At 35.6% G+C, this 72,089-nt stretch overlaps 1 protein-coding gene across 7 annotated transcripts; it reads left to right on the top strand.

Moving 5' to 3' along the window:
* Window positions 1-20,248: 20,248 nt before the first annotated feature.
* LOC110662164 (uncharacterized) lies at window positions 20,249-63,578 on the top strand. 7 transcript variants are annotated; one of them, XM_058144009.1, is made up of 33 exons: window positions 20,252-20,763; window positions 20,854-21,277; window positions 21,497-21,745; window positions 21,824-22,036; window positions 22,153-22,284; window positions 22,356-22,485; window positions 22,630-22,676; window positions 22,771-22,872; window positions 23,010-23,114; window positions 24,453-24,595; window positions 24,697-24,791; window positions 24,896-24,974; window positions 25,055-25,103; window positions 25,189-25,269; window positions 34,704-34,772; window positions 45,574-45,669; window positions 45,767-45,870; window positions 48,983-49,194; window positions 49,321-49,448; window positions 50,759-50,794; window positions 50,922-51,123; window positions 51,738-51,871; window positions 51,974-52,154; window positions 52,237-52,466; window positions 52,567-52,662; window positions 61,304-61,393; window positions 61,509-61,541; window positions 61,626-61,757; window positions 61,874-61,934; window positions 62,010-62,065; window positions 62,172-62,228; window positions 62,311-62,431; window positions 63,200-63,578. In XM_058144009.1, the coding sequence occupies exons 1-33, from the start codon at window positions 20,402-20,404 to the stop codon at window positions 63,352-63,354; spliced, it is 4,404 nt and encodes a 1,467-aa protein (XP_057999992.1). In that variant the 5' UTR covers window positions 20,252-20,401; the 3' UTR covers window positions 63,355-63,578. The 7 variants fall into 7 exon arrangements, 5 of the variants coding, with proteins under 5 accessions (XP_057999994.1, XP_057999992.1, XP_057999991.1 ...); XM_058144008.1 differs by having other exon boundaries at window positions 20,253-20,763; window positions 48,983-49,448; XR_009147607.1 differs by lacking the exon at window positions 62,010-62,065 and having other exon boundaries at window positions 20,251-20,763; window positions 48,983-49,448; window positions 63,200-63,224.
* The last annotated feature ends 8,511 nt before the right edge of the window (window positions 63,579-72,089 follow it).

Below are 72,089 nucleotides of genomic sequence, written 5' to 3'. Positions count from 1 at the left end.
GTGTGGCATTACTTACTCAGGTATACTGTACACGGGTAAGGGGTGTCACACTAGCACCTCAAAGTCCATTTTTGTACATGGAACAGCAATGCAATCAATGATGCTAGCACTCACATAAGAATGGGTAGAACCCGGATCAAATAATACAAATACATCTTGATTAAAAGTTGAGAAGGTACCAGCCACAACATCAGATGTCTCGGCCTCTTCTCTCTGTCTCATTGCATACATTCTGACCGGAGCACTGTCTTGCTCAGAATGTTTCACTGTGCCTTGGCTGCCTGCTGGGTTACCTCTACCCCTGCCTCTACCTCTGCTGGGTGGTTGTGAACTTCTAGTGACAGGGCTCTGAACTGACCCTTCTGCAGTAGTAGGAGGTGGTCCAACTTTGCGACTATTGGTGCAATCCTTTGCAAAGTGTCTTGTGCCCCTACAGTTATAACAGGCTCCGATAGCCTTATAGTATATCCCACCATGATTTTTCCCACAAGTTTCACATTGGCGGGGAGGATAGGAACTTCTGGTACTCACGACTGATAGGGAGGTCTCGTCACGAATATCTTCCCCTACCAGATTTCTTGCCACCTCTGCCATGTCCCCCATAGTTCTTCCTCTTTCCAGTATGACCACTGGAACTCTATTCTACTGATTTTCCCACTTTCTCTGTCTTCTCTGATTTCTTTCTCTCAGGAGCAGTCTCAATCTCAATTCTTTCCAACTCTAGGGCTTGAGAAATAAGTTCAGAGAAGTTAGTGTGTTTGAAGCCGACATTTGTACTGACATCTGGGCTTCAAGCCGCTTTCAAACCTCTTGCATCTCTCCTGTGGTAGAGAGTAGACTCACCGCATAATGGCTAAGGCAGAAAATTCTCTTTCATACTCACCACCGATCTGCTCTGCTTGAGACTTAGGAACTCTTGCACTTCCGGTCTACATAAGCATCGTGGACATATTTCTCCTCAATTCCCGAGAAAGTCATTCCAGTTAACACCGCAGTTCTACTGCACTATGGGGAATGGTTTTCCACACCATAAGCATCTCCTTGTAACAAAGATACAGAGTATTCAAATCGAGCTCCTCTGCAATGCGCTTTCTTGAATACCCTATCCATCCTCTCTAACCATGCTCAACTTCTAGAGGATCTATCGTCCCTTTGAACTCAGAGCCCCATATTTCATCAATTTATCATATCGCTGGTAGGAGATCGTGGTTGTACCACTGATGTCTGTATTGGGACTTAAGTAGGTACATTACCAGCCATTTGTTGGAACATTGCAGCCATCTCACGAGCGAATCGAGCAGAAATCGCAGATCTGCAGTGTGTCTTTGAACCACTAACATTATGTAGGCCTGGGGCATCCCCTTGCACCTCAGCCTCAATAGATTGATCGACTGAACGATCACCCTCTTCCATATTCAATGCGAGGATTTTAGATCTCCTGAACAAATAACACAAGGAGATTTCCTCCCGTTAGTGCATATTTATAATGTAATGTACTGTATGTATCAAACAATGATATTGAGCAGTTGTACTATGAAGAAAGAATATTCAAGTAACAGGTGAAAACAGAATTTAAAAACTTTGCTCTGATACCACTAAAACATGTCACACCCTACCCCTCTGTAAGGCATAACATGATCCCGTAGTATACCTAATAAATTACCAACTCTGTCTACTGATAACCCATCAAATACACTACAAGGGATTTTAAAAACTTTTCTTACTTCTTTTACCGTGGTGAGCACTATTTACAGGTATTAAAAACCTTTTTAAATTGTAGTGATAGAACTGACACATTTGAATTATTTGGAATTTCTATAAAAATTTTGGCAGAGTGCCATCTGTATTTTGGATAAAACAGTTCTTCAGAAAACTTGTGATAAACACTTCAATAAATTTCCAAATCTGAACTTCAACATTTTTCTCAACCCAACACAGTTCTCAAGTCAAATTCACAGTAATTTTTCAAAGACTGAGATAGAGAAAATATAATATAATTTTTACAAGTCAAAATATCTCATAATTTACTTTACAACTTCAATGTACAATTTTTATTTACAACTACTCAAAACCAAAAACAATATGTACATACAGTGAACATACATTACATTACAAAATACAAAAATACTGGTATACTCATTATACCCGGTAGTCTCTCGCTGGAGGTACTAGCAGCCTAATCTGCCGCTCGCTTGTCTACCGCGATAAAGAATAAAGCTATCACGAGACAATGTCTCAGCAGTACAACATTAACCAAATACAATTTAAATCACAATTCATAAGTCATGTAAACAGTGGATACTTAAAACCATAGTTAATTTCAAGACAATAATTATCAACAAGAATTTAAACTCCATTTCTCAATATCACAATAAATTTCAATCAGTCAGATCATGGTTGAATTCAAAAGACAGTATATGTCAATAAGAGTTTAAATTCATTTCACAATCTCACAATACATATCAATAAATCACACACAGCTTTAATCATGTTCCCAAGTTCAATTCATCCCAACAGCCGATGGCTAATGAGGTATTCAATTCATCCCAAAAGTCAATGACTAATGAGGAATAACATAGCTAGCTAGCAAAAATATGAGTACTTATTCTATTCGTCCTCAACAGGCACACACCTCAACACTTCAGCCAGAGAGGGAATTCAATTCATCCCACTAGACAAGCTAGCGAGGAATACAATCAATGTACATGATAGCTGTGGTTTCAAACCAATTACAGTGCTTTTCAATCAATAAGTATCCATCAAATATCATTCAAACCATTTTTCACAATTTCACAACTTAAAACAATAATATGCAAATAGTCATAATTTATTTTAATTGAAAATAATTCAAAAGAAATAGTTGTTGTGCACAAACCTCTGATAACTGTCTCCGGTTCTGGACTCAGTATTTTCTTCCCTTTTCCTGAGTCTTTGGTAACTGAGAAACACAATTTGAAGTGTTTCAGTACTAAATTAAACTGTCTCTAACGATAATGTTCGATAAATAATTCACTGAAGGCTATTATTTGCTCAATTACCTAATATACCGACCCTCGATGCGTTTTAGGTAAATTAGGTTTTAGTGTCCTTTATATGTCACATTCGATAGGGTGTTAGGGTTGGTACGTGTTACCAAACTCATTTCCTAGTTTAGTGCATTTTAATGCAACTTGCTGGATTCCAGGATACTAGTTTGACCTAGCCGGACGACCTAGTTTTCTCAGTTTTCGGGTTTCGGTCAAAACTACAAACTTGTAGATCTATGTCTTATGGAACGCGGGGCAAAATTTTAGGTCAATCCGAGTTAAGTAGACCAAGTTATGGTCATTACACTATTGCTGGTCAAATGACATCAAATTAGGTCAATTTTAGGTCAATTTGGTCAACTTTGGTTCGGCTAGTTTTTGGACCCGAACTTGTGCAAGCTTTTTGACTTGCTTCTGGTCATTTCTGGGTTTTGGTGTCTTCATAAGACTTGTAGGTATGAGTATTAACTATTCATGATTAAAATTTCAGGTCAATTGGACCTGTTTTGAGTGAGTTATGGCCTAAACATTAACTGCTGCCCAATTGGTCAAATTTCAGGCCTCAAATGTACTCAATCCGAATTGGTCATTTTTCATATCACCTTGCAAGCAGAATTTTAGTATGCTTTCTCAATGAAAGTTGGCACATTTTGTGCCTAGTTCCACCTTCAATTGGTCTCATACCAATTGAGGTTACACATTTAAAGTTATTGACTAAATTGCATACTGCCTTTAATTACTTTGCTTATACATGTATCCATTACACATTTAATTGCTATATGTCCACTCCCCTTACAATTTCTGTTTTGGTACATTACCAAAAACCATATTCCACTTCACTTAAATGTCACTTTGGGCAGATTGCAATTATTCTCAATATACCAATTAAACTCACATTTACAAGTTCTAAGTACAATCACATATACCCTAAACATTACAAATTTTTACATACACTTACATAATCAATCTATACACATATCCATCAATTCTCAAGTTCAATATTCTGCTAATACTTTCATGAACATATACATTTATTCAAGAATCTCAAGGCTGCCGAAAACTTCCTCAACACCAAAATATCCTACAATTCACCAATTTTCCATCCAAGTGCAAAAATCACCATATACATATGAAGTAATTTACTAGGATATTAAATCACCATAACCAACATCATTTCTCATCAAATATATGCACAAATATTTCATCAAATACATAACTCCATGGCTGTCCAAAATGAACATCTCAATAACTCTTCAAACCTAAAAAGTTTCTTCACAAAACCAACACCCATAACATGAACACAAAGTTTAACAAAGCTATCTTCAAAAATGCTAACTTACCTTATGGTTGGAACTTGCCAAACCTTGATTAAACTTCTTAAATTTGGTATCAAGCTCTTCCTTATGATGTGTAGACAAACTTTCATGAAGAACCCTAAGTGATTGGAGTTGAAATGGAGGAGTTAGGAGAGCTTGATGAAAACGGCCATGGAGGGTTCTTCACCTCTTCATTTCGGCAATGTTAAATCCAAATGAGAAAGGTGAATTGTAGATGGTAAGATGAGTGTACACCTGCCCCATTATCTTTAATTTATTCCTTTAGTGGTCCACTTACTTAGATTAAATCATATAATATGTTTAATTTCTACTTATTCCACATTAACCCTTAATTCTTACTATTTACTTTAGGTACCACAAAATTAATTTTTCATTTCATTTTCTAAGTGTAATATTATTTATTTTTAATGGACATTTAGGTCAAAAGACAATTCGGGATGTCAAATGACCATAATGCCCCTGTTCGGGTTGCATTCCCGATTTTTCGGTAATACCGGGTTTTGTCTGTTTTTCGATTTCTCACTTTTCTTTGTACTAATTATTTAATTTTTTCTTTGATCTTTCTAATAATATTTATTCTTCAATAAGGGTCTATTTAAGTCCTAAAAATATTTTCCAGGGTTCCCCGCAGTCCAGGGCTAGTCAACGGTCCACGCCGTGACTTCCCGGTGCGGTCACCCATCGCTAGGGTTCTCGGCTCGCTTAACTTGGTTACATTTCTTTGCTATTATTTTTCCTTTGTTTTTCTCGTATTTTCTTTTCTTGTATTTCATTATTTTATGTCTCCTCACTCATATTGAAGTGTAGTTCTAGGCATCCTAGCTGTCCGGACAACACTGGTCACCGGAGCAGCAGAACGCACTACCGAACTTTGGGGTGTTACATATTTGGTGTCTAGTTTCACCCCCCATTGGCCTCATACTAATTGGGTTCACAGTTTGACACTTATTAACTAATTTAGGTACTGCCAACAACACACAACCTGCACAAGACAATTACACTTCCAATTTGCCATTCCTTCTCCTCCTCATTACTTCATTATTCATGCATAGCACTTCTACAAATATTAAACATAATTCCAGCAAGCAATTTTAGGCAGAATATTCAAGTGCTCAATGCACACAATTCACCATTCAAGTTCAACATTCACTTCCCCCAAAATTCAACATATCTCAATATCAATATTACACATACACTTCCATACACTCATACCTCAATATCAATTACACATGCTGCCCCCAATTTAACACTATCATATTTCATTAATAAACTTCATATTCAGACACATAAATTCATGATATTATAGGCTACCAAACATGGTAGTTTTCCAAAGCATCAAGGTCCCATTTCAAACCCTTAATTCAAGCACTAACATGCACATACTTGGATATTAACTTACTACATCTTCCATTTGAGTTAATCAACCTTAATTCCCATCCATTAGAGGTAAAAGAAACTCAAATACAACAAATTTTCATGGCTGCCGAAAATGGACAAGTTCATTTCTCAATTTTTTCTTCATTTCTCTTCACCAAAATACTCACCTCAACCTAAACACAAGGTTTACTAAAGCAACAGAGAAGATTTGGACACTTACAACTTTTGGAGCTTATCAAAACTTCACCAAATCCTGTTTTTCTTGTTGCCAATATCTTCCCCAAGGTTAGTATGCAAGCTTTAATGAAGGAATCAAGTGGAAATGGTGGCTTGATCATGCGCCAATGAAGGTTGCATGTGGGGCGGCAATGGTGGTTTCCATGGTGAGAGTTTCTGCTGGTTTATGGAGCAACGTTGAAGATGATGATTCAGCTATCCCAAGGCTTAGATAAGTGTCCCATGGCTGGAGTTAGTGGAGCACTAATGTGACACTCCTTACCCGTCTATAATGTAGCCGAGCAAGTTATGCCACTTAGTGTGCCGGAGCACCAATTTATATTTCTATTACAATTTATCCCTTTTAATTCATTTATTTTCAATTTTGATAAATCTGAATTTATCCGCAAATTTTATAGAAAATCGTGCATCGCCTACAGAATTGAAAAAATAGTTCTTCTGAACCTGTTTAAAAACACTTCCAAAATAATTTCTAAATCCAAACTCCATTATACACATTCAAGTCAATCCCAAAATCTCAATCTCAAATCACAATACTATTTTCAAAACTTTTCTGTTCACTCCATCACTTGAAGCATATTCACAAATAATTCTCAACATTTCATCAATCAACATACATTATGCAGAAAATCTCAATAATATGAGATTTCATATATTTACATTAATACATAATTACAGGAGTTTTTAGTTACAATCCAAACTAATACAAAATGCAAAATACAAAAGGGCCACCTATAGTCCTAATGTCCTACCATATGCAGTGCAGATGTGAGATCACTCTGAACTCCTGATGTAGCTCTGTAGGCTCACCCTGTCTGGTGTCTGCTGGGCTCCCCAGCTAGGTCTCCAGTACCTGCGCGTGGTAAAAGCGACGCGCTAAGCAATTTTGCTTAGTGGTGATAATATAAAATAAAATAAAATAAAATAAAATAATTATGCAGAATGTATGATTTCATTTTTAGGTAAACTTAATTTCTGGTATTATTTGCAGTATTATTCACTTAAAATTTGATAAGGTTTATTATCATTGCCCAAGTAACCCATACTAGTTGACTGGACTAGATAAACGGGTAAACTGGCACTGGGTACTAAGTACCTCGGACCATCACACCATCGGTCACATTGTGTCTCCCGGTGTGCAACAGAACAGTTAACAAGCTGTAATAATTATCAAAGTTAAAACCCAAGCATATCAACTCAAATAACATAGCCAAAGGCTATTATTTCACAGAATGGCATGGGAAAGCCATGAAATACATAATGGCATGAAGCCATATGTAGTACTGCTAACAGAACCCTATTGGCATGCTAAGTTATCCAAACCAATCTTGTTAGGTATACAAGGGCATTTTACATTTTTAAGTTTTACAATTTTTGAATTTCAAGTTTTAGTGTTACTATTCACTTCATTAGTCAATCAAAATGTTGACTTTTGCATAGACACTAGGTACATTGGTTTTAATACTCCCAACATACCACATTTTGCATTCAAAATTTGTTGGTATTGGTTGCCAATACCATTTCTAAGCTTAATGTTAATTAACCAAAATTTTTAGTTTTCATGCTTCATTTTTTCTGTTCCATTGGTCATTTTTGCAGTGGGAATTTGGCAAAATGATCAACATGAAAGTTGTTCCTTATTTTGTCTAGTTGAATTTCCTCTTTTGAATCACTCTATTTGGAGTTTTGTAGCTCAAGTTATGGTCCAAAAACCATAACTGGCCGGATTAAAATTTTTCTGGACTGACCATATCTACAGTGCAGTGAACAGTGACTGCAACTCTATTGTTGGATAGGTTCTGGTCATAATTTGGGTTAGGTTTCTTCATGAAAGTTGTTGGTCTATATCTCAGCTTGTTTTTGGTAAAATCTCATGTCAATTGGACCTTTCTATATTGAGTTATGGCCAAATGAACACTATTTATTTGGTCATTCTGCAGAAACAGACTGCAGGTCACCCGGATGAGGGCAAGCTTTTGATCCACTTGATTTGGTTTTATGGGCATGGTTTCTTCACCAAAGTTATGCTATTATGTGTCTAGTTTCATGTCCAATTAGCCTTGCACTAATTGAACCTCTACAATTCAAGTTATAGCTACTCAAACCTGCTGGACTCAAGTCCAATTCTGCAGGTCACTCCATTCTGCAGGTCACTTTCATGGCAGCCACACCAAACCCAATCCCATCACTCAACACACTTCATTTTTTATTTAAACAGAACTAAATGGTCACTAATTGACCATTAAAACCTATTTTCATCATTACATGGTCAAAATCCCATTTTTCCACCCCAAACCCTAACTCACACATTACCCTTCATGCATTTTCATTGCATTTCTTCAATCCACTTAGTAAATACATATTATGGGCAGCCATGATAGTCTTTTAATTTCATTAAACTCAACACAATCAAACTCTAACCATGGCTACCAAAAATCTAGGGTTTACATACAAATGGTATTCAACAATTTTTTTTCTTTATAATTTACACTCATTCAAAGTCCTTATCATGAATTTAAAGTAAAATTCATGGTTAGGTCACTAACCTCAAAGGAGTGAGATTTTCCCACATGCTAAAACTCTTGTTTTCCTCTTTTTTTTGCTCCCAAAAGGATCACCAAGTTGTAGGAGCAAGTTTTTGTGTTGAGAAATTTAAGTTTTAATGGATGAAAACCCAAGAAATCAAGCTTGGGTAAAGCTTGGCTATGGAGGGCTATGGTGGGAGAGGTGACGCTAAGAAGAAGAAGTAGAGTGTTCTGATTTTTTTTTTCTTCACTTTCGCCCATTTAGTCTCTTTTATATACCTTGGTGACATGTGTCAACACTTGATTGGGTTGGAGACTTTTAATGACATCCTTATGATGTCATAATTTCAATTTCTTTCATTTTTCCATCCTTTTCTTGTCCAATTAATTTCAATTAAATTTTTAACAACATTTAATCATATTTTATGTTATATAAATTATTTATTTAACTGGAAAAGTTGGCCCAAAAATGATCTCTGAAGACGAAATGACCAAAATGCCCTCCGTTTGACTTAACGGGCCAAAATTGTCTTTACTGATTGAAAATTTTTTCTAAGTATTTTCTTGGCATTCTAATGCCATAAGAACCTCAATGACCCTTCTCTAGAGTCCCAAGAATTATTTTAAAATTTTTCCTTCTTATTAATTATTTGAGTTAATTTTTGGTTCCTCACTTTAGTTTAAATATTTTTCCGAACGTTCTAGCTGTCCGGACCGACACTGGTCACTGGAGCAGTAGACTGTACAGACTAGCTAAAATGAGGATGTTACAATTAAGTAATAGTTTAATGGTTAATTAGTTAAAGTTTCCTTATTTGCTCATTTAGCTCCATTCTTTTACTATTTACATATTGTATCCCATTTTAATTTTTCATAACATTTTCTAAGTGCAATATCATTTATTTTTAATGGACATTGAGGTCAAAAGGCAACTCTAGGTGTCAAATGACCAAAATGCCCCACTTCGGGTTATATTCCCGATTTTTCGGTAACACCGATTTTTTTTGTTTCTCAATTTTTCGTTTTTCTTTGTACTAATTTATTAATTTTTCTTTGATAATTCTAGTGTCAATTACATTTCAATAAACTTTTACTTACATCCCGAAATTTAATTCCGAGGGGTCCCCGCTGTCCTGGGGTCAGCAACGGCCTTCCCAGTGCGGTCACCCATCGCTGCGGTGCCGGTTCATTTAACTTAGCTTCATTTTCTCTCTCACTTTTCTTTGATTTTTCTTGTATTTTTTTTTATTTATTTCATCATTATATGTTTATTCACTATCACCGAAGTGTAGTTCTAGACATCCTGACTTGCCTGGACTGATATTTGGCCACTGGAGCAACAGAACGTACAGAACACGTACAGTGAGGATGTTACAACTCTTCCCCTCTAAATAAAAATTTCGTCCTCGAAATTTACCTGATGTGAAGAGCTGAGGGAACTGTTGCCTCATTGTCTCCTCGCTCTCCCATGTTGCCTCTTCCGTGTTGTGGTGCCTCCATAGGATTTTCCAGTGGAATTGTCTTGTTTCTGAGCTCTTTTACCTCTCGTGCCAAGATTTTAATTGGTTCTTCTTCATATGTCAGGTCAGGTTGTACCACAATTTCTTCTGCTAAGATGACATGTGAAGGATCTTATATGTATCTTTTGAGCATCGAGACATGGAGCACATTATGTATCTTGTCTAGCTCAGGTGGTAAGGCTAATCTATAGGCTACTGGTCCCACACGTTCAATAACTTCATATGGGCCAATGAACCTAGGGCTTAATTTTCCCTTTTTCCAGAATCTCAACACTTTCTTCCACGGTGATACTTTGAGAAATACCTTATCACCAACTTCATACTCATTGTCCTTTCTTTTCAAGTCAGCATAAGATTTCTGTAGGTCTGAGGTAACTTTCAAATTAGCCTTTATCAGTTTCACCTTTTCCTCTATCTGTTTTATCAGGTCTAGCCCCACTAGCTTATCTTCACCCAATTCAGTCCAACATACAGGTGTTCTGCATTTTCTCCCATACAGTGCTTCATAGGGTGCCATCTGTATGCTAGCTTGATAGCTATTATTATATGCAAATTCTGCCAATGGAAGGTATCTGTCCCAACTTCCTTCAAACTCAATAACACAACTACTCAGCATGTCCCCGAGTACCTATCACATATGTTCGGTTATTATTATCATTATCAGTTCGATTTATTGTTTGCAATAACTCAGTGAGTTTTAGAATTTACTTGGATTAATCTTTCTGACTGTCCATCCGTCTAAGGACGAAAAGCCGTACTAAAATGGAGTTGTGTGCCCAAGGATTCTTGTAATTTCTTCTAAAATATAGATGTAAACCTTGGGTCTCTATCAGATACAATGGAAAGCGGAATTCCATATAGTCTAACTATCTCACTGATGTACAATTCTGCTAACTTTTCCAGTGAGTAGTCAGTTCTGACTGGTAGAAAATGTGCTGATTTGGTCTACCTATCCACAATCACCCATGCTGCATCATGCTTCTTCTAAGTGAGAGGTAAACCACTGATAAAGTCTATAGTGACTCGGTCCCATTTCCATTCAGGTATGTTTATGGGCTGTAACAAACCTGATGGAACTTGATGTTCTGTTTTGACTTGCTGACATGTCAAGCATCTAGTTACATAGTCAACTATGTCCTTCTTCATACCTAGCCACCAGTATCGGAGTTTCAGGTCATGGTACATTTTTGTGCTTCCTGGGTGCATAGCATACACACTGTTATGTGCTTCTCTCAGAATACTGGTTTTCAATTCTTTATCATCTGGAACACACACTCTTTCTTTATAGTACAGGCACCCATTTTCTTTCACTTCATATTCAGTTTCCTTCCCATCAGTGATTTTGCCCATAACAGCCACTAATTTCTCATCTGTCTTCTGCCCATCCTATATCTATTGTAACAGTTTCGGCTTCACTTGCAACTCAGCCAAAATATCTCCATCATGAGTTAAGGATAGTTGGGCATTTAGAGATCTTAATGCTACAATAGATTTTATGCTTAAAGCATTAGTGACTACATTTGCCTTCCCAGGGTGGTAGTCAATCACACAATTATAATCTTTCAGGAATTCAATCCATCGCCTCTGTCTCAAATTAAGTTCTTTCTGGGTTGGCAGATACTTCAAACTCTTATGGTCTGTGTATATGTAGCATTTTTCTCCATACAAGTAATGCCTCCATATCTTCAATGCGAAGATAATTGCTGCTAACTCTAAATCATGAGTAGGGTAATTCTTTTCATGTGGCCTTAACTGCTTGTAAGCATATGCGACCACTTTCCCTTCTTGCATGAGTACACACCCTAACCCATTGTGTGAGGCATTACTGTAGACTACAAAGTCTTTTCTAGACATTGGCTGTGTTAACACTGGTGCCTCTGTCAACATAGCCTTCAGCCTCTCAAAACTGGCTTGGCACTTGTCATTCCAGTCAAATTTCATATTCTTGTGTAGTAAATTGGTCATTGGAGCAGCTATCAAGGAAAATTCCTTTACAAATCTTCTATAATATCCAGCTAACCCCAAGAAACTTCTGATCTCAGTTGTATTTTTGGGAGGCTTCCATTCCATTACTGCTTCAATATTCTTAGGATCCACTCTAATCCCTTCAGCTGATACTACATGTCCAAGGAATGCAATCTCATTCAACCAGAACTCACACTTGGACAATTTAGCATACAGTTTCTTCTCTTTCAGAGTCTACAGAATAATTCTCAAATGTTCATCATGTTCTGCTTTATCCTTGGAATACACCAGGATGTCATCAATGAAGACCACTATGAACCGATCTAAGTATGGATGGAAGATACGGTTCATAAGGTCCATGAATGCTGCTGGAGCGTTTGTTAACCCAAATGGCATCACCAGGAATTCATAATGCCCATACCGGGTTCTAAATGCAGTCTTAGGCACATCTGCATCTTTAACCCTTAGATGATGATACCTCAATCTGAGATCAATCTTAGAAAACACACCGGCTCCCTTCAACTAATCAAACAGATCATCAATTCTAGGCAACGGATACTTGTTCTTCATTGTTACTCTGTTTAACTGCCGGTAGTCAACACATAACCTCAGTGTCCCATTTTTCTTCTTTACAAACAATACCGGAGCTCCCCACGATGACACACTGGGGTGTGTGAACCCCTTGTCTAGTAATTCTTGTAGCTGGATTTTTAACTCTTTTAATTCAGCAGATGCCATCCTATACGGAGCAATTGAAATTAGAGCTGTACCCGGCATAATCTCAATAGCAAATTCAACTTTCCTTTCTGGTGGCAAACTAGGCAATTCCTCAAGAAATACCTCAAAGAAATCCCTTATTGTGGGTATGTCAGACAAGTCAAGTTTACCCTGCCTAGTGTCAACCACGTGTGCTAGATAGGCTTCACACCCTTTTCTCAACCATCTCCTTGCAACTGTAGCTGAGATGACATTGGGCAAGAAATCTGTCCTTTCACCCACAACTATTATTTCTTTGTTCTCAGTAGTTTTCAGAGAGATTATCTTCAATTTACAATCTACTATTGCCTAATGATGGGATAACTAGTCCATTCCTAAAATCACATCAAACTCATGAAAAGGCAGTTCGATTAAGTCTGCTGAGAACTCTTTCCCTTGAATCTTCAATGGACAGCCCTTATACACCTTGTTTACTATCACACTGTGGCCTAGCGGATTTGTGACCAGGATGTCTTGGTCACTTTCCTCTACTGGTATTCCCTTTTCTACGGGCAACTTGATACAAATATATGAATGAGTAGATCCAGGATCCACTAATGCATGCACAAAAGTATTATAGAGGAGGAACGTACCCTTGATGACATCTGGAGCATCCTGTTCCTCCTATGCCATTATAGCAAAGGCTCTGGCTGGTTTTCTGCCTTCTGCTCTCTCCACAGACTCTGACACAGGTTTCTGTGAAGTACCGGCTGCCTCAGCCTTACCCCGCTTTCTACCCCTTGGAGCTGGAGGGGTAGGCCTAACAATTGATACCAGAGTGGATGTAGCAGTTCTGCGAGGACAATCTCAGACTAGGTGGTCTATAGATCCACACTATAAACAAGCACCTTTCATCCTCCAACATTCACCCTTATGCCATTTTTGGCAATGTGGGCAAGCAACAGATACTGTTGGGGCTGGTCCCCTGAACCCTGTCCCTGGAGAGCTAGCCATTGAAGGTGTGGACTGGCCTCTCCTTGTTGCAAACTGAGATTTGGGCCTCTGTGACTGACCCTGAATTGGTGCTCTACTGAAACTTTGAGTAGGTAAACCTCTGAATTTCTTACTAGGGGCAGAAGATGTACCGGTCTGACCCTGACCTCTCTTCTGCTATCTATCCCTTCTGTTCTGCTCATTCATTCTAACTTTTTCAACCTTCAATGCAGCTTCCACAAACTTGGCAAACTCTGTAATCCCCAAGGCTGTAATCATTACTTTAATGTTATCATTGAGTCTTTCCTCAAATCTCTTGCATCTCTCGGCCTCATTAGGGACTATTTCTCGCCCATAGCGGCTCAGTCTGATAAATTCTCTTTCATATTCAGCCACTGTCAGCTGTCTCTGGCGTAGGGTAATAAATTCCCTTCTTTTCTCTTCCAGGTATACACTACCCACATACTTTTTTCTGAACTGAGTAAGAAAGAAATCCCAAGTTATTTGTTCTAGTGGCACCTCACTAGTCACTGTATCCCACCATTGGTATGCATCATCTTGCAGTAGAGATACAGCAGCTTCCAAATTCTACTATGGAGTACAATGAAGTTGTTTCAAAACTCTTCCAGTTCTGTCCAACCAGTTTTCAGCTGTGACTGAATCATCTTCCCTTTTGCCTAGAAAATCCACTGCTCCAAACTTCCTGAGTCTCTCCATATGAGATTTTTGATGTGGAGGTGGTGGTGGTGGTATAACTCCTGCCATCTGTCTAAAGAACTCAGCCATTTGTTGAAATGTGGCTAGTGCAACTGGTACTAGTGGAGCAGGTTTCCTCCTGTCTCCTGGTTCAATCATAGATGGAGCATGACTCTCCACCTCCTCATCGACCGCTCTCTGCGATGTGGAGTCCATATTCTGATCAAAATAACATATCAAAAGATCTGCATTAGATTCATCTTAACACTTACAATGCAATGCATGATATGCAAACTATCTAGGTCCAGAACGCCTGAACCGTGCTCTGATACCACTAAATGTAACACGCCTCGCCCGTCTATAGTGTAGCCGAGTAAGGCGTGCTACACGACGTGTCAGAACACCTAGTCTGTGATTATCTCATTTTCTGAACTCAATTTGATTTTAAGAATTCTTTTATGTAATATTCATATCATGCTGATACTATTTTCATACTTTAATAAAATCAGTGTTTCAAAAATGGTAATAAAAATTTAGTAAGGTGCCGTCTGTATTTCGGACAAACTGTCCTTTCAGACCTGTTAAAAACAGTTCAATATGATAATATCAAAATCTCAACTATTTCACAGTCTCGATTTCTCAGTAAAGTCAATAGACTTTTACAGTCATTAAACAGTTCCATAATACAGTCCATAATAATTTAAATATATCCAAAAAATCTCCATGTTATTTAATATGTATAAAATATTACAAGCTTTAGAGCTTTCATAATATTACAAAATACATGGCCAAATTTCAAAATACAACAGAAGTACAAAATACAAGATATCCTAAGTCCTACCATGTATGCAATGCAGTGCAGATGACTCTGGACTCCTTTGCAAATCTGATGTCTTGCTCGGTCGTAGGTCTGCTGGGCTCCCCTGCTGTGTCTCCAATACCTATGCGTTACAAAAGCAACGCGCTAAGCAATTTTGCTTAGTGGTACCAAATATAAAGAAATATACACTAAAATAAAGTAAATGAATTGTTTATGAATTTATAACATCGATATTCTTTACAGTTGTTGACTCTACTTTTATTTGCTAACATTTCAATTTGTGCTAATTTTGGTGGTGTTGTATGCCCGTGTAGCCTATACACTGACCAGACTGGATAAAATGAATATACTGGCACTTTGTACCCAATACCTCGGGCCATCACACCATCGATCACAATGTGTCTCCCGGTGTGCAAATAGTGTGGCTAAAAAGCCATATAATAAATTTGGCGATAAGCCAAGTATAAATACACAATATGTATAGCCGTAGGCTTTTAAAGTCACAGTGCGATATAATATTCCTTAAAAACACAGTATGTCATAAAGCCATTTACAGAATAGCTATCATAATCCTATTGGCATGCCAACCTATCCAAATTAGTCAAATAGGCAAACTAGAGCACATTATAAATTAATTGTTTAATTCTTCAATTTTTAGAGTTTACTAGCAATTATGTAATTCATAAGTCAATGCATATGTTTACCTTTTTAGGTACTATGGATAAGTTGTTTCTGGCATGAACATGTCACAAATTGTAATTCAATATGCTGCCAATATAGTGCAATTTACTATATTTACAAGTTGGCATTCATTGCCAAATTGCTTCAAGCATCATTGTATGTAAATGTCAAATTCTCAATTTTTGTGTGCTAGATTAGTCTAGCTTAAAGTCCTATTTCTCTTGGTTTTAGCTTCTAGTCAAAGAAGTAAAATTGTAGCTCTATATCTTATTGCACTCGGGGCAAAATTTCAGGTCATTCTGAGTTTTATAGACCAAGATATGGTCAATTTACTAAAGCTGGACAGATTGCACATTTAGTGCAAAATTTAGTCAATTTTAGGTCACTTTTAGTTCTGGCAGTTTTGGTACCCGAACTTGTGCAAGCTATTTGACTTGGTTCTGGCCATTTTTGGGCTTTGGTGTCTTCATAAGAATTGTAGCTCTATATCTAAGCTATCCATGGTAAAAATTTCAGGTCAATTGGACCTGTTTTGAGTGAGTTATGGTCATTCTAATGATTACTATTCATATGGTCAAAAATCTGGGTTGCAAGGTTGCTATTCCGGATTTGGTCATTTTTAAGGTAAGTTTCTAAGCATAATTTTGGCAATATTTCTACATGAAAGTTGGCCTATTTGGTGTCTAGTTTCACCCCCTATTGGCCTCATACCAATTGGGTTCACAGTTTGACACTTATGACCTAATTTAGATACTGCCAACAACACACAATCTGCACAAGACAATTACACTTCCAATTTGCCATTCCTTCTCCTCCTCATTACTTCATTATTCATGCATAGTACTTTTACAAATATTAAACACAATTCCAACAAGCAATTTTGGGCAGAATATTCAAGTGCTCAATGCACACAATTCACCATTTAAGTTCAATATTCACTTTTACCAAAATTCAACATATCTCAATATCAATATTACACATAAACTTCCATACACTCATACCTCAATATCAATTACACATGCTGCCCACAATTTAACACTATCATATTTCATTAATAAACTTCATATTCACACACACAAAATCATGATTTATAGGCTGCCAAACATGGCAGGTTGCCAAAGCATCAAGGTCCCATTTCAAACCCTTAATTCAAGCACTGGCATGCACATACTTGGATATTAACTTACTACATCTTCCATTTGAGTTAATCAACCTTAATTCCCATCCATTAGAGGTTCAAATACAACAAATTTTCATGGCTGCTGAAATGGACAAGTTCATTTCTCAAATTTTTCTTCATTTCTCTTCACCAAAATATTCACCTCAACCTAAACACAAGGTTTTACTAAAGCAAGGGAGAAGATTTGGACACTTACAACTTTTTGAGCTTATTAAAACTTCACCAAATCTTGTTTTTCTTGCTGCCAATATCTTCTCCAAGGTAAGTATGCAAGCTTTAATGAAGGAATCAAGTGGAAATGGTGGCTTGATCATGCACCAATGAAGGTTGCATGTGGGGCGGCAATGGTGGTTTCCATGGTGAGAGTTTCGGCTGGTTTATGGAGCAAGGTTGAAGATGATGATTCAGCTTTCCTAAGGCTTATATAAGTGTCCCATGGCTAGAGTTAGTGGAGCACTAAGTAATAGTTTAATGGTTAATTTGTTAAAGTTTTCTTATTTGCTCATTTAGCTTCATTCTTTTACTATTTACATGTTGTATCCCATTTTAATTTTTCATGAAAATTTCTAAGTGCAATATCATTTATTTTTAATGGACATTGAGTTCAAAAGGCAACTCTAGGTGTCAAATAACCAAAATGCCCCACTTCAGGTTATATTCCTGATTTTTCGGTAACACCAATTTTTGTCTGTTTCTCGATTTTTCATTTTTTTTTATCCTAATTTATTAATTTTCTTTGATAATTCTAGTGTCAATTACCTTTCAATAAACCTTTACTTACATCCCGAAATTTAATTCTGAGGGTTTCCATGATCTGAGGTCGCAACGGCCTTCCAAGTCTGATCACCCATCAGTCTTTGGCTCGTTTAATTTAGCTTCATTTTCTCTCTTTCACTTTTCTTTGATTTTTCTTGTATTTTATTTTTATTTATTTCATCATTATATGTCTGTTCACTATCACCGAAGTGTAGTTCTAGACATCCTAACTTGCCTGGACTGATATTTGGCCACTGGAGCAACAGACCGTACAGAACACGTACAATAGGAATGTTACACAACTCAACTTAACTCAACTAAGCTTTTATCCCAAAAATTTGGAGTCAGCTATATAGATTCGCCTTCTCCACTCTAAACGATTTTGGGTTAAATCCTCAGAAATGTATAATGCTTCTAGGTCATGTTGTACTAGTCTCCTCCTAGTCAATTTAGGTCTATCCCTTTTTTTCTTTCTATCCTCTAACCTAATATGCTCTATTTGTCTAACTGGAGCCTCCGCATGTCTACGCTTCACATGACCAAACCACCTTAATCTCCCTTCTCTCAACTTATCTTCAATTGGCACCACTCCTACCTTTTCTCTAATAATCTCATTACGGACTTTATCTAGTCTAGTATGGCCACTCATCCACCGTAACATTATCATCTCTGCAACTCTTATCTTAGACGCATACGACTCCTTCAGTGCCCAACACTCACTACCATATAACATAACGGTCGTATGGCTGTACGGTAAAATTTTCCTTTCAACTTATTGGGAATCTTGCAATCACATAAAACTCCCGTGACACGTCTCCACTTCAACCATCTGGCTTTAATCCTATGACTAACATCCTCCTCACATCCCCCATCTACTTGAAGGACTGAGCCGAGATATTTAAAGTGATTACTTTGGGACAGTACCACTCCATCCAAACTAACTCATTCCCTATCACCAGTTTGGCCTTCACTGAATTTGCAATGCATGTATTCTGTCTTCGTTCTACTTAACTTAAAGCCTTTGACTCTAGAGTACTTCTCCAAAGCTCTAGTTTTCTATTGACTCCTTCTCGCGTCTCATCAATCATAACAATATCATCCACAAACATCATGCACCAAGGAATACTCTCTTGTATATGTTTCATCAATTCATCTAAAACTAATGTAAAAAGATAACGGCTTATAGCTAATCTTTGATGTAATCCAATTGAGATCGAAAAATCTCTTGTGTCCCCTCCCACTGTGCCCACAATAGTAGTTGTTCCTTCATACATATCTTTCAACACTTGTATGTACCTAATAGATACCATCTTTTATTCTAACACACTCCATAAAGACATCTCTTAGAATACTATCATAAGCCTTCTCCAAATCAATAAAAATCATGTGTAGATCTTTCTTCACATCTCTATATTTATCCATCAAGCTTCTAATGAGAAAGATCGCTTACATAGTTGAACGACCGGGCATGAAGCCAAATTGATTGAGAGAGATAGAAGTATCATGACGCAGTCGATGCTCCACAACTCTCTCCCACAACTTCATAGTATGGCTCATGAGTTTAATTCCTCTATAACTTGAGCAACTCTGTATGTCTCCCTTATTTAAAAAAAAAAGTACTAAAATACTCCTCCTCCATTCATCAGACATTTTCTTTGAATTTAGAATCTTATTAAATAATTTAGTTAACCATGCCACTCCCATATCTCCCAAATACTTTCACACTTCAATTGGTATTCTATCAGGTCCACAGGTTTTATCCACTTTTATTCTTTTACGTATTTCTTTTACTTCTAAAGATCTAATCCTTCTAGTATAATTCACATTCTTTTCAAAATTAAAATATTTACAACATTAAAAAATTACAATAATTAATATAAATGAACAAAATGAATGAGCTAACTCGCGAGTTTATTTAATGAAATCATTTATGAGCTTATTTAAAGAGCTAATGCATTGCTTGTTCAAAAATTTTTAAATGAGTCGACTCATAAGTTTATTTACAAATTTTCAAACAAATTAATTTATGAATTTACAAATAAACTGAGTTATGAGCCTTAATAAGCTCAAGTTCGAGTCAATTATTAAATGACTCTAAGAATAAGATTCAAGCTCACCGAATTGTTTAAAAAAGTCTCTTCATTATTATTATTATTATTATTATTATTATTATATGGTGTTTGAAATTTAAATGATAAGGAATGTATGTTATAAATTATTATTTATAAAATATTTGAAACAAAGTTAATATGGATAATTAGTATTTTGGTAACTTTTAACTTCGTTATTTAGATTTTTAAATAGATCAAGTTAAATTTTCACATCGTTACCATTTATGTCTACGGTTAAATGTTAATCAACATTTAAGTCATTATTTTTTTAACTTTTTAGACCTGAGCATTATTGTTCATACATAATTTTATCACGAGGAAACGAGAAAATTAGGGGGTGAAAATTTTTAAAAAGCAAATCTTAAGCCCTAATCAGGAATTTGGCGCCATATCAGTCCTGTTTTCTCCGAGTCATCTTCTCTTTGAAGTAGCAGAAAACACCGCCAAAGAAGCTCGTGAACTGGAATTTCACCGGCCAAAAATGGTATTCCTCCACCAACAATTGCCTTCTCGTAAGAGACCTGCCTCTTCGTCCTTTGTCTCTCCTCTCCCTGAACTCAAAATCCCCAAAACCACCGCCACCGGAGCACCATCATTTTCAGAAAACAATGGCGTTATGGAGGATAGTCCAGCAGTAGCAATTGATAAGATGGTATCTATTCTGGCAGATGCGGGCTGTACGCTGATAAATCCCTCGGGTCCACCCTGCCTGCCTTCCGATCCCCTCAAGTTCCGCTCTCATCTCGACCGCTTATTTTCGGCTTCCAGTGACGGCTGTGACCTTCGCTCCCATTTCCTTGCTGGCTTCTCCTCTTTCATTGACTGCCCTAAAAATCTTCGAAGGTCTGTTTCTTAAGGTGTAAATTACATTTGATAGTATTTTATTGTGCTTATTTCTAGGCTCAATGGTTTTCGTTTTTGGCTACTCTTTAGGGTTTTGGTTCCTTCAAATCAAAGTGGCAGAAGTGAAAGCTTACTTCGACAACTTTTGCTGGTCCCGGTCATCCAATTGGACCTCCAGATATTGTTTCTCGAGAAAATTCCTGAATATTTCGATGTTGATCCAGAGTGTTCGCTTGAGGATGATGTTGCACGGCTTATCATTAATCATTTTCGGTGGCTTGATTTTATAGTTGATTGTTGTGCCTTCTGTGAAAAATTGATGCAAGTTCTCATTATCTGCCCTTTACACTTGAAGAAAGAGGTTATTGGATCCTTGCCGGAGATTGTTGGTGATCAAAGCAATAAGGCTGTTGTTGATTCCCTTGGAGAAATGCTCCAAGAAGACTCTTCTATCATCATGCCTGTGCTTGACTGTTTTTCAAACCTTAATTTGGATGACATATTGCAAGAACAGGTTTTCTATTATCCTTTTGTTTTTACATCACTCCTCATAAAATCAAATGTTTAATAATTCAACTTACTGAAGCTCTATTTTTTCTCAGATCCTTCATATCGCCAATTGTTAATTTTGCTTCGCTTTAAGTTGCCCTTAAAATTATACGAGAAACAATGCAGCTGGAGAATTGTTGCCCAGCATATGTGCCTTTCTCAAAAATAGTTTTTCATTTTGTAGGTTATTACCATAGCAATATCGTACATTAGAACAATTGATGGGGAACAAATGCCTCATTTGCTTAGATTCTTACTGCTTTCAGCGACACCTCTAAATGTTCGAAGAATAATATCACACATTCGTGAGCAGCTTAAGTTTATAGGAATATCTCATGAAATGCAGCACAAAAAACTCAAAGGAAAATCACTTATGGCCAATACAGAGGCATCTACTCTTGATGCCTTGAGAACTAGTCTTCTATCTAAGAGTGTAAGTCTGTTGTATGATGTTAGTTTAAAAGTGTGTGATCTTTTGATTTAACTCTTTTGTTTTTGCTGTTATTCTCAGATGCTATGTCAAGAGATTTTGAAATTACTGATTAGCCTTGAGAAGCCTCAGGATCACAAGATCATAGACTTGTGGCTGCTTGTGTTGATATACATGAAAGGAAAGTCAATGCAAAAGAGCATTGAGAAGATTTTTAGGAAGAAAGTTGTTGAAAACTGTATTCAGAAAGTTATGATTGACCAGTGTATTCATGGGAACAAGGAAGTTGTACAGGTATATGCCGAAAATCATATGGAATGAAGAATAGTTCACTAAGTGAATTTTAAATGACTATTGAGCAATCATTTGGGAACTACTAATGAATGTCACCTTAATCATTTTTTTTTAAGGATTATTTTCCATCATTTCTTTCTTTGTCCGAGTACTTGTTGGCATGTAGAGAACAGAAGGCAAGGGAGTTTGGCACTCACATTTACGCATGCTTGTTTGAAGAGTTTGGCGATTCTTACTTTAGACAGGAAGTAAGCAGTTCAAAGAAACGTTTCTTATTTTTCTGATACATGTTTGGAGTCTCATTGCAGCGATTTTGCAGGTTCTTAGTGCACTTGTAACTCATGTGGGTTCTGGAGTTAGCTTTGAAGTGACTTCTGCTTTGGAGACCATGGCTTTCATGGCCTCCAAATATGCCCAAGAATTAATTCCACTTTCTACTCATATAAATGGTATTTTAATCATTTGTGTTTGACATACGTATAACTTGTGATGAGTTGAACCCTTCTTAGTTCCCTTAATTATTTTTGTTCATATATAAATTGTAAAGCTTTGAAATTTGCTGCCAATTTTTTTTCTTACATTTTATGTTTTAGGTATATTGGATTACTTGGAGGGGTTTAACATTGAAAATCTGCATAAGGTGGCTTCCATTTCATAGCCAATCATTATTCCTGGCATTATATGTTGAGTTTTTGTTGTTTGTGTCAGTTTTTAGCAGCATTTCCATGTTTCAGGTTTATGAAATTTTCAGTCACCTGGCACTGTTGGCTCCATCTAGTGTGGAATGTTTGGGGTCTTCCTTTGGAAGTGAACTTTTCATGATACTGCGGAAACAGGTGTTTTGGAGTAAATTTAAGCATTTCTCCTCCTCCCCCCCCCCACCTCTCTGTGTGCATCCTTCATTCCTTTTTTTTTTTTTTTGGGGGTCACCTAGTAGTCTTTAGTATTGGTTATCTTGGTTCCTATATTGCAGGTCAGCCATCCAGATCTGAAGTACAAAAAGATGGGTTTAATCGGAACTCTAAAAGTGGTCTCTTGTCTTGCAGATGCAAGTAAAGTTAGTGGTTCATCATTCGAGGTGGGTTGTCTAACATTTAACTGTGCAATCATAGCAGTTGGTGGTGATGTTTTCTATTTGTTTCTGAACTTGTCCATATTTTCATACTCTTCATGACACTTTCTGGTTAATTTATTAATTGGACCAATTAGAAAATTCCAAAAATGAAACCACAAATTTGAATAAGTGTTTGAGTTTGATTAGGTTGTAGAAGAGCTGTTGGAAGTCTGACTACATAGTTAACTAAGTACTTGCATTTATGTTTAATTAACTCAAATATAGGCCCCCTTGAGACTAAAAGAAAAAGGAATAATGCATACATTATTTGTCTTTTCCAAAAGAAATACATTGTTATTAATCAGGGAATCTAAATTGTATATATGAGTGCAGTATTATTAGCCGATAATACTATTAATATTTATGGTCATAATGAAGTAATATCAGAACTGTTTTATTCAAATGGAACATAGTGGTACAATAAATGAAGATATTACTAGTATTTATGGTCTTGACGAAGTAATGGCAAGCTACTATATAGAAATTGAAGAGGGTGTAATAGATATTTCACTGACTTTTATCTGTTATTTTTTTTTTGTTATTGAAAAACTGCACTAGAGGGCAACAAGGGAGTGCAATTGAAGTACAAAGGACTATCAACAAGTGAGGGATAAAAAATTAATCTACAAGATTGAAAGCATTTCTAGCAAAAGCACCAAAACATGAGGAGAGAAAGTATCCATCACAAAAATTTTACCCATACCAAAGTTTAAGGGTCTAACCTAGAATAGAGATGGCCTCTTTCTATATTCTTATTTTAGATGATAAGGAACAATTTTAGCTTCATTTGAAAGCTAGGTTGTAGAAACTCATCTAGATAATTAGAGTTTTAACCAAATATGATTAGGAAGCAAAATAGTACCCAAAGCTTTCATTAACTTCTCCTTTTGTGTCTTCAACAATTTGGTATTTATTTTTTGGATGCTTCTTTTGAGCTCAATTTTTTCCAACTCAATTTCAATGGAAGCTAATCTAGAAGCAGGTGTTCATGCCTCTACTTCTTTTGTGTCTTCAACCATTTGGTGTTTGTTTTCACCTTGACTATATTTTCCTTGTTACCGTCACAAAATGGTAATTTCTTTAACTCGTATTTAATTGTTTATGAAATATTAGTATTTAGTAATACTATGACTCAATAGATCAAAATAAAAGGTGAGGGACTGAATAGGTTTTCCTCTTAAAATTCAGGGGCATAGACATATGTTTTTCCTCTTTCCACCTTTCTACTTATTTTCCAATATGGATTATGGAACCTCACATTTTGTTATGTCCATTCACCATTCTTGGATATCGTTGACACAGACAACCAACTGTGAGGAGGCTTTGGAACTCTTAAGAACATCTTTGGATTCTTCCAAACATTTTTGCTTACCATTGATCCTTTTTTATGATGAACTGACTGTAATGCTAGAACATAAAAGACTTCAGCCAGCAATTATTGAATGGTAAGCAAGCACAATGTTTATTCTTGGTAGTTAAGCTTCTCAGCTATGTAAGAAAATGATCCTTTACCAGATTATATATCTCCACTTATCTACAATTGTAGGACTGCCAGACATATTGACGATTTTGAATCTATGTTTCTATCTGATCTTGATGGTGGCCAATTGCATGGTACTGATGCATATGGCGGTTTAGAAGGTGAGACTAGTGATACATTACATGTATATATTCTTTTTGTCTTTCGTTAAATTTTTTTGGGAAACAAACTTGGTTTCTATTGCATTTTCTATTTTTCTTTCTAGGAGAACTATGGATGAATCTAGATGGTGACATATCTCCTGTTTGTTTGAATATCTTTCCATTGGCCTCCTCTTCCTTGCAGTAACGTTTTGGCCATCCTTTACTGTCTAAATTATAGTCTATATCGTAGTGAATGCTGAAGTTGAAATCTACTTTTGCAGGTCTACAACTTTACAAATTCTCCCTGCGTACTTTCTTTTACTTTCGGTTGTAAGTGGAAGTTTTGTGGGAATGAGGAGGATGTGGACAATAAAGCAAGTACTTGGACTAACGTTTTTAAATGTCTACGTTTCAGGTGGAGAGGTTGACAAATCGGGGATCTCTTGGTGGAATTGATGCATTACTAGGCTGCCCTTTACACCTTCCCTCATCTAAGGCAAGGCGAAGGAAAATACTTCTTGTCATTGTTTGTTGATGGCTTGATGCATTACTCACTCAATTATTTTAACATGAAAGGGTTTTCTTGAATCTAGATCAGTATTTTAATTTACTGCTAAGTTGAAAACTAGGGTACGAAGTAGGGTTGCTGATGAAATAGGTATTTTAGAAGAGTAAAACTCTATATTTCTATTGTATAACTCTGTACACTTCTCTCTATTTATATACAATAATTCTAGATAATACTAGGAAAACAAGATGCACTAGGATACTAACAAAAAAGGAAGATAGTTACTGTAGAAAGAGATGATTCTCCTTGATTTCAATTAATCTGTACATGGGTATATATATATATAATTGATTCCTATAATTGTGTTCTACTAATTAGGAAGAAATCCTAAATAAGAAATCCTAAATAAGAATACAGAATACAGAATATACAGAGAAATAATATAGTAATTGACTTTCCATAACACTCTCCCTCAAGTTGGAGCATAGATGTTAATCATGCCCAACTTGTTACAAATGTAGTTAATCATAACTCCATTCAGAGCTTTTGTGAAAATATCTGCTAACTGCTCTCCAGTTTTGATGTGTCCTGTTGAGATGATTTGTTGTTGAATCTTTTCACGAACAAAGTGACAATCAATCTCAATATGTTTAGTCCGCTCATGAAACACCGAATTAGAAGCAATATGGAGAGCAGCTTGATTATCACACCACAATTTCGCAGGCAGGGAAGTCTTAAAACTTGTCTTATCTAGTAATTGAAGTATCCACATTACCTCACATACTGATTGTGCCATGGCTCTGTATTCTGATTCAGCACTAGATCGAGAAACTACACTCTGCTTCTTGCTTCTTCAAGATATCAAATTTCCTCCAACAAAAACGCAATATCCAGTAGTTGACCTCCTGTCAACCTTAGTTCCAGCCCAGTCGGCATTTGAAAAACCTTCAACATTTAAATGCCCATGATTACCATATAACAAACCTCTTCCTGGAGCACCCTTTAGATAACACAAGATTTGTCCCAAGGCTTCCCAATAAGCAACAGTCGAGGAAGACATAAACTGACTTACCACACTAACTGCATAAGCAATGTCAGGACGAGTGACTGTAAGGTAGTTCAATTTTCCTACCAATCTCCTGTATCTCTCTGAATCTTCAAACAACTCATTATCCTCTACTAAAAGTTGTAAATTTGGAGTCATTGGTGCACTGCAAGGCTTAGCACCTAATTTTCCTGTCTCTGTCAATAGATAGAGGACATAATTTCTTTGAGACAAGAAAATACCTTTCTTACTTCTCATAACTTCAATACCCAAGAAATACTTTAACAATCCCAAGTCTTTGGTCTGAAATTGGGTTTGGAGGAAGGTTTTAAGAGATGAAATACCTGCAGAGTCACTCACAGTGATGATAATGTCATCCACATAGACTACCAGGAGAATTAGACCAGCCTCAGATTGCCTATAAAATACTGAGTGATCACACTTACTCTTTTGCATTCCAAATTCCTGTACTGCTTCATTGAATCTCCCAAACCAGGCCCTAGGACTTTGTTTCAAGTCATAAAGAGACTTCCGAAGCCTACAAACTTTACCCAACTCTCCTTGAGCAACAAACCCAGGTGGTTGCTTCATATACACCTCCTCCTGAAGATCTCCATGAGGGAAAGCATTCTTGATATCCAATTGATGCAGGGGCCAATCATATGTAGCTGCTAAAGAGATAAACAAGTGAACAGAAGTAAGTTTAGCTACAAGAGAAAAAGTGTCAGAGTAATCAACTCCATATGTCTGAGCATATCCTTTTGCCACAAGGCGTGCTTTTAACCTAGTCACAGATCCATTAGGATTTACCTTTACTGTAAATACCCATTTGCAATCAATAGCTTTCTTACCAGTGGGCAAAAATTTTAATTAATCTGTACATGGGTATATATATATATATAATTGATTCCTATAATTGTGTTCTACTAATTAGGAAGAAATCTTAAATAAGAAATTCTAAATAGAAATACAGAATATAGAATATATATATAGTGATTGACTTTCCATAACACTCCCCCTCAAGTTGGAGTATAGATGTTAATCATGCCTAACTTGTTACAAACGTAGTCAATCCTAGTTCCATTCAGAGTTTTTATGAAACTATCTCTTAACTACTATTCAGTTTTGATGTGTCCTGTTGAGATGATCTGTTGTTGAATCTTTTCACGAACAAAGTGACAATCAATCTCAATATATTTAGTCCGCTCATGAAACACCGGATTAGAAGCAATATGGAGAGCAACTTGATTATTACACTACAATTTCGCAGGCAGGGAGATCTTAAAACCTGTCTCCTCTAGTAATTGAAGTATCCACATTACCTCACATACTGATTGTGCCATGGCTTTGTATTTCGATTCAGCACTAGATCAAGAAACTACACTTTGCTTCTTGCTTCTCCAAGATACCAAATTTTCTCCAACAAAAACGCAATATCCAGTAGTTGATCTCCTGTCAACCTTAGATCCAGCCCAGTCAGCATCTGAAAAACATTCAACATTCAAATGCCCATGATTACCATATAACAAACCTCTTCCTGGAGTGCCCTTCAGATAACATAAGATTTGTCCCAAGGCTTCCCAATGAGTAACAGTTGGGGAAGACATAAACTGACTTGCCACACTAACGTCATAAGCAATGTCAGGACGAGTGACTGTAAGGTAGTTCAATTTTTCTACCAATCTCCTGTATCTCTCTAGATCTTCAAACAACTCATTATCCCCTGCTAACAGTTGTAAATTTGGAGTCATTGGTGCACTGCAAGGCTTAGAACCTAATTTTCCTGTCTCTGTCAATAGATCGAGGACATATTTTCTTTGAGATAAGAACATACCCTTCTTACTTCTCATAACTTCAATACTCAAGAAATACTTTAACAATCCCAAGTCTTTGGAGGAAGATTTTAAGAGATGAAATACCTGCAGAGTCACTCCCAATGATGACAATGTCATCCACATAGACTACCAGCAGAATTAGACCGGCCTCAGATTGCCTATAAAATACTGAATGATCATACTTACTCATTTGCATACCAAATTCCTGTACTGCTTCACTGAATCTCTCAAACTAGGTCCTAGGACTTTGTTTCAAGCCATAAAGAGACTTCCGAAGCCTACAAATTTTACCCAACTCCCCCTGAGCAACAAACTCAGGTGATTGCTCTATATACATCTTCTCCTGAAGGTCACTATGAAGGAAAGCATTTTTGATATCCAATTGGTGCAGGGGCCAATTATATGTAGCTGCTAAAGAGATAAACAAGCGAACATAAGTAAGTTTAGCTACAGGAGAAAAAGTGTCAGAGTAATCAACCCCATATGTCTGAGCATATCCTTTTGCCACAAGGCGTGCTTTTAACCTAACCACAGAACTATCAGGATTTACCTTTACTATAAATACCCATTTGCAACCAATAGCTTTCTTATCAGTGGGCAAAGGCAACAGTTCCCAAGTACCATTGGCATCTAAAGCCTTCATTTTCTCTTTCATAGCAGCACACCAGCCAGGATGAGACAGTGCCTCACCAACAATATTAGAGATAGGAACAGAGTCTAAAGAAGTAATAAAACACCGAGAACAAGAAGACAATTGATTATAAGAAACAAAAGAAAAGATAGGGTAAGTGCATGAACGCTTACCTTTATGAAGATCAATGGATAAGTCTAGGTCAGAATCATGATTAGTATGAGGTACAGGATCTCCCAACGAAGTAGCTGGTGGAGGATCTGAGTCAGGAATCTCTAATCTCTTGGAATAAACACGAACAACAGGAGGTCAAGTAGGTCTAGAGACGGAAGGAACAGGCTGTGGGAGAGGACTAGACATTAGTTGGACAGTATATATTAAGAGATCATCCTCCTCTCCCTGACTCTCATACATAGATGGTTGAGGAAAGAATGGAGTGGACTCAAAAAATATGATATCTGCAGAAACAAGATAACGATTAAGAGTAGGAGAGAAACAACGGTATCCTTTTTTGAGCCGGGAGTACCCAATTTAGTAACTTATAGATGAACATTACACACAAAATAGGTACAAAAAAAAATACGGGGTTCAACAGGAAACAAAGATTTTGTAGGAAATAAAGCAGTATAAGGAATATCCCCATTAAGGACAAAAGACGGCATACGATTGATAAAAAAATATGCCATAGAAATTGTATCCACCCAAAAGTGTTTGGGAACTTTCATATGAAAAAGAAGAGCACGAGTTAGCTCAAGAAGATGTTGATTTTTCTTTTGGCCACGCTATTTTGGGATGTGGTATTTACACAGGAAGACTGATGAAGAATGCCATTTTATGTCATATAAGACTGAAATTGTGCTGAAAAATATTCTTTGGCATTATCACTTCTTAATATGTGCACAGAAATATTAAATTGAGTTTTGATTTCATTACAAAAGGCACAAAAGATAGAAAATAACTCAGAATGATTCTTCATTAAATATAACTAGGTAACACGAGAGTAATCATCAAAAAAAGTAACAAAATAACGAAATCCAATTTTAGAAGTAACAGAACAAAGACCCTGAACATTAGAATGAACTAATTCAAAAGGGGATGAAGCCCATTTATTGACTCTAGATATAGAAGGCAAACGATGATGTTTTGCAAACTGACACAACTCACATTCTAGTACTGATAAAGACTGAAACTGAGGACACAGCTTATTCATGGTAGACAAAGAAGGATGGCCCAATCTACAATGAGCTTCAAGAGGTGTTAAGGTACTGGAGCAAATAAGCGATCGCGGTACATGATTTTCCAGAATGTAGAGACCACCTGACTCACGTCCTCTACCAATAACCTGCTTCATCGTAAGATCCTGAAACAAACACTGGTCAGGAAAAAAGAAAACAGAACAATTTAAGGTACGAGTAAGTTTACTAACAGAAAGTAGATTAAAAGAGAATTTTGGTAGACATAAAATAGATGATAAAGAAATTGACCAAGTCCGGTTCACAGTTCCAGAACTCATGACACAAGAAGTAGAACTATCAGCTAAAGTAATAGTAGAGAAAGTGAGATTAGGCTGAAAAACAGATAGAAGACTACAATTACCTGTCATGTGATCTATCGCACCAGATTCAATAACCATTTGGATGAGGAAGACACAAGGCATGTAGTGGATTTACCTAACTCAGCGATCGCAGTGACAGGGAACTGGTAGGCTTTAGAGATGCTTGATACTGGGAAAACTATACAAAATCCTCTGCAGATACCAAAACAATTTTCTCAGAAGAAGATACTGTAGAATCCTCTGCTGCTATATTTGCCATCTGCGATCGCTGATTTTTCCTCTAAAGTTCCTGACAATTATATTTTGTATGGCCAGGCTCATGGCAATAATAACAAATGACTCCTCTTGAGTCCATATTAGAACTAGCCTCACCATTACGCTGATTATCTCTGTTGCCTATAATTCCTCTACTTCCTCTTCTATTACCCTGTTGTCCATTTGGATTACGGTTAATGAGAACACTACTGACAGGCTATGAAGATTGAGTTTTCTCTGTACGAAGCGCTAATCCAAAGTACTTACAGCCGCAAAATAATCCAAAATCACAAATCAAGTAAATGCAGAAATAGGATCTGAGAGCCAAACCTCAGAAGTCCTTTAATGGTATATTGGATCAGGCAATAGCACACAGAGGTGGAATGAGGGGGTTGAGGTGACACCGGCGATGCTGATAAGAGTTAAAACGTTCGGCGGACGTGCCTCCACGAGTTGAAGAAACGATGAGAACCTGAGTTGGGCGTGTGAGCCTCACGCACTTGGATTCAGGCGACTGGATCAGAGGGGAAGGTCGGTCGGCGGCCAAGGTCTCTCCTGAGCTGGTGGTGAGAATAAATAGTCACCCTAGATAGATGACCTGCTTTGATACCCTGTAAAAAGAGATGATTCTCCTTGATTTCAATTAATCTGTACATAGGTATATATATACAAGTGATTCCTATAATTGTGTTGTACTAATTAGGAAGAAATTCTAAATAAGAAATTCCTAAATCCTAAACAGGAATACAGAATACAGAATATACAGAGAAATAATATAGTGATTGACTTTCCATAACATTAACAAAAAAGGAAGATAATTACAAATAGAATACAAATCCTAATAAGTTGGTTCATGTATGTTACACGTGCTCAACTTGTATATCAAAGTATAGAATAATTTGTTGCTTAAACTTTTAGTGAACACGTCAGCCACTTGTTCCTTTGAAGTCATATGAGAGACACTTAAAGATCCATCCTTTATTTTTTGTTTTGTTTTTTTTATTTTTTTATTTTTTTTAATGAAGTGTCGATCAATCTCTATATGCTTGGTCTAATCATGTTGAACTTGATTATGAATGTTGACACAAAACAAAGACAAACTATTAGTTTCTGATAGTTTCAATTCCTCCATCAATTTTCGCAGCCATAATAACTCACAATACCCTGTGCCATATCTCTGTACTCTGCTTCTGCACTAGATTTTGCTATTATATTTTGCTTCTTGTTTCTCTAAGTAATTAAATTGCCACCAACAAAGGTGCAATATCTCGATGTTAACCTCCCTTTATGAAGAGATCCAGCCCAATCTGTATCTGTAAAAGCTTTTATTTAGAGGTGACCATGCGTTGAGCCCCTATTTAGCGCAGATTTAAGTACCTTAGGATACGAAAGACAGCCTCTAAATGAGGTTCTTGAGGGTCGTGCATATACTAGCTTACTAAGCTTACAGCATAAGCTATGTCGGGTATAGTATAAGAAAGATAAATTAATCTCCCAACCAACCTTTGAAATCTTCCTATATCAACTCTTGCTTGTAGCTTATGATTGGCTTCAATAGGAGACTCTATTGGTTTATAGTCTAACGTGCTAGTTTCATCTAGAAGATCTAATATGTACTTCCTTTGAGAAATGAAAATCCCTTTACCTGACTTAGCTACTTCTATTCCAAGGGAGTATCCTAAGTCTTTAATCTCGAATTCCAGGCCAAGGGCTTTTTAAGATGAGCAATCTCATCCTTATCATCCTGTTACAACTATATTATCAACATAGACAATAAGCAGCGTGATTTTATGTCTACGATATTTTATAAATAGGATATGATCAACATTACTTTAATAAAACTCAAAGGAAGTCATGGCTTTACTAATTCTGCCAAACCACGCTTTTGGTGACTGCTTCAAACCATATAATGCTTTTTCAATCTACTGGATTTACCTTTGGTCTTTTCATCCTCAAAACCTGGAGGAATTTTCATGTATAACTCCTTTTCTAAATCTCCATGTAAAAAAGCATTCTTAATATCAAACTGCCGTAGGTCTCATTCAAGGTTTGCAACATGTGACAACAAGATCTTGATAGTATTCATTTTTACAACAAGGGCAAAAGTCTTCTGATAATCCATCCCATATATCTGAGTAAAGCCTTTTGCTACTAGTCTGGCCTTATACCTTTCAATGGAACTGTTATAGGAAGTCAATCCTATAATTATATAATAATATTCTTTCTTAATTAGTTAGCATAATTAGTGGGATATCACCCCAATTAGAATACTTAATTATAGGATTCTTTGTATATAAATACCTTGTATCTCATTCAACAAAATACAAAGAAAATATATACTACATGGTATCAGAGCTTTGTTAGAAAAGAATTTTTTTTTCTATCAGAAGCATCATTGTGGAGTTAGGTCAACATCTCAAGGTGATATTTAAGTCTCATTGCTCACCCAGGAAGGAAGGTCCCTTTCCGACGACCTCACCCAGAAAATCTGGTCACTAGAAGATCGGCGAGTGAGGCTCATGCGCCGGTACAAGCTCCTGTTGCCATCCCCCTCGCCCGCACGTGGAGGCGCTTCTGACGTCCTCTGCCGCTCCGATTGCTCTCACCGGCATTGTCTTGGGTGTATACTGCATTCTTGTTAGTTATTTTGCCATAGGGTGCCTTTGTAGAGGTGATTTGTCTTGGTCCACCTATTGTTGGATATGTTTCTGGCTACTGTTACATTGAACTACTTTAAAATTGTGTCTTGAGGTGTGTTTGCTCTGTGTTTATTGGTTTGGAAAAGGAGATTTCTATGATTTGCTGTTGTGAAATTTTTTTAATGGCGGAAAGTAAAAGTGTAATAGCTGATGTGATTCCTGTGATGGCTAAAATCATGGAACACAAACTTAATGGTTCTAATTATCTGGATTGGAGTAAGACGGTTCGGGTTTATTTGCGGAGTATCAATAAGGATGATCATTTCACCCAAGATCCACCTACTGATGATACAAAGCAAACTTGGATGAGGGAAGATGCTCGTTTGTTCCTGCAAATTTGCAATTCCATTAACAGTGAGGTAATTAGCTTAATTAATCACTGTGAGTTTGTTAAAGAATTTGTGGATTATTTAGAATTTTTATATTTGGGTAAAGGAAATATCTCTCATATTTATGAGGTATGTAAGGCATTTTATCATGCAGAGAAACAAGATAGGTCTCTCACAGCCTATTTTATGGATTTTAAAAGGATTTATGAAAAACTTAATGTCTTAATATCGTTTAATCCTGATGTGAAAGTTCAATAAGCTCAACGAGAACAAATGGCTATCATAAGTTTTTTGGCTGGTCTTCCCCCAGAGTTTGAGACTAATAAATCTCAAATTCTTTTTGGTTCTAAAATTTTATCTCTGTATAATACTTTCTCAAGAGTACTTCGTATTGAAGCTCCCCAATTCTCCCAATCTGTTAATAGTGCTCTTGTTAGTCGTACTGCCAGTAGCAGGCAAAGTCATAAAGGAGGCAGTAAAGGAGGGTATAGTGGCAATAGGGGTAACCAGCGTAGTGGGGAGGTTGCCCTTAATCGTGACTCGGGAGGAATTGAATGTTACTATTGCCATGAGCCAGGTCATACAAAAAGGTATTGTCTGAAACTTCAGAATAAGAACCCACGACGTCGGATGGCCAATATGGTAGTTGATGACTCTTCAGTAGCTCCTTCTGAGAAAGCAGTTTTAGTATCTGCTGAAGAATATGCACAGTTCTCACAGTATCAGGCCTCTCTAAAGTCCTCTAGTTTCCCAGTCACTGCAATAGCTGAGTCAGGTAAATCTATTACATGCCTTGTCTCCTCCAAATGGGTCATTGATTCTGGTGCTACAGACCACATGACAGGTAATTCTAACCTTTTGTCTACATTTCAACCTCATCATCTTTCTTCCTCTGTTGTTTTGGCCGATGGGTCAAAGTCTTGTGTCATTGGTTCTAGCATTGCAAATCTCACACCATCCATTTTTGTATCATCTGTTTTGTGTCTACCCAAATTCGCCTTTAATTTACTTTCTCTCAGTAAACTTAATTCTTAATTGTAGTGTCATTTTTTCCTGATCATTATTTGTTTCAGGATCTTACAACGAAGCGGATTATTGGTAAAGGATATGAGTCTGGAGGCCTCTACGTCATTGACAAACAGGTGCCAAAATCTCTTCTATGTTCCAGTATTATAACTCCTATTGAAGTCCTTTGTCGGTTGGGACATTCGTCTCCATCTGTCTTGAAGATGTTATGTCAACAGTTTCAGTCTTTGTCAGTTCTAGATTGTGAGTCCTGTCAGTTTGCTAAACATTATCGTTTGCCTAAAGTGTCTCGAGTCAATAAACGTGCTTCTTCCCCTTTTGAGTTAGTTCATTCTGATGTATGGGGTTCATGTCCTGTTGTTTCAAACTCTGGATTCAAGTATTTTGTTACATTTATTGATGATTATTCCCGTGTTACTTGATTATTTTTAATGAATAATCATTTGGAATTGTTTTCTACTTTTGTGCCTTTTGTGGTGAGATTCAAAATTAATTTAATACGTCTGTGCATATATTGAGAACCGATAATGCTAAGGAATATCTTTCTGGCAATTTTTAAACCTATATGTCACAAAAAGGCATTCTTCATCAGACATTTTGTGTTGATACTCCATCCCAGAATGGGGTTACTAAAAGGAAAAATAGACATCTCCTTGAGGTAGCACGGGCACTCATTTTTCAAATGAAGGTTCCTAAACAGTTTTGGGCTAATGTAGTTTCTACAACTTGTTTCTTGATTAATCGTATGCCATTATCTATCCTTAACGATGACATTCCTTATACTATTTTATTTCCTTCTAAATCTTTATTTCCTATTGAACCTCGTATCTTTGATAGTACTTATTTTGTGTCAGATGTTCGTCCACAACTTACTAAACTGGATCCCAAGTCTCTTAGGTGCCTCTTCCTTGGATATTTTCGACTTCAAAAAGGGTACAAATGTTTTTCTCCAACCCTTAATCATTATATTGTGTCTGCTGATGTTACCTTTTTTGAATCTACTTTATTCTTTCCTCCCTCACCTATTTATGAGAGTCCAGGGGAGGAAGATGATCTCTTAGTTTATTCTATCCATCCAGTGTCAAGTCCTCACCTAGGTCTTCAGAATTCTCCTGCACCAGCACCGGCTCAACCCCCTCGCCTACCTTTTGTTCATGTTTATTCTAGGAGATTGGAGACTCTTGACTCAGATCCTCCACCATCTTCTTCGTCAGAAGATCTAGTTCCATCCACTGCTCCTCAGTCTGACTTAGATTTTCCCATTGCTCTTCGTAAAGGTAAACGTCAATGTACTTATCCTATCTCTTCCTTTGTATGTTATGATCACTTGTCTCCATCATCTTGTTGTTTTATCAGTTTTCTAGATACTATTTCTATTCCTAAAATTGTTGCTGAGGTATTGTCCCATCCTGGCTGGCATGTTGCAATGGAAGAGAAAATGGTGGCTTTAGATACCAATGGTATTTGGGAATTGGTACATCTGCCCCCGGATAAAAAAGCTATTGGATGTAAATGGGTTTTTACAGTCAAAGTGAATCCTGATGGTACTGTGGCTCGTCTCAAGGCTCGCTTTGTTGCTAAAGGATATGCTCAGACTTATGGCATTGATTACTCTGACACTTTCTCTTCTGTTGCTAAACTAGCTTCTATTTACTTGTTTGTTTCTTTGGCAGCTAGATATGATTGGTCTTTACATCAGTTAGATATCAAAAATGCTGTCTTTCATGGTGATCTCTAGAAGGAAGTTTATATGGACAAACCACTAGGTTTTATTGGTCAGGGAGAGTTAGACAAAGTTTGCAGGTTTCGAAAATCTCTTTATGGCTTGAAATAGAGTCCTCGAGCTTGGTTTGGCAGATTCAGTGAGGTAGTTCAACAGTTTGGTATGAAGAAGAGCAAGTCTGATCATTCGGTGTTTTATAGACACTCTAAAGCTGGACTAATCTTACTTATAGTATATATTGATGATATTGTTATTACTGGAAATGACTCTGCAGGCATTTCATTACTCAAGTCATTCCTTCATTCTCAATTTCAAACAAAAGTTTGGGTTTGTTAAAATATTTTTTAGGCATTGAAGTTTCAAGGTATAAGAAAAGCATCTTCTTATCTCAGAGGAAATATGTCCTTGATTTATTGGTGAAAACAGGAAAAATAGGTGCCAAACCATGCAGTGCACTAATGACTCCGAATCTTTAGCTCACAGCAAGAGATGGTGAACTATTTGAGGACTCTGAGATGTATAGGAGATTGGTTGGCAAGCTTAATTATCTTACAGTGACTCGTTCGGATATTGCATATTCAGTTAGTGTTGTAAGTCGATTTATGTCCTCTCCAACTATTAAGCATTGAAAAGCCTTGGGGCAAATTTTATGTTACTTGAAGGGTGCTCCAGGTCGTGGTCTCTCATATAGCAATCATGGGCACTTAAATATTGAGTGTTTTTCAAATGCAGATTGGGCAGGTTCAAAGATTAATAGGAGATCCATTACAGGATATTGTATCTTTGTTGGAGGAAACTTAGTATCTTAGAGAAATAAGAAACAGATTGTAGTTTCTTGTTCGAGTGCTGAATCAGAATATCGAGCTATGACCCAAGCTATGTGTGAAGTAATGTGGACACATCAGTTATTGGAAGAAGTGGATTTTGAGACCTCATCTCCTGCCAAACTATGGTGTGACAATCAAGTTGCTCTCCATATCGCCTCAAATCTAGTGTTTCATGAACGTACTAAGCATATTGATTGAACTTGATTGTCACTTCCTTCGAGAAAAGATTCAACAGAAGATTATCTCAACATGGCATGTCAAAACCGGGGAGCAGTTAGGAGATATCTTCACAAAGGCTTTGAATAGGGCTTGAGTTGACTACATTTGTAACAAGTTAGGCATAATTAATATCTATGCTCCAACTTGAGGGCGAGTGTTATAGGAAGTCAATCCTATAATTATGTAATAATATTCTTTCTTAATTAGTTAGCTAATTAGTTAGCATAATTAGTGGGATATCACCCCAGTTAGAATACTTAATTATAGGATTCAGAATACTTAATTATAGGGTCCTTTATACATAAATATCTTGTATCTCATTTAAAAAAATATATAGAAAATATTCACTACAGGAACCATCTGCTTTGTGCTTCACAGCAAACATCTATCCAACCAGTTTCTTCCCCAATGAAAGAGTAACAAGTTCTCATGTCTCATTTTTTGTCAAAGCTTTTATCTCCTCTACCATGGCTGTCTTCCATATTTCTGTTGTATAACTCTGTACACTTCTCCCTATTTATATACAATAATTCTAGATACACTAGGAAACCAAGATGCACTAGGATTCTAACAAAAAAGGAAGATAATTACAAATAGAATACAAATCCTAATGGGATTCCAATAGTTGCTAGAAATAAAATAGAGGTTTAAGAGACTTGAAAACTTTAAGGCTAAGAATAAAAGTGTAATTTGTAATGACTTTTGTATAGGGTCAATTTTGAAAGCTTGGATACAGATTTTTATTTATTTACATTTCTTATAAAATTATGTTTTAGAAAATTAAGGATAATTATACCTAAGCTATGAACTTTTAGGGGTTTTCGCAAATGCTTTAAAACATTATAATGTCAACATTTAACTTTACAAACTCTTGTAGTTGAAAATCTCACTAAATTTTGTTTTTTCAAACACTCATACATTTCTTCGTGAAATCTTAAAAATTATATAATCTTAAGCACACTCTTATCAAGGAGAAAAATTATGTGTCCAAGTTTTATAGGTAATGATATGTCTGAGAGATTCAACCTTACATATAAAATTTCTCTATAAGACTTCTCATTTCTCATAAAAATACTTTACTATCGTCCATCAAATTAAAATTTATTCTGTGGTTTGTCAAACAAGTATTGAGTTAAATAATTTTCATCACAATTATAGCAAAGGCCTTTTGCTCTTTGCTTAGCCATCTTTGCATGGCTAACAAATGGGGACAAAAAACTTCCTGCATTGGAATTCTGTGATGTGCTAATGATTTGGTTGGCAATATATAGGCGGGATTGATGAAGTGGGTGTTGTTCTTGTATTGGACCATAAATTTGTCCATTTTCCTTGCCATAAGTTCCCCCAACTACTATTTTCTTTCAAAAGCTATTGCAAATTCATTGCTTGTACCAGCTAGCAAACTTTGAAATTGGTGCTGGTACTTGTTAGAATCCCTCAATTGGTGTAAATCCCTTAATCAGTGTAAATTAGCTGTAAATTAGAATATAATTAAAAATCATTGTATTTATTGGCTATTATTAGTTTTCTAGTAAGTTCTAGCCTTTGTATATAAATTAGAGTGCTTGTAAATTATTTTAGTATGAAGAAATATAAAAGAAAATTTTTCAAATTCTCTGTTTTCTATATGGTATCAGAGCTGTGCCAAAATTTATTGGCGTGAACAGTGTAGTTTTGGGTAATTTTTTTTTGGGTCAAGCTTCTACGTCGTTCTGGGAAGGAGGTGACTGTCACTACCCACTTGAGGAGGATGGACACCAGTCGATCGGCCTATGCTCGGAGTCCAGCTACCGTCCGGTGAAGCGCGTGAGCTCACGCGCCTCTAGAAGTCTTGCGTCATTCTTCACGCGTCTGCGTGTGCACTCTTTTTTTCGGTGATTTCTCCAACCACACCTTTTGCCGACGACCTTCCCTGTCCGGTGCGCCTCTGACCAACGTGTTTTCACACCTGATTTACACATTTATTTTTTTGAGAACATTCCGTTGCCTAGTTTCTTGCTTTCTGTCTCAGTACTTATTTCTTTAATTGAAAAATGACTGATGAAAAGAAGAAAGCCTCTGAAACAAAGGCTGGATTTATTGGTGATAATCCTTCTTTACAAATTAATTCTGTAAAGTTGGATGAAACTAATTATTTGGCATGGTCTAGATCTTATTTATTGCTCATTCAGGCTAGAGGACTGCAGGGGTATATCACTGGAGATAGAAAAAAGCCAGAAAGTACTAGTTCTACCTATAGCAGGTGGAAGTCGGAGAACTCTCTTGTTATGTCATGGCTCATCAATTCTATGCAACCTCATATAGCTCGTGGGTATTTATTGTTGGACAGTGCCGCTACCATTTGGAGTGCTGTTTCTCAAACTTATTCTCAAGTTGGGAATAATGCACAAGTTTATGAGCTTAGGAACAGGTTCATGGAATCACAAAAGGTGAGTTGACTGTTGCTCAGTATTATGCGGAACTGAGTGGTCTATGGCAAGAGTTGGATTTCTATTAGGACTTTCAGGCTTCATGTCCAGTTGATGCAGTTAAGTTTCAGAAATTGGTTGAGAAGGAACGAATATATGATTTTCTTGCTGGGCTAAATGTGGAGTATGATCAGATTCCAGTCCAAGTGCTTAGTAATGATCCTTTGCCCACCTTAAGGCAGACATACTCTTATGTTCAGCAGGAGAATAGCAGAAGGAATGTCATGATTAATTCTACAACTGTTGATAAGGCTGGGCTGGGCTGGTTGCTAACTCCTTACGAGAATATTCATATGGTCCATCAGATAAGGATCACTTGCATTGTGACTACTGTGAGAAATCTCGGCACACCAAAGAACAATGTTGGAAGTTGCACGGCCGCCCAACTAAAGGGTGTGGAGAAAAAAGGATGGGCTCTGCTAGATTACAAGTAAATGTGTCTGAAGCTGTGAGTGTTTCTGAAGATACTGCTATCACTGAGATATTTTCTAATGAAGAGGTACAGACTCTGAGAGAATTCCTATCACAGCTTGAATCACAATCCACTACAGTTGCCTCTTCTAACTTCGTCAACTCAAGTAATGCTTCTCTTGCCAATCATAATAATTCATTCTGGGTTATAGATTTTGGCGTAAACATATGACAGGCTCTTCGAATAAATTCATATCTTATTCTCCATGTTCAGGCAAAGAAAAAGTCCGCATTGCCAATGGATTCTTATCTAATGTTTCTGGAATAGGTTCTGTTAAATGCACTCCTACTATAAGTCTTAGTTCTGTCTTACATGTGCTTAGCTTTCCTATTAACCTTTTGTCTGTCAAAACTCTCAACTGCAAAATTGAATTTTTTTCGACTCACTGTGTGTTTCAGGAGTTGATAACAGGGAGAACGATTGGCAGTAGTAGATTGCAAGATAAGCTATATCTATTGAATGATTGTGTTGATCAGGCCATGTTGGGACAATCTATTGGTACTGAGGAAGAACTTATTTAGTGGCATAGGAGACTTGGACATCATTCATTTACTGTTTTAAAGAAACTTTATCCTCTTTTGTTTAAGCAATGCAAAACTGAATTGTTAGTATGTGATGCTTGTGAGTTTGCCAAGCATATTAGACAATCTTATCCTGCAATAAATAATAAGGCTTTAGTTCCTTTTATGACTATCCATTCTGATGTATGGGGATCTACTCAAACTGTGTCTTTATCAGGTTATAGATGGTTTATGACCTTTATTGATTGTTGCAGTAGGTTAACTAGGTTATATCTGATGAAAGGGAAAAATGAAGTATTTTCATGTTTTTAGCAGTTTCACAAAATGATTAGCACCTAGTTTGATGTTCATGTTAAAATACTGAGAATTGATAATGGCACAGAGTATATAAATTGAGTTTTTCAGGAATATTTAAAGTCACACGGAATTTTGCATCAGACTAGTTGTGTTAACACTAGTGCTCAAAAATGGAGTGTCTGAGAGAAAAAATAGACATTTACTTGAGGTTGGTAGGTCTCTTATGTTTACAATGAATATTCTCAAACCTTACTGGGGGGATGCAATTCTTTCTGCTGCATATCTTATTAACAGGATGCTACTCTGGACTTTGGAGTTTAAGAGTCCTTTAGACGTTTTGCAAGGTAAAAATTCATATATTGTTTCTCCAAAGGTCTTTGGTTGTGTTTGCTTTGTTCATCAGCATAATAAGGGGAAGTTAAAACCTCGAGCCCTCAAGTGCGTCTTTGTTGGTTATTCTCGTACTCAGAAGGAGTATAGGTGTTACCACCTTCCTACACGGAAATATTTTGTGAGCATGAATGTTACCTTTAGGGAATCTGAATCTTATTTCTATCCATCTCTTCAGGGGGAGCATAGGAAGGAAGAAGAGGTGTCTTTCCCTTCTTCTTTGTGCTCTCCCAACTTTCAACTTCAAAGGGAAAATCTAGGTCTAAAGCCTATACCTAATAATGATGCTCGGGGGGACTCACCTAAATCTCGAGGGAGACTGAATGGACCAGATTTGAGAATCTATACTCGGCGGAACAAGACAGATATAGCCATCGAGCAAGAGACTGCTGATCAACCAGAATCTCTGGATTCAATTCCTGAACATCCTGAGGTATGTGATGAGTCTCCTTTGGTTCCTGAAGAGTCTAATTTTAATTCTCAGTTTACTCTTCCTTCTTCTAATAATGATCTTGATATTCTTATTGCTCTCAGAAAAGGTGTTAGAACCTGTATTAAATATCTCATCTATAATTTCATTTTCTATGATTCTTTGTCTCCATCCTATAGAGCCTTTCTATTGTCTGTTTTCTCTGTTTCTATCCCAAAAGATTGGAAGAAAGCATGTCTTGATCCAAAATGGAAGGCAGCCATGGTGGAGGAGATGAAAGCTTTAGCAAAGAATGAGACATGGGAACTTGTTACTCTTCCAATGGGAAAAAAACCAGTTGGATGCAAGTGGGTGTTCACTGTGAAACATAGAGCAGATGGTTCAATTGAAAGGTATAAGGCTAGGCTGATAGCAAAAGGCTTCATACAGACGTATGGGGTAGATTATCAGGAAACGTTTGCTCCTGTTGCTAAAATGAATACCATCAGAATTTTACTATCATGTGCAGTAAATCTTGAGTGGGATTTGCAGCAGTTTGATATAAAAAATGTCTTTCTACATGGTGATTTGGAATAAAAAGTATATATGAAAATCCCTCCAGGGTTTGAGAATGGGAAGACCAAAGGAAAAGTTTGCAGATTGAAAAAATCACTGAATGGTTTAAAACAGTCACCTAGGGCGTGGTTTGACAGGTTTAGTAAGACTATGGTTTTTTTTTTGATACTGCCAAAGCAATGCTGATCACACACTATCGAGGTAAGATCACTCTGCTTATTGTCTATGTGGATGATATTGTGGTAACTAGTGATGATAGGGAAGAAATGATTCATCTAAAGGAACGACTAGCACAGGACTTTGAAATCAAAGATTTGGGAAGGCTAAAGTACTTTATTGGAATAGAGGTTGCCAGATCAGATAAAAGAATCTTTATTTCTCAAAGGAAGTACATACTAGATCTGTTAGAGGAAGCAAGAATGCTAGGTTGTAAACTAGCAGAGTCTCCCATTTAGGCAAACCATAAATTGCAAGCTGGAGTTGGGGAATCCGTGGATATTGGGAGATATTAGAGGTTGGTTGGCAGACTGATTTACCTTTCGCATACCAGATCAGATATAACATATGCAGTGGGTCTAGTGAGTCAGTATATGCATGATCCTCGTAAACCTCATTTGGAGGCTATTTTTCGCATCTTGCGATACTTAAAATCTGCACCTGGGAAAAGACTTTTTTTCTCAAAGCATAGCCATCTTCAGATTAAGGTCTTTACAGATATAGATTGGGGTGGATCTCTTGATGATAGGAGATCGACATCTGGTTACTGTACTTTTGTTAGTGCTAATCTAGTCACTTGGAGAAGCAAGAAGCAAAATGTGACCACTAGATCCAGTGCAGAGGCTGAGTTTAGAGTAATGGCTCAAGGTATTTGTGAACTATTGTGGTTACGAAAGTTGATGGAGGAATTAAAATTGCTGAAAACTAGTGGTATGTCCCTGTTCTGTGATAACAAAGCTACCACCATTATAGTTCACAATCCAGTTCAGCATGATCGGACCGAGCATTTAGAGATTGACAGACACTTTATAAAAAAAAAAGTTGTCAATGGTTCTTTAAGTGTCTCTTACGTAGGGTCGAAAGACCAATTAGCTGATGTGTTTACTAGGGGATTAAGTTGTAAGGGGTTTCATACTCTAGTTTGCTAGTTGGGCATTTGCAACATACACAAACCAACTTGAGGTGGAGTGTTAGAATCGCTTAATTAGTGTAAATTAGCTGTAAATTAGAATATAATTAGGAATTATTGTATTTATTGGCTATTATTAGTTTCCTAGTTAGTTTTAGCCTTTGTATGTAAATTAGAATGCTTGTAAATCATTTTAGTATGAAGAAATATAAAAGAAAAATTTTCAAATTCTCTGTTTTCTACAGTACTCCTCTGCTGTTCTTTTTTGATTCAAATTAGCCAATTCTCCTAACGGATTTCAACTAAGTGGAGGTCCGAACCTCCAATTGCAATATTCCTTGAATATGTTCATGTAAGTAATGGTTCTTCTTGTTCTAATAGATAAAACCAGAGTTGTGCCTTTCCCAACATATGGAACGCTGCAAGGCCTACTTTATCCTCATCTGGTGTTCTTTGGTTAGAGAAAAATTGCTCACATCAGTGTAACCAGCTCAACTAATCCTCTGTCTCATTGTATATTGGAAAATCCAACTTGGTATAATGTGGTACCACTCCTGTCCCTGGGTTTGTATCTTCCCTTTCATTGATTCTGCTTCCCAAATTCATGTTGCTGCAGCTGCTGCTGCTCCCTATTCCTCCGTTCAATTCCTTTCCTCAGTTTCCATTGGTACCAAGAAAAAAATTCCTGCTGTTGGGCTTCCAACCTCGACTCTGTTTGCGAAACCCTGGCTTCCATTCTTGACTCAGCTTGTACCACCCTTGCTTTGGTCAAAGCTTGTGCTTCTTGAAAGAGGGCTTTTAATTCCTCTCTCGGATTTGAATTGCCAATGACGTGTGACTCCGATACCAATTTGTTAAGTTCCCATGACAGGGATCTTGTCACGCGCCTACTAACAACAAAGTCTCCTTCAGCAGCAGAAATCTGCATCTTGTTACAGTTCTTGCCTCTCCTTGAAGACCCTATGGTGACCACAGTACAGCGCTCGTTGGAGGGAGCTAACACCTCAAGACTCATTTGAGAGAACCTCAAATCTGATAGAATTTTAGGAATAATTCTGATTGTATTTTATTAATGCAAGAGACTTCCTTTTATGCAGAGGTTACAAGTGCTTATTTAGTTCCTGCAGGAACGGAAATCCTATTCTAACATGGTTTACTATCTTGAGAAGGAAATAACAATTTAATAGGAAAATAAATTGATGGGGCAACTTTGGGATTCTCCTAGTTGAAGATGCGGCAACTTTGGGATTCTCCTAGCTGTGGGTCCTTCTTTGTTTAACTTTTCCCAACAAACTCGTCCATAACACCTCTTCAAGCTTCCAACTAAGCTTCATGGGCATCAGAACCAATTTTGTCCTGCCTCTTGCTTCATCAGGTCAATTTTTGAGTTAAAGGCATCACTGTTTTTCAAACTTCTGTCTTAAATTCCAACTTCCAAGGTTTTGAATAGCAGAATTGATTGTGGTGTTGCGAAAACAGGCTGTATCAGCTACCACAGTCATGACTTCTTTTGGAGAATGATTCAAACATAGTAGTCATAGTAGTAGCAGTAATAGCGTTTCATGTATCTAAGAATTTATAGTGGAAAAGAAATATTTATAATAACAAATTTCTAGAACTGTTTTTTTTATGAATGTATTAAGCCTCTAAATAATTAAGAAAAAATGATAAAAAATTTATCCTACTAGACCTTTCAATGTTGGTGCTGAAGCAGCTATGCATTAGCCTTTGTGGAGCATAAGATGATTCAAACTTCTATCATCCGTGTCTTTATCTCATTAATTTTTAAAAACCACTTTTTTATTTAAATTGGCTTTTCTACACGTAACTAGTGTTTCATTGCCTGTCTTAACCAGTTTGCTGACATCTATTGTCTTGTGTGATGCTAGTACTTCTCTATAGCTGGCTGGAAGTCGCTTACAGCAAAGCAGAAACAGATTGTTTGCCTTTCTCTTTATTATGCAACCAACTGGATTAGAGAATTGGTATATATCTTTAGTTTGACAGTATTACCTTCTGGGTTGTTCTCTGTTTATATTTTGAATTTCAAATAAGTTGTGCTTTTGATGCATTTACATGTAGCTTAATGCTTTCTGTACACAAGTTGCTCGAGGATTTGAATGCATAAGCCAAGCTACAAAGGAGGATATAATTGCCAAACTATTGAAGCGACTGAGGAATCTAGTGTAAACTCTAGCTCTCTCAATTCGTGGATAATTTGTGCATTACTTCTAATCAAGTCTACCTTTTATGTAATAAAGCAAGGGAGTAATCCATTCTACAATTTTATGAAATTGCATGCAACTTTAGGTGGCCTGGGCTGCTGCTGCTGTACTTATAAGTACTGAGATGGATACAACAAAATGAGGGACATCAATAGAAAACACTGAATGGGGTAGCCATGAAATACATTATTGATTCTAATAGATTAGTCATGCATGTATGCATTGCAATTTTTAATGATCTAGTCATTCGTGCATTCCTAGCTATTTGTTGCACTAAAAGGTTGAATCTGTAACAGTTACAACTTTCTTGAAATTAGATTCATGTTGACTCAAATGAAAGTAATTATAATTGGATTTGATGTGTGCCCAAGAGCTTTATGAATCTAGTTCATATTTCCCCATTGGAAAATAAAGTTTTACATTTTGTCATGTTTAAGAGATCGCAGTATTGACATTCAACATTTGTTCTCTATATGAGGAATTATGTATAATTTTCTGAATATAGTTGAAATGATATCCCTAGTACCTATATTTCTTGAATTATGATTTCCTGCTTGGCGTCTTGTTGGTCATTCTTAATTATTATTTGATAGGATGAATTGATTTACCACACTCATTCTTTCCAAATTACAGGCCTCTGGTCAATTTTTATCATTGTAAATAAATATTTTTCTCAATAATTTTTCAATTTTAGTTATAAAAAAGTTATAGTATAATTTTAGTTATAAAAAATAATTTTATTCCATTTGAAGACTAATTAGAAAACATAATTTTGTTATAAAGGAAAATAGTGGAAAATAACTTAAGGTTGTTCTCGAAATCCTAGTTAAATTTTGGAGAACTGGAAAACTGATTTTCCAGTTGTCCATTTGGAAAATTGGCACCTGTAAACACGAAACTCTGTTTTGTAGTTTTCTTAGAGAACTTTTCTAGAAAACTACTATAGTTTTTCAAAGTGAACATTCCCTTTTTTTTTTCAGTCGTCCTTATAATTTGTCATTATTCTTTGATGAGAGGCATGGAGGAAACCATGTAGCTGAGCCGAACTAGTTTGGGATTGAGGCTTAATGGAGTTGAGCACTTATAATTTGTAATTGAGCATTCAATTGTACAAGTTTCATACTTCTTTGATACCTACATTTGCTTCATAGGAGTTGAAGAACTCGCCCATGAACAATTAAAGACTCAAGGCGAAGGCGCACGCCCGAGCGAAGCGAGGCAAGGTGAAAAAAAAAAAAATTGTAAATATGCACATAATATAGTTCGCATAAATAATTTATAATAACGTAAACTTAATTTACTTAATAGCAAAATACAACTCAATTTATAATATTAATAATATATTTATTTCAAAAAAGAACTAATAATTAATAATAATATAAACCTAATTTATATTAATAATAACATAATTCCAACTATAGTAACACAAACTAATAATTTATAATAGTAACATGCAAGATACAACCCAATTTAATCAAGCATAAAACTAAAGGCTAATAGGAAATTTAACCCATAAAGCTAATAAAAGAAATTTAGAGTAACAACATGTCATCATACTTTCACAGTAAATAGTAAACAAATTAAGAAATTTAGAAAAAAGAAAAAGTAAACTAGAATATGAGTAGAAGAGCAGAGTAAATGATGGACGAAAAGCATAGTAGGGAACCAAAAAAAAAAAAGCAATTGGATGAAACAAAAAGAAAAGATAACTGAAAATGAGGAGAGAAGAAGAAGTAAAAAAAAAAAAAAAAAGAAATCAGTAGGATTTAAAACATGATCAAATGTTAGTTGCTTCTTCTTCTTCTTCTTCTTTTCTTTCCTTTCTTTTTCTTTTCCTTTTCTTTCCTTTCCTTTATGGCTGAGGTTGGTTTACGATAAAAAAAAACCCTACTTTTTCTTATATACTCGCTTGGCATCGCCTAGGCACGTCTTGCGCCTCGCTGCTTCTTAGTAAGGTCGAGCGCCTTTCACTGCCTGAGGCTCCATCCCGAGCGCCTCCTTGGAAAACAATGTTTTTAAAATTTTGTCAATTCCAAATATTGCTATCTAATCTTCATACATCTATCTATTTGAAAGGTTTTTCTGGTAGTCCGTCTCTTCAGACACTTGAGCAAAGGCTAATTTGCAACCATTTGTAGGATGGAATAAATTGTAGAAGTGACTCTTTATTTGCTATGCATGAATGATTAATAGTTGTAGCCATTGGAGTAATCTTATTATTATAGATATAAAATTATTCTTGGGGCCCTCGCCCATAAGTTTAAGTTTTTAGTTTGAGGATTTCTTGACATGGTATCAGAGTCTCTTGGACCAAAACGTCCAGAGTTCGAATTCTGGCTATCCCTATTTATTAGTTACATACTTTAACACAAGGTAAAGTGGACTTTTGCTTGTGCATGCTTCAAGCCCATTTGGCACTCGCATGCAGGGTTCTATTAGAGATATAAAACAATTGTTGGGTCCTCACTTACAAGTTTAAGTTTTTAGGTTGATTGGTTTCTTGACATTTATCATCTCGAATTGAAGCATCTAGATTCTTTGCAACCATTTCCTCAATACTGAAAGACCTTGTTCACTTGTCATGTTTCTATTCTAGGTTTTGACCCTCATCAGAACTTGAAACAATACAACCCATTACCAGCATGCTAAAGGCTCAACAAAAGAGGATGGTTAGTGTGTCTAGTTATCCATTGCCCTATTGGGATGCAGTTATTGGTGATAGCTGCTTGATTGTGTTTTTTTGCTTCTTTGGCATCCTATGTAAAATATGAACTCAAGTTAGATTAATTTTGAATATGAATGGAAATTCTCTTTCTACATATATGTTAGTGTGTGTGTGTGTGTGTGAGAAATTTGATGTGGTGCTGGATATGAAATTGCCTCTCTATTGTTAAAGGCGAGGAAAGATGGAAAACATTTGTTGTAATGGAGATAAAAGTGCCAAATGATGATATGTACTCAAGTAATTACTTTCTGGTCTTTTTAGTTTTTGATATAGATCATATTGAAGTTTATCCTCCTAAGCCTTATGCTTCATAATAATGATACTAATTGGAAGAATTTCCAAATGCAGATTTCTGGAAAGCTTATTAAATAATTCCATTCAGTGCCATCCTATGTCTCTACCAGATGTCCATCTTCATGTGCAGCATTCTGGAGCTTCACTCTTAGATAATGCCTATGATATGGTGCATGCGGAAAATAAGAATAAGCATAAGAAAACACACGATACCACATCTCCAAACAAGAGACAACATCAAAAAGTCTCAACTCCATCAATTTCAGGTACAAACAGAAAACTCCAGCAGCCAACAATATTTGATGTGTTGAGGAAAGGGAGAGCTATAACTAGCCAACAGGTCTTACACGAGGATTCTTCTGGCCAATCTTTGAAGTTACTCAATTCTACAGATCAAGAACCTGATGCAATTGAACAGAAAATTTTAGAGGTTCCTGGAGCTACCAAGGCTCTAAATGCACAGAGATTTAAATTTAGGCCTCTTCTGATTCAATGCTTTTCTCTTCTGGAATTTTCAAAGGTCAGTATAGGCATGTTAATGTTTGCACTAAGTTGTGATACTTCTTCTTTTTGCTTTTGCATGGTATTCACAATGGGATTTACGTTTCACCTGCGGCCTATCAATTCTACAATTTTGTGGTTTGATGTAATTTATTCTGTTCTAATAATTTTGGCCTATTGAGATTTCTTTGGTTTTTCACTCCACAATTGCAATTTGTACATTGAAAAATTTACAAATTAAAAGAGAATGATTTCCTTTCCACCCAATTTGGAACATTTTTTTTGTTTTAGAATTTGTTATGAAAAGTCAACCAACCATAATCTCTGTGTATTTATATTCTTATTTAGTGTGTATTCCTAATTATTAGAGCACAGTTATCGGAATATGTTGTCTATATACCTGTATATAGATCACTTCAAAATCAATGAGAATTACCTTTTCCTATAGGGTATCAGAGCCTACATAAAATTTTGAATTTTTTTTTGAATTTCTTCCCTGTTTCTCAACACACCTACTGCCTCTTTAAGTCACCCATATAGGGTGATTTGATTGCATCACTGTCCCCTTTTTAGATTTGAATCCGGTGACTAGAAATGCAACGTGTGGCTCTCATGCACCGTTCGTTGGTCTGCATCTTTGGTCCATGCGCCAATGCGTGCGGTGTTTTCTGGTGTTGTCCTATAGTTGCTCCTCTTGCTTTCTGCGTTGCCTCGGCATGTTGGTTGCAGCCCTATGAGCTGTGTTGGGTTTTGGGGTTTTTCTTTTGGTGGTGCTTTGGACATTTGGCTCTTGTTTGCGGGTCCACTTGCACTACATTGCTTGTTTGAGCAGTATCATTTGCATCAATTCTATTTATCAATTGCTCCAGCTGTAATTCATATACTAATTGCCCTTTAGATGTGAATAGGCATGTGGCCAACCTAGAGTTCCTTTTACTAGCCACAATTGGTAGAAACTCAGAAGAATTGTTCATAATCAAGAGTATGACTAAAGTTTTGGATTTATTTATCATTGAACTAACAATGAGTTGCAATATCAACAACATATCACACACGTGCGCAGCACACACACTGTACCACAATTTTAGCTGTTGATGGAACTTGCAATTACAGTTAGAAATGACAACCTTATAGATTAACAGTTAACCCTTTGGCTGAAGGTGATTGCTACATTGCACTTAGTACTTTGGTAAGTTTGCATGTTATTTTTATGTCCTGGTTGTTTAAAAGTTAGTGTTGAAAACAATAGCATTTCTTTTGCTAATGATGCATGTAGTCTATATAATAGAAGAATATTTCTAGTCATTCAATTTGCTTTGTTGATTGCAGAAGCAGGGCTCCTGTTGTTCTGATCCTGCAGCTGAGGTATCAAGCTTGTTCTACATAAATTGAAGTCATGTTTCTATATATATATATATATATATATATATATATATATATATATCTGGAACAATATCATTAAATATGGCCAGTGGGTTATTTCTTGTGGTAGTTACCCCCGTATCTATACCTTTTGCGTGATCTTCACAACAAGCTGGACTACTTCACTCCTGGAAAGCAATTCTCATCCAGATGCACAAATCCTGCTCCTGGTTTCTGCAGAATGACTGTGGAAGAATTCTTGACCAAAATTAGACCACTCTTCCCAATTCTCAGAAGGCATTTTGATTGTGCAGTTTCTATTCTTTTAGAAGGTGAGATCATGTCATCCATTTTGGTAGGAGTGCTAGATTAGAATTATGCATATGTGAAGACTTCCTGGTTCATATGATATGCTATGTCTGTTGGTGGCCACATCCTCATCTCTTCTTTCATTTTAAGTCCTAGTCCATTTTTTGAACTGGATTTTTTCGACTTTTTTGATGAAAGTGGAGTATGTCTGGAGACTGAGTTTTTGGAAACAAGATTTTATAGGTTGACGGAGGAAAGAGGTACAAAAGTTATGATATTGTGCTTTCTTTATTGCAATATTGAGCATGTTTGACTGGAGGGGAATGCTTGGATTTCTCAAAATCAAAGTTTGTGTATGCAATATTCAAAAGCTTCTTTTTGTTTTTTTCCTTTTTTACGTGTTTCTGAAAAAGTGGTTTCTCTATTGATGTCCAATATGAAGAGCATTATTATTTTCTTTTCATTGTATTTGTTTTATTTTGTTTTGTACATCATTTGGAATGATGCTATTTTATCCTTCTGCTTGTAATTTTTCTTATTCTATATTAATAAAATCTGATTTTACATACAAAGGTGGCAATAAAGGAACCACATGAAGAATAATTTGTGCTTCTTAACTTTGAACAAATCATTATAGGTGATGGAACTTGTGAAGAACATTGGAAAGTGCAATCTTCAGCTGCGGGCAACCCAGAGATTACCAAGCTTGCATTTTCAAAATCTTCTGTTTCTGTTTTGGTATCTAAAGAAGTACTTCATTGTTTTAGTAAGGTAAATATTCTTTTAAACTCTTGGCCTCCACATTGGCCATCAATAATGTTGGTTTATTATTTACATGAAATCCTTACCCATTTTCTTGTTCCTTGATTACAGATGTTAGACCTTCCTGAAGTGCAAATGGGAAAAGCAGTTCTCTCAGATCTGCTTGAAGCCTTCCAGCCCAGCAAAATATCTGAGAATGTTTTCTCTGACATACAACCTAGGCCTTTACCTGGGACAACTGAATATTTATATCTAGGTGTTGCTTCATTTTTAGAAGATGTGTTGAATGCAGGTATTATATTATGTTCTGTATCAAAAGTTGTTTTATGGTTGTAATGCATTTTTTTAATTGTAATTGCATTTGCTTCTTGCAGCATGTTTATCGTCCTTTATGTTGGCTTCAGTGTCTCTTTTTACCCTAGAATCAATTGTTACCTCAGTCCAGACATTCCTTGATAAGTTGGGGAGGAATGGTGAAAGCACACACTCAATATCCATTCATAGGGTGCTTCCAACCTTGCGCAGCATACTTGGAAGTTCAGCCCAGAAGCTTCTGAAGAACAACTGGGATGATGTAAACCTAGAGAATGGTTGGAAAAACAAAGTAAGACCACTTCTATTCTATTTTTTATCTATGTTTCCTTAACTTTTACCCCTAATAAAATAAGGCTGCATGTTTACATGGTGTTAAATTCTCTGTTCAGGGAGAAATCATGCAAAAAATATTGTATATTTACATGGAGAATAGTGAGTCTAAGTCTGATTTGCTGGATGAGCTGGCCTGCTCCATTTTGCCTCAGGTGTGGGAATACTTTTAATTGTGGAGCTTTTTTGCAAGAAATTAATTACATAAGGTTTCATTTGAATAGATGAGGATTTGAAATGTAATATTTGAATTTGATGGGTAAATTACACCAATGGTGCTAAATCAGTGGCTGATTTCAATTTTGGTTAGAAAATCAATTTATTACAAAGGCGACACTAAATTTTAATTTTATTTAAATTCGGTCTAATTAAACAAATTTTGGTCCATCTTTAAACACAATTTCTTACAATAATCTCTAAATATTTGGGACCCATAAGAATTTCACTTAGGGTTAGTTTGTTATGAGAGTAAAAGACCATAAATTTGTTGTGAATCCTAAATTGTTGCAACACAAAATTTCCATGACATTTTCATTCATGTGTAGAAAAAGAAGAGAGATAAAATAAAGAAATATTTGGATAAATATTGCTTGATTATTCCCTCAAGTATCTAGGTGTATACATTGTTAGTCACAAACTAAGAATGGAATGTTTCACCTTTACATCACACATTTACTGGCATATTCACAGTCCACAATCACAACACCTAATCACAACACTTAATAACACATATTCTAACACTCTTCCTCAAGTTAGAGCATACGTATCAAATGCACCCAACTTGTTACAAATGTGACTAACTTATGATCCTTTCAGAGATTTAGTAAGAATGTTTGCTAACTTATCGTTTAAACTGACACAACTCAAACCCTAAATGTCTAAATGAACATTATCAAAAGCAGATGCAACCTGATTATTAGTTCACTTGGGAAAAGAAAAAATGAGTTTGTTTCCCAAGCTGACATGACATACAACTTAAAGAAGATAAATTGGAAAGAGTTGAAACCAATTCCTAGAGTTTGTAGATATTTAGATGTCTCATATGACTATGAAGAAGATCAAGAAAAACAATGAAAGTAAAGGTTATTGGAGACTCTAGGCTAGAGAGATGGTATGGTCCTTATGACTCACGTTCTATGCCAAGTTGTATACAAGAACAAAATCAACTATAAATGCAATAGAACAATTAAGGTGTTTAATTAATTTGCTAATGGATATTAGGTTTTATGGATTTTTAGGAGTTAATAATATTGAAGTTGAAGGAATAGAGGGAAGAGGATATGCCTCCCCTATTTTTTTAATCAGTCTTTGAACCACTGGTTAAAGTGACATTTGAGATAGTGGGAGAAGGAATAAGGATAGAGAAAATATTTTTATTATCAGAGATGTAATTAGAAACATTAGAATCAAGTATCCACGATCCAATGGCCAAAGATTGGATTGGACAGGCAAAAGATTGCGAAGCAGAGCCAAGAGATGAGGATGATCAATGTTTGGTAGACTACTCAACTCAACTCAACTAAGCCTTTATCCCAAGAATTTGAGATCGGCTATATGGATTCTCTTTCTCCATTCTAAATGATTTTGGGTTAAATCCTCGGAAATGTGTAATGCTTCTAGGTCATGTTGTACTACTCTCTTCCAAGTTAGTTTAGGTCTACCCCTTCTTTTCTTTCTATCCCTTAACCTAATGTGCTCTATTTGTCTAACTGGAGTCTCCGTATGTCTACACTTCACGTGACCAAATCACCTCAATCTTCCTTCTCTCAACTTATCCTCAATTGGCACCACGCCTACTTTTTCTCTAATACTCTCATTATGGACTTTATTTTGTCTAGTATGACCACTCATCCACCTTAACATTCTCATTTCCTTAACTCTTATCTTAGACACATGCGACTCCTTCAGTGCCCAACACTCACTACCATATAACATGGTCGGTCATATGGTTGTACGGTAAAATTTTCCTTTCAACTTATTGGGAATCTTGCGATCACATAAAAACCCCGTGGAACTTCTTCACTTCACTTGGATCCTATGACTAACATCCTTCTCACATCCCCCATTAATGTTTGGTAGACTAATACTGTAAATATTATTCACAATCAGCTACAGCCAAGGTGATAAGAGGTAATTAATGTGTAGAATGACACATGATTGTATTTGGAGAACCTGCATTATTAGTCATCATTTTTTCTTTTTTTTAAAAAAAAGTAGAGACAACAACAAGCCTGAGAAATAATAACAGCAACAACAATGAAAGACCAAGAAATTAAGGCGGTCTCGCAACACTAACACCAAATGTAATCAAACAATAAAAAAAGGTAACAAAAACAACAATAATCCGAGGAAAGTAGAAATCGAGGCAACACAAAAGCAAGACAACCCAAGGCAAAACTAAAGTTAGCTATAAGATACTAATAAACACAAAAAGAAAATGAAGATGCAAAAGTAGAAAAATGAGCTTAGTTGTGAGTTTGGCGGGTTTGAATGGTGGATCTAGCTTGATCTTGTTGGATTGGAGTTTTGATAGCAGTAGTCTTTGGGAAGGCTTGAGACACTAGGATCAGATCGAAAAAGTTATTTTTTCAAACATGACTCGGATGGATCTCAAATTCTGGGCAGTGTTCACTGTTTAGTGGTGAGATCAGCGCCGGTGAGGTCACTGGGTTATGGGGCATTGATCTGTGTTGTTAGTGTAGCCATCTGGTGAGTGAAAGGTGATGACTTGAGAAGAACAATGGTTGGTCTCTGTTTTGTGGAGACCTGGCTTTGTTTGGAAGACCCAGATCAAAGAACAATAAATTAAGAAAAGGAAGCTCATAGGCAAATTAGCCTCACTTTGATACCATGTAGAAAAAGAAGAGGAAGAAGAAAAGAAAGAAGAATTTGGAGAAATATTGCTTGATTACTCTGTGTATATATACTATTAGACACAAACTAAGAATGGAATGTTTCACCTTTACATCACACGTTTATAAGTACACTTATTCACAGCATACAATCTCAACTCAGCACTTAATCATGTACATATTTGTTATAGAAAGTCAATTCTATAATTATGTACATAATATTCTTTCTTAATTAGTTAGCATAATTATTGGGATATCTTCTTAATCAGAATACTTAATTATAGGATTCTTTGTATATAAATAATTTGTATCTCATTCAAGAAAATACACAGAAAATATTCCCTTCATAGTATCAGAGCTAGGTTCCCTAGCCTGAAATTTTTTTCTTTCTGAAATTTTTTTTTCTCTGGTTCTTCTCCTCCGACAAGTGTTGTCTTCTAGGAGAACTCAATAAAGTTATCACAGTGTCTCACCACCCATCTCAGGAGAAGGCCCAGGCACCGATCAGCCACCCTTGGAAGTCCGGTGATCGGACTTGAAGCGTGTAGCCTTCACCCGCCATTCTTAAGTTCTGATCCCTATTCCACGCGGCGGCGCATGAACGCGCGTGTGCCGTCCTTTGGTGACGTCCGACAGTTGCGCCTCTTGTCCCAGGGTCGCCTCGACTTGTTGATTCTAGTTCCGTGGTTCATTGTTCAGTTTGGGGCATTTCTTTTGGATCTCAAATATTTCTCTCCTTCAGGCAGTTCACTGTTGAGCAATTTCAAGTTCTGTTTTCACGGAATTCTTTTGTTTCTAAGTTTTAATGAGTTTGTTTGAAGATTGCGACAAAGTTGTTTATTAATCTGTGTTAGAATTTTGTTAATTTAATCTTATGGCGGACAATAAGGCTATTATTTCTGATGTGATCCAATGATGACTAAAATTACGGAACACAAACTTAATGGTTCAAATTACTTGGAGTAGAGTGAGACCGTCAGGGTCTATTTACGAAGTATTGACAAGGATGATGATCTGATTAAAGATCTACCCACTGATGATACAATGCAAGCTTGGCTTAGGGAAGATGCTCAGTTGTTTTTGCAACTTCGGAATTCGATTCATAGTGAGGTAATTAGTTTAATTAATTACTGTGAATTTGTTAAGGAATTGATGGATGACTTAGATTTCCTGTATTCTGGTAAAGAAAATATTTCTCGTATTTATGATGTGTGCAAAGCATTCTATCATGCTGAGAAGCAAGATAAGTCTCTTATGGCTTATTTTATGGAATTTAAGAGAGTATATGAAGAACTTAATGTCTTGTTGCCTTTTAATCCTGATGTGAAAGTCCAGCAGGCTCAACGAGAGCAGATGGCTGTTATGAGTTTTCTTGTAGGTTGTCCTTCAGAATATGAGACTGTTAAATCTAAAATCCTATCTAGCTCTGAAATTTCCTCTCTGCATGATACATTCACACGTGTCCTTCGTACAGAAAGTATTCAACTTTCACAAACTACTAGTGGTGCTCTGGTTAGTCGAAATATGAATGACAACAGAGAAATAAAGCAAGAAATTCAAGCAATAGAAGTAATCAACGTAATGGGAAAACCAATTCTAATTTGGACTCAAAAGGAGTTATTTGTTATTATTGTCATGAGCCTAGTCATACAAAATACAATTGTCTAAAGCTTCAGAGGAAGAATCAGCGGTCTCAGATGGCAAACATGGCAATAGAAGAGTCTATAGTTGCACCCTCATTTGAGAAAATTGTCTTAATATCTGCAGAGGAATATGCACAATTTTCCCAATATCAGGCATCTCTAAAGGCCTCTAATTCCCCTGTCACTGCTATCGCTGAGTCAGGTAAATCCACCACATGCCTTGTATCTTCCTTATCCAAATGAGTCATTGATTCTAGTGTTACAGATCATATGACAGGTAATTCCAGTCTTTTATCTTCTTTTCAGTCTCATCCTACCTCCTCTACATTTTAGCTGATGGTTCTACTTCTTGTGTCATGGGTTTTGGTACTGTAAACCCAACGTCATCTATTTCTTTATCATCTGTTTTATGTCTACTTAAATTTTCATTTAATTTGCTTTCAGTTAGTAAACTTACTTGTGCCTTACATTGTTCGGTTTCCTTTTTTCTTGATTATTGTTTGTTTCAGGATCTTACGACGAAGCAGATTATTGGTAGAGGATATGAGTCCGGTGGTCTCTACATCCTGAATAAATATGTACCGCGATCTCTTACTTGCTCTAGCACCTTAACTGCGCTCGAAATTCATTGTCGTTTAGGCCATCCCTCCTTGGCTACCTTGAAGAAGTTATGTCCTCAATTTCAATCTTTGTCAGTCTAAGAGTGTGAGTCATGTCAGTTTGCTAAGCACCATCGTCTACTTTCTGCACCTAGAGTCAATAAACAGGCTTCGTCCCCTTTTGAGTTAGTTTATTATGATATTTGGGGTCCTTGTTCTATTACTTCTAAAACTGGTTTCAAGTATTTTGTTACATTTGTTGATGATTACTCCCGTGTTACTTGATTATTTTTAATGAAGAATCGTTCGGAATTGTTTTCTATTTTTTGTGCCTTTTGTGCTAAGATTCAAACTCAATTTAATGCTTCTGTGCGTATATCAAGAAGTGATAATGCTAAGGAATATCTTTCTGGTAATTTTCCAACCTATATGTCAAAAAAGGGCATTTTTCATCAAACATCTTGTGTTGATACTCCATCCCAGAATGGGGTTGTTGAAAGAAAAAATAGACATCTTCTTGAGGTAGCAAGGGCAATCCTTTTTCAAATGAAGGTCCCTAAATAATTTTGGGATGATGTAATTTCTACAGCTTGTTTCTTGATTAATTGTATGCCATCATCTGCGCTTAATGGTGACATTCCTTATGCCATTTTGTTTCCTTCTAAATCTTTGTTTCCTTCTAAATCTTTGTTTCCTATTGAACCTCTTATCTTTGGTAGTATTTGTTTTGTGAGAGATGTTCGTCCACAGGTTATTAAACTGGATCCCAAGTCCCTTAGGTGTCTCTTCCTTGGCTATTCTTGACTTCAAAAAGGGTACAAATTTTTTTCTCCAACCCTCAATCGTTATATTGTGTCTGCTGATGTTACCTTTTTTAAATCTACTCCGTTCTTTCCTCCCTCTCCTAGTTATTAGAGTCAGGGGGAGGAAGATGATCTCTTAGTCTATTATGTTCATCCAGTGTCAAGTCCACAGCCAAGTCCTTAGAATCCTCCTGCATCGCTCAACCTCATTGCCTACTTGTTGTTCATGTTTATTTCAGGAGATTGGAGACTCTTGACTCAGATCCTTCACCAGCTTCTTCGTCAGAAGATCCAGTTTCATCCACTGTTGCTCAGTCTGACTTAGATCTTCTCATTGCTCTTTGCAAAGGTAAGCGTCAATGTACTTATCCTATCTTTTCCTTTGTATGTTATGATCACTTCTCTCTTTCATCTTGTTGTTTTGTTAGTTCTCTAGACACTATTTCCATTCCTAAAACTGTTGCTGAGGCATTGTCCCATTCTGGCTGGCGTGCCGCAATAAAAGAGAAAATGGTGGCTTTAGATACTAGTGGTACTTGGGAATTAATGCATCTACCTCCGGATAAGAAAGCTATTGGATGTAAATGAGTTTTTACAGTGAAAATGAACCCTGATGGTACTGTGGCTCTTCTCAAGGCTCGCCTTGTAGTTAAAAGATATGCTTAGACTTATGGGACTGACTACTCTGACACTTTTTCTCCTATTGCTAAATTAGCTTCTATTCGCTTATTTGTTTCCTTAGCAGCTAGATATGATTGGCCTTTACATCAGTTGAATATCAAAAATGCTTTCCTTCATGGTGATCTCCAGAATGAAGTTCATATGGAGCAACCGCCAGGTTTTGTTACTCAGGGGGAGTTAGGCAAAGTTTGTAGGCTTCGAAAATCCCTTTATGGCTTGAAATAGAGTCCTCGAGCTTGGTTTGGCAAGTTCAGTGAGGTAGTTTAGCAGTTTGGTATGCAGAAGAGCAAATATGATCATTCGGTATTTTTTAGACATTCTAAAGCTGGACTAATCTTGCTTATAGTATATGTTGATGATATTGTCATTACTGGAAATGACTCTGCAAACATTTCTTCACCCAAGTCATTCCTTTAGACTCAGTTTCAAACAAAAGATTTGGGTTTATTGAAATATTTTTTAGGCATTGAAGTTTCAAGGTGTAAGAAAGGTATCTTCTTATCTCAGAGGAAGTCTATCCTCGATTTATTGGCGAAAATACGTAAATTAGTTGTCAAACCATGCAGTGCACTAATAACTCCCAATCTTCAGCTCACAGCAGGAGATAGTGAACTATTTGAGGACCCTAAGATGTATAGGAGATTGATTGGCAAATTTAATTATCTCACAGTAACTCGTCCAGATATTGCATATTCAGTTAGTATTGTAAGTCAATTTATGTCCTCTCCTACTGTTACCCATTAGAAAGCTTTGGGGCAAATTTTATGTTACTTGAAGGGTGCTCCAGGTTGTGGTCTCTTATATAACAATCATAGGCACTTAAATATTGAGTGCTTTTCATATGCAGATTGGGCAGGTTCAAAGATTGACAGAAGATCCATTATAGGATATTGTATTTTTGTTGGAGGAAACTTAGTATCTTGGAGAAGTAAGAAACAGACTGTAATTTCTCGTTCGAGTGCTAAATCAGAATATCGAGCTATGGCCTAAGCTGTGTGTGAAGTTATGTGGACACGTCAGTTATTGGAAGAAGTGGGTCTTGAGATCTCATCTCTTGCCAAACTATGGTGTGACAATCAAGTCGCTCTTCATATCACCTCAAATTCAGTGTTTCATGAGCGTACTAAGCATATTGAAATTGATTGTCATTTCCTTCGAGAAAAGATTCAATAGAAGATTATCTCAATAGGGCATGTCAAAATTGGGGAGCAATTAGGAGACATCTTCACAAAAATTTTGAATAGGGCTCGGGTTGATTACATTTGTTACAATTTGAGCATGATTAATATCTATGCTCCAACTTGAGGGGGAGTGTTATAGAAAGTCAATCTTATAATTATGTACATAATATTCTTTCTTAATTAATTAGCATTGTTATTGGGATATCTTCCCAATTAGAATACTTAATTATAGGATTCTTTGTATATAAATACCTTATATCTCATTCAAGAAAATACACAGAAAATATTCTCTTCAATATTCTAACACATTGATTTTTCAGAACTAGTTCAATTGGACTTAATTGTAATACAATCAAAGTTTAGTGACCTAATTGTAATTAATTGATCTATTGTGATCACATATAATTCAATAACTAGTTTAATGAGAATTGGTGCAATTTACCTGAATTAGACATTATTTTTGTTTTATGATTATATGGAAAATGAAGCACACATTCAAATCCACCTTCATTTTGAATGAGCACGCCTAAACTTACATGCAGTTCATATACAAATCCACATTTGCAATGTTTGGTATGCATACAAATTAATTCAGATTTCCACATTTTTAATTTATGGAATTGGTCATACTTGAGCCAGGTTCTACCAAAATTGACAGAAAATGCAAATGACTTATGAAATCTGAACTAACAAGGCTACAAACTAGTAATGCTACGATTTTAAAATGAATTCCATAGTTACTACATAAGATGCCAAACATGATAATTCATTTACCAATGAATTCTTTTTACGAAATACATTTGCAAATTGAATTCATTACATATATTCATTTGATGCAAAGACAGTGTTAATCTTTGCACAAGATTCATTATGCTGTATTGCTCAGAGTTCGGGAATGGGTCATCTTAATATGACTTCTATCTGGATTACAAATTGATGAATGAAATGGGAATTGGGTTGGGGAGATTTACCTGAACCATGGGTCAGTGATATCATTTTGGAAACCAGCCCTAAATGCAGTTCCCTTTCTGTATTAGGTTTCGTCATGTAGAACAGCGACTGAGTATGATAATCATGGTTTTTCGACTCTCTGCAATGAAACATTTGCGATGTGGTATCGTGTGCTGGTATGGTTTCCAATAGTCTTTTAACACTTTTTTTTTTAATATAAAATTTTTCTTGGTGTTGCAACTGTTGTTTCTCTTTGTTGGTATTTTTTACACAAGTTGATGTTGCATGCAGCATGAAGAGAACCTTGCTATTCTTAAAAGCGTGGTGAGTTGGACATTACATGACATTCCAAATGAGCAATTGATCTTCATGAGCAGAGAATTTAATTATTTCCTGCACTATGATTAGGTTAAGGATGCCATTCTCAGGAAACCCAGAGCTGGCGTTCAGCTCGAAAATGTTGAAAAGCACTTGGCCAAAATACAAATGTCTGTGAATGTGGTGGTTTCATTAGTTAGTATGTGCAGGACTCATGACAAGGTAACCAACTAGGATTATAGAAGTTTCATCGCTGACATTCATTCGTTCAATTTTTTCTTTTATTTATTTAGTTTCAAATTTTGTGTGAAAATATTGACATGTTAAATAATCGGCAGGTAATTGTGCATGCCATGGCTGTCAAATATGGTGGGAAGTTTGTTGATTCATTCCTTAAAGGTATATGCGATTTTCTGTGTAATGGGATCTATAAGATGTGGTTGCTTGGGTTGCTCTAATTAAAAATTTCTACAGTGTTTGACTTCTTACAGGCCCACTTTCAAACACACAATGAGATTATAATCCACTTGGTAAAGATTAGTTGCACTGAACTTCTACTGCGGTGGATTTTCTTGAATGACCTGAATATTGAATTGGACTCCTAATTTGCACTTTTTAATTTTCATTGTGAGTTAGGTGAAGGAGCTTCAAAAGGCCACAAGAACAATACAGACACTATGCTCTGAAGCAAAGGTCAGTTTCACCTATATGATTGTTCATAAGACTTGATAATATTTGAATTATAGCTATCAATTTGATTTTTTCTTTTTGCAAGGGCTTGAAACAAATTGCTATCACTAGCAAAATTCCTCCAACAAAACGATCTATAGAACGTTTTTTGTTCCATGTGAAGGCTCTTCTTCATACAAAGTCAAGTGCATGTACTTTTTGGATGGGTATGGAAGTATATTAATTATGTTAATGTGTCTTAATGTTTCTTCAAATTTTCATGAGATTTATGGTGTGTTGGACTTTGACATTAGTTCAACAAATAAATTCAACTTCTGCTTAGGCCTTTTTTTTTTCCTATGACATGAATCTGAAATTTGCAAGGTAATGACAAATTTGGATGGGCTACATGCGAACATTCTACCAGGTGTATTGCAATTCTTAGCAAATTTGCCAATTATAAATTTGGATGGGCATCATATGAATACGTACTTGCCAATTACTGAAAGGTGGTTCATGGTGACAATTTTTAAGTTAGAGAAAGGAGACGTTGATAAAAGTAGAGTTGGCTATTTTGTTAGGAATTAATGAACTGTTCCATAATATACACAAGGGAATTATGCTTAAATTTGTGAAAAAGCTTTGGCAGTTTGAGATGGTTACAATTTAGTTTCAGAGATGGCTATGTAACTCTCTGATGTATTATCAAGATGGAAAACTTGGATAGCTGCAGCATGTTTGGCATTGTTGTCACTAATAACAACTTCAGACAATTTTAGAAGGAATTGTTGTTGTTAATAGACAATAGATTTTGACGATTTGATTTTCATATGCCAAAAGCTGATTTGAAGCTTTTGCAATTTGCTATTGAATTGTATTGATAAACTTTTGCAAATAGCTATTTGTTTTCTAACTCAAATTATTGTCATGCTCAGTTAGTAATTGGGTAATAGCAGCTCTAAACATGCCTTATTCCTTTCTTGTTTTATTGACAGGAAATCTTAAACATAAAGACTTGATGGGTCAAGTAGTAAGCTCCCAAGCTTATGCGGATGATCAAAATTCTAATGCTGATGAAGATTTGGCGGAAGCTGATGATAGTGATCAACCTGTTAGTATTGCTAGTGAAGAGGATAAAGACATGGAATGATATGTGCCTCTTTTGTCCACCGCTTAAAGATGTATGATATGGTATCAGCATTAAGGCTATGTTTAAGTAGGGTGTAATAAAGTTATAATGTAATTACCATTATATTGCATATTTTATTACTTTGTTTGGTAACACAAAAGCATTTGATATGATAGAATAACAATTGTATTATATAATCAATTATATTTTAACTAATATAATGATCATTACTTATTTTGATTTAATATATTACTTTGTTTTATTTTAATAAGGGTTGGAGTATCAGGGACTCTAACGTAGCACTTGCTGATATGCTTCTAGTCACTAAATCAAGTCAGACTAAGTGATTTAATATATTACTAATAACAATTACATTAAATCATTTATTATATTGTTTTGTCATACCAAAAATTAGCCTTTGTTCTATTTAATTTCATTTATTGGATTTGAACTTTTTTTCTTTTACTTGTGATGCAGAATAATAATTTTAATTATTATCTTAGGTTCTTAATTCATAATAATTTGCAAAGTACTTAAACTTGTGGCAGGTAAGGGTGTGCATTGGTTAGTTTGATCTGAAATTATGAGCGGAAATCGAACCTAATAGAAAAGGAAATCAAATTGAATTGTATTATTATTATACTATCTAAAATCCTTAAGAAAACCTTGCTTCATACTTCACCAATAATCCCAGATTTTTTTTTTTATCAATTTAAGAACCGTTAAAATTGTTGATCTAGTTTAGTACCGCGAGCTTCAAATGGATCAAAATATTTCCCTAAAAAAATTGATAAAAATAAAGTTCGAGAGACAATTACAATAATTTAATCTATTAAAATTGCAGATTTTAGTTAAGATTACAAAACAGCAATTTGTTAACAGCAATTTGTTAGAAAAAAGGAAAAAAAAAAAACGCAGTTCGATAAAAATAAGAAATTAAGAAACATCAGCAACGGCTTTCTTGGTCGCTTCATGGGCTGTCTAATTGCAAGAATGCTTAGCATACATAAAAAGACAATGATTGAATGACCTTGATAAAAAAATTGCATCTCTAATAACAACTTGATAATGGCCAAATATATCATTACACTCTTGAATTAATTGGGATTTACTTATTGAACTCTTTTAATTAATTTTTTAATCTATTAAACACTTAAACTAGCTAAAATCATCTCAATTAAACACAAATTGACATAATCACAAGAGTGTGATTTACACATGCAGTGACACGTAAAAAAATTTCAAAATTTTTTGACGCACTAATTTTTCTCTAAAATGACAAAATTACCTAACACTTCACTTCTCCCATCCATATCTTAACGCCTCTGTTTCATTTCCATCCCCATCCCTTCTCCCTCATTACCCTTCACCATGTTCCACAGCTGCAACGTCAAGTCATTCTCTATCAGCGTCAAGTTCAAATCCAAATATAAAACTCTATTTCGCCAACTCTAGAGAGCAGCAGAGATTGTTTTGGGAGGCGAAAGACAAAGTTTGGAATTGGACCAATCACACAGGATTAGGAGGTGTTGTTGATTCTGATGATGATCTGCTTCTTAACATTTATCATGAGATGCTCCAACAAAACAAAATCCGAACAACTTCCAAATCTTGTAACCAATTTTATCGGGTTCGTAGCACTCACTATTCTCCTTACATGCATAACTTTAGAAGCGTTGCAAAGAGTTGCGCCCTGCCACAGTAAATAAATTTGTTCGTGAATACCCCATTAAACTTTTCTGACATGATATGCCTTTGATGCCTTTCAACACAGAAATAACAACTTAAAAAGAATAGTTATGTAGCTAAAAACAATTAACGTATGGATTCTTAAATAGAAAAAGAACATTTTTAGGGGAATTGAAATATCTCTTAGCAGTAATTGAAGTCTCTGTTTGGCATATTTCTGTTTATGGTTTTTAATTTCTCAAAAACTGAACAATTTATTGTTTTGGTTTTTAAATTTTAGAAAATTACTTATAGATTTCCTTTCTCTCCCTCACTATATGAATAATATAGATTATTTATAAAAGGAAAAAAGTCAGTATAATTATCAAAAGAAAAAAAAAAATCTTATGTTCCATCAATTTTTCATGAAAAAAAAATCAAATAATTAAACATCAAACAATGAATTACCCATAATTATAGTCATCAAAATCAAGCATTATCATATTTTAATATTGGTAATATATATATATATATATATATATATATATATATATATATATATATTTTAATTTTGTAATTTCTTTAAAGAGTTTTTTGCAATCACATAACCTTGAAAATTTTAAATTAAAAATAAAGAAGTGCAATAAAAAGTAATAAAATGTATAAAATCTCTTTGAAAAACGGAAAATGAAAAAAAAAAAAAAAGCAAAAGCTGTGTGCTGACAGATGTGTGAGTCTCACTTAAAAGCAATAATTGCAAAATGAAAACCATGATGTATGATTTTTGAAAACTTGATTTCCTTTTTTTAAAACAGTTATGGAAAAGGATAAAAGAAAAAAAAAAGACAACAACTTTAACCGGACAAGTTTTATTTTTTTCTTTTCAAAATAAAACCATATACAAGCATTCTCGGTAAACTTTAGCTATGTTGTGTCATCAATCCCAAAATGATTACTTTCCAGTATTTGTATTATTGGAAATATGGTTTGAGTCATCCACGTGGGTCAATTTGAATTTATTAGACTTAAAATCTAAAAGTCATGTACATTGCTAAAATGTGGCAAAATCCAAAAGTCATGTACATTTGTTAAAATATGTAACTGCATGAAGAGATGCAACTCTTCCTAATAGTTACATGTATGAAGATATGCATCTTTTGGCTAAAAGGTTGGCACACTTTGAGTAGTATATATAAGAGCCTTACAAATCATTTATAATGAGTAACAAAGGATAAATGAGTGTGTGTGCAAGTTTAGCCTAGTTCTTAATATTTAGGGGCCCTCATTTTAAACAAGTTGTAGAGCAATTTGTTTCTATAAATAAGGCACACATCTTGACTATGAATTAGTTTATGTAGTTCATTACAAAGATGTGATTACATGGTAGACTAGTGAAACAAATATGGTAGAGATTCTAAGGAATTTTGCATGAACATGGGTTGTGATCCATGTAATTGAATTCATAAGTTGGTTTATAATTTCTCTTCAGGTATTTTTGGCTGCACCATCATCGTTCTCATTCCTCTTGCCTCTTTTCTTAGGTAATTAAAATTTTGATAAACATCTTTCAGGTTGATCCATTTCTAAAATGCATGAGGGAAGCTTAATCTTTGACACTTGGCATTACCAAGGGATCTACGTTTTCACATCCTAATTTCCACAAGTTACAAACGCTGCTCGACTAAGATGTCCACCATGCTTTGATTTCCAAAAATAGTGATGAGTAAACCAAGCTTCAAATTGTTGAATAACTTCATTAAATGGGAGAGCAATGTCATGCCACACACCTCGTTGATGGTGTCACGGACTGGTGGTGAAGCTTTGTGGCTTACAGAGATGACAATATGAGAGGAGGTTGAGAAACTTGTGAAGAAAATAAATGTATTTTGCAAAAAGGAATTGAATGCATTGCTTCTGATTATAATAACTTAAACACAGCTAAAGAATTAACAAATCAATTGGTAAGTAACTGTCACATTAGTTGGTGGCTAACTAACTATTATAACAAAATTCCCCCCTCTGTTCACCTCTGTTTTTTGTAACTTTCTAAATTTTTTATATTTTGCAGGACTTTCTAACTAATTATATTCTTGAGAGGTGTTATATCATTGATATCTGGATCAACTCCAAACTTGTAATATTTGTTTCCAATATATTCATTATGCTCTCATTTCAAAAATTATATGAGAGTTACAAATAAGTTATGGCAACAGGAAGTAGTTTGTTGTGGATTTGGCATCTGGTGGAACAACTGACACTTCATCCCTTTTATTTTTTAGTCAAAATGATCAACAGATATAAAATCATCTAAAAACAATAACCCTGACTTACTTTTAGACATAAAATATCAATTGGGCTAGCTCGAACTCAAGCTTTGTTCATTTAATTTTAAAGATTAAGCCAAATTTTAAAAAAACTTTAAATACTAAATAAGTCATTAATTAAAATCTCATTAAAACTAATTATTTTATTTTAATCCATATAAAAAGGTAAGGAAGGGATTCTCCATTTATAGAGAAGTAAACCCCTCCTCACTTACCAAAGTTTTTGATGTGGGACAAAGATGATATAATTCTCATCCAATCAATGGGTTTGTACATAAATAACTATGTTAGACATTAAACCAATATATAGCTAAGGTTGGTAGAAGTGTGCTAACATTTGTTAACTTGACGTGGGTTTAATTCCCAGCTTTGTGATTAGTTTTTTTTTTCTTTTGCATTTTGTATTTCTTTTTCCTTTTTCACTCCCATTAGAACCTTTAATCATTATATATAAGCTATAACGAAAAAAAATTTTAATTTTATTATATACACACACACATTAACTAATTTTGTTACTCTTAACTAAACTCAATATTGTTAATGATTCAAATTTAATATATGAACAATTTAATTTTTATGGGATAAGTGGGCAGTAATAAGTAGCAAAATAATAATGAAAGTTTATATATATATATATATATATATAAGTTTAAAGATGTGTGTGTAGAAAGAGAGATATATCTTCAAAGGATCCAAAAAGAGACAATGTTTAGAGACATGGAGACTGGAAGAGTGAGAGAGAGTAATAATAGATGGGTAACTTAGTTTTAAAATTGAATATAAGTCTTTTAAAGGCTTAAAGTTTACTTTAGAGAGAACTAGTCAAAGAGATAGGGAGGGAAAGGGAGAGGGAGAGGGAGAGGGATAGACTAGATAGAGAGAGAAAGTATTAATAATGGTTAGATATATTAGTGATAAATTTGAAACATAACCCTTTAAAAGTTCAAAATTTAGAGAGATGCATAAGAGAAAGGGAGAGAGATGGTTCATGTTTCAAGTCACACTAATACTAAAACTACATAATTTTGGTTTATTTATTTGTTTCTTGTGGAAAATAATCTCGGTTGTCTCATAGCTTACGGTTTGTGCGGGTGTGCCAGATACTGAGTATATCACCTCGGATTGTGCTTTGACTTTTGGACCAAATGACTGTGGGAACTGACTACACTGAATGCAGCTTCATCAATCTCACTCCAAAATTAAGAGGCAAGTAAACTAGAAATTGAAATAACGCTTTGATTGATTGTAAAATAAGTGCAAGACTTGAAATTAAATGCAAAGGTTTGAAAAATAAAAGACAAATAAAAGTAAAGATAAAAGACTGCTGGAGTCTAAGTTATGCTATTTGATTGAGTTGTTGGGGCCTTTTTATGTTGTTGCTCATCTCACATTTATAGCTCTTCTTTGTAGGTACCTGGAAGGCTTTGGAAGACCACTTTCACATTGTTGCTCAGCCCACTCTTTTGTAATCACTTGGATCTACTGATAACCTTTTTTTTTTTTTTTTTTTTTTTTTTTTTTATCTTAGCTAACTACCAAATAACTCCAAGATATTTATCTAATAATTATCTCATGTCATTAATTAATTAAATTAATAAAATAAAATAAATTAAATTAATTAAATTAATTTTACAAAAAATTAATTTAATTAATTCTTATGCATAAAAATAATTAATAAATAAATAAATTATTTTGGTGCAAACAATTGCCCTTATGCTGGACTAGTTGAGTAAGCCATTCCAGGTGGATAATTAAAATACTGGAGGATAATTAAAAATACTAGATTTGACTTATCTCTACTCAAAATTTGTTATAAATTCTCCAATATCTCTATCCTTCTCTTGGAAATTTAAAATTTGAATTAACTCTATTTTAATAACTCTCCAATTTCCCACAGACTTTTAATCTCTGTAAATAACATTTCTCAATGGCATTAATGGCACTTAAAGCAACACACTCTTTCTTCTTTTGTCACTCATCTCACTTTACCGAATTTCCCAATCATTATCAAAACCATTACTTCTTTCTTCCTCTCCCTCTCTCTCTCTCTCTCTCTCTCTCTCTCTCTCTCTCTCTCTTTCCTTCTCCATTTGATATGCCTTCCTTCATCGAGTGATTATCTTCGCCATCCCATTCATGGTCACCCCATTGTTCTCACCATCAGCAAGTCTTAGTTGTACTCACCATCGACCTGAGGTCCTTATTGGCATGACACCTTCTTATTGTTTTCCTTTCGGTCATTGGCTCTCCTTTTCAGTTGGGCTTAATGGCACGATAGTCCTTCGTCGTTTAGCTCATCCAATGTTTCAAGAATCATCGTTGTTGTTACCTTTCACCAATGGCAATGCCTCACTATTGGCCAGCATCCTTTGCCAGCAAGATTCGGTTATCTCTTTTGTGATATTTCTTTGCCCTTTTTACATTTTTTGCTTATCTTGATTTCAGGTAATAATACAACCTTCCAATCTAGTTTTGATGCTAATTTTTCTTTGGAGTAATCAAATACTTGAATGGATCTTGTTAATTTTTGCTAGATTTGAGAAATTCGTAAGTACCTATTTATTGTTCTGGTACCTGCACTTACTACAGTATGATGTTAAGCACTTATCTATTGAATTGCATATTAGTACCTGTAATACTTGCTTGACTGTTGTTTAAGAATGCATATTTTATACTGGATTAAGTTGGCCCGAAATGAAATTATAACAGTTTGATTTAAATTATTTTATATGTCCCTTTGTTCTTATAGAGATGGCATCAGACTCTAATTTCAGCTCATTGGTGCTTGTCAGTTCCTAGGTACCTACTAGTCATCAAGTCCTACCATCTCATAGGTACGTACTACTTCATAGGTACTTGTAGCTCCATAGTTACCATGACAGTACTGCATATCTCACCCATTAATAGTAGTGTCCCTGGATTAAGTGCTACCCCTGTCACACCCTACCCCTCTGTAAGGCATAACATGATCCCGTAGTATACCTAATGAATTACCAACTCCGTCTACTGATAACCCATTAAATACACTACAAGGGATTTTAAAAACTTTTCTTACTTCTTTTATAGTGGTGAGCACTATTTACAGGTGTTAAAACCTTTTTGAACTAAAGTGATAGAATTGACACATTTGAATTATTTGGAATTTCTGTAAAAATTTTGGCAGAGTGCCCTCTGTATTTTGGATAAAACAGTTCTTCAGAAAACCTGTAAAAAGCACTCCAATATGTATTTGCAAATCTCAATTCCAACATATTTCTCAACACAACATTTTTCTCAACTCAAATCCGCAGTGATTTTTCAAAGACTGAGATACAAGAAATATAATACAAAACTATTCAAGTAATGAAATCTCAAATTTACATTTACAATAATTTACATTTAATTACATACCAAAATATTTTACAAAAGTTTCTATACAACTGCTCAAATAATTTACATACATATTATTACATGCATACATCAAAACCTATGTACATGGGTATACCTATGATATACCTGGAGCTGATCTGAATATATCTTCAAGGAAATTTACTTACTGCTCTATGCTCTTCTTACCTGCGACAGCATACAAAGCTATCGCTGAGTGGTGAACTCAGTGGTGCACAACTATAATTTAAAACATAGTACAATATACATTGACAAAATTTACAGTAAATAAATTGGGAATCTGAATACTCATCAAATTGCAAAACTCAAAATATTCGTTGCCAATAATGTAATTCATTTGTATAAATGACTTTGATCACAAAATTCAATTTATCAACTCATGACTAACCATTTAAGTAATTCCAACAAAATCAATTATACATAAACCAAAATTGAAATCACAATTTCTTACCATTCAAAAGCCATTTTGTATCTCAAAAATCAATCTTTATCTCACTAATATGCAAGACTAATCTGAAAGGGCCATATTCGATGTGATTCTAACTCCCTATGGTCGGGGAGGTCGAATCAGATTCTAACTCCCTATGGTCGGGGAGGTCGAATCATCGTGCACAGTACCATCACAATAATGAATCTTCCGCAAGGGCCATAACGATAAAATAAACTTAGATCTAACCTCAAATCAGAGGAAAATCTAAGCCTGTGCACGTACCATGGTAATCAAAACACAACTAACTCCATTGTCTTCTCAACAAATAAGAGAGACGGGTAATAACCTAGTCAAGCATCTATAGTGAGATATAAAACAATATTACAATCCATTTAGTGAGCATAAATCACAATATAATTCGATTCAAAGTCAATTCTAATATCCAATAATTTTTATGCTCATCACAATTCAAATCATAAATTTGCATTTTTCCATGAAAATTACCTTCACAATTCAAAACATGTTCTATCACAATTTTCCAAAACATAATTTGTTCAATCCATAACAATGCTTAATACTTGTGGAAATACCATTTCACAAAGCTGAATTCATACATACTATAACAATTTTCAATAATCATTGAATTAAATCCAATGCTTGTTAAACATAATACATAAGAAAAATATGTCATTTAATCATATGAAATATTCAAAGTAAAATCAGTTAAAAACTAGTTGTGCACAAACCTCTGATGACTGTCTCCCTGATCTGGACTCAGTGTTTCCTTCCCTTTTGCTGAGTCCTTGTTAACTGAGAAACACAATTTGAAGTGTTTCAGTGCTAAATTAAACTGTCTCTATCGATGGTGTTTGGTAAATAATGCACTGAACTCAATTATTCACTTAATCACCTAATATACCAACCCTCATTGCGTTTTAGGTAAATTA

The sequence above is a fragment of the Hevea brasiliensis genome, chromosome 3 (genome assembly GCF_030052815.1).
Source record: "Hevea brasiliensis isolate MT/VB/25A 57/8 chromosome 3, ASM3005281v1, whole genome shotgun sequence".
Taxonomy (NCBI): domain Eukaryota; kingdom Viridiplantae; phylum Streptophyta; class Magnoliopsida; order Malpighiales; family Euphorbiaceae; genus Hevea; species Hevea brasiliensis.
Note: the sequence above shows the minus strand (reverse complement) of the source record. Positions and strands in the feature narration are given on the sequence as shown.

Excerpts from the sequence above, each read along its gene's own strand:
- LOC110662164 (XM_058144008.1), top strand. The coding sequence starts at position 20,402 with ATGGTATTCCTCCACCAACAATTGCCTTCTCGTAAGAGACCTGCCTCT. Across the intron at positions 45,670-45,766 it reads CCAACTGGATTAGAGAATTG|CTTAATGCTTTCTGTACACA; the intron begins GTATATATCTTT and ends ATTTACATGTAG. Across the intron at positions 50,795-50,921 it reads GTTCTGATCCTGCAGCTGAG|TTACCCCCGTATCTATACCT; the intron begins GTATCAAGCTTG and ends TTCTTGTGGTAG.